Consider the following 71,353-nt stretch of genomic DNA (forward strand, 5'->3'; position numbering starts at 1 on the left):
TGCGAAATGTCACCTGTCAAATGAACTGTCTAGATCTATATTATAACTTTGGCCCTACAACTTTTCAAATAATTACAAAAACGCCCTCCTCGAGGGATCTAATTGAAAAGCCAACATTTAAAAAATAAAATAAAAGAAATTACGATTTCTTATTTCAGTACATCGCTTTCTTGGAGAAAGAATACATAGTGGGATGGGTTCAAAAAGCTGAAAACAATTGGAGATCTCGTTTTGCTGTTTTCATTTGAAATAAAAAAAGAAATAAAAACTTTGATTTTTTTTGTTAAATATTTAATTTTTTTTTAATAATTTTTTATTTAAAGTTGTAATTATTTTAATTAATTTAATATTTCAATTTAAAATACAATATTTATTTAAAAATACGTGAGAAGAAGTGTCTAATATCTATTATCTTAGCTAAAGAATGTGGACCAATATTTGGGCCGAATTCTTGTACCTATTTGTTTGCCCGACCCGTATAAAAGTGGATTATACAGATCCATATTTTTGGCCCGGCTAACATTTTATCTACTTGGGCCATTTATATTATTGTGTAGTATTTAAATTGAAAATAAAAAAATAGTAAATTCGAAAGTCGATTCGCGAGTTTATGAACAATGAAAAATGAGATCAAGCTTCTTCTTGAATGAGTCGACTCGACCCATTTACTCTCCTACCATAGATGAGTTGGGTATTTATGTGTGAGTGTGTGTAAATCTGCAATAACATATTATTTGGTATATTTTTTCATAGATGTATCTAATAAAAAAATATGTCGAAACTATTTGAAGTGAATGATTTTTGTAGACTCATATATTTCAGACTTATATTGCTCAAAACTCGATCACATAGCTCAAAGGGTCTTATAACTCCGAAAAGTAGAGAATACAACGATGTTCGATATCACATTTATGATGTAGCAAAAGAGCAAAAATTCGTTCGCCGTCCTGCAAAATAGTTTGGAGTAGAACCATAAATATTGATCTACACATTAATACGTTGTACATTATAATCACTAGGTGACTTATTTAGTGACAACCCTCCGACTACCATCCTACGTCGAAGTCGAAATCAGGAATCAAAGTAGAGTAGAAAGCTTATAGAAAATCGACCCTAGAAAACGTGAATGAACTCACTTGCCTAGTTTGCAATCAATATGGCAAATAACCTAACTATTTTTCCATGGGTCTTTTTGTAAAGTTTTTAGTACATACATTGAATTTGAGCTTCATTTTCATGCACTAATTCAATTTTTCGTGCCAAAAATCTAATTAGATACATCAAGACAATCTATTAAGTTATGTTTTACAATTACCAGTTTCTTTATAATTGACAAGAGAATTTGCAGACACTCGAACTGTATTGGGTAAATTATTATGGTATGTGTAATGCTCGTAAACTGCACAAAAAGTATAAATAGCACAATTTAACCATAAAATCTTATCAATAAAGTTTGAATTCTTGTCACATGACACCAACACTTTTTTACTCCACTAGCTAACTAGGCCACCCATACGTGGCGGGCCAGGGGCACCTAATTCTTGGAAAAAAGATTAACATTTGTATCATGTACTTATGAAAATATGAAGTTGCTAAATTTAGTGATAAAATAAAATTAAAGCAACATAATTATTGCTTATGAATTAAGCACCCTACTATACTTACATGGGTGGCCCTAAGTTATTATCCATTTCTTATAGTCTACCATGCCATAATTAAAGAGCACGATCATAAAAAGTGATTTCTAGATATGATATTATTCAAACTTTCACAAATGCATAAATATTTATCCAATATTTGTTTGTTTTTTATAGATAAAATCACTATAAATTGATACAGTTGAAATTAATAAAATTCTACTACTTTAGAAAGATATTAATTTATTGAATTAAAAATTAAGCACATTATCACAAAGTTAGGACCTTGTCTATTTATCGAGTATTAATTTATCGAAGTTCTATTGTAATTGATAATAAATCACATGTCTCATTTTTTCTATGATGTTGCAAATTGCTACTTTTTGTTTAGTGGTAATTTCACCCCTCTATTTTCCCCTCTAATCAAAGCCGATATTTTCATAAATATAATCTTTTTTTTTTTCCTAGAAAAATCAACCATGCACTTCCAATGCCATATTTATTTTATTATGACACCATATTATAGACTAATATATTCAATTGACTCTATTAATAATATTTAATAGCTCTAGACTTGTCAAACAATTTATTCCACAAATTTAAAAGAATGTTGAAGAAAGATTAGAACAACACTTAATATTCTTATCTATATATTTCAATAATTTTATTTTATTTTCCCTTCTCGTTCGTTAGGCATTTCTTGACGAACCTTTTAGTAAATTGATCAGCTTCGAATCCTCTTGCCAATGGTCTAGTGGAGCTTGCCACACAGGGTTCGTCTAGTGTAGTTTTACGTCTCTCATATGGTTTACAAACTATTATACGAGAATTTTAGTTTACCCAATGCAACTACAGATAAACCTCTATAAATTAATACAATCGGGACTAATAAAATTCTATTAATTTATCGAACTAATAAATTAGTACGCTTTTACCGAATGAAAACCAAAGAAATTATTATTTAAACGAGATTATTAATTTATCGAAGTTATTCTGTATATAGTTTGCTGCATTACCTTCTTTACCAAAATAATAATAATAATAATAATAATAATAATAATAATAAGAAGAAGAAGAAGAAGAAGAAAAATAGAGGAAACGATGACAAAAATAGACCCACGTGACATATATATATATATATATATATATATGTATATATGTGTGCATACATTTTTGTTCCTCAAACCAAACCATTCCCATTTCAACCACTCTAAAAGAAAAAAACACCCAACTGCGTTTGATTCTTTCTTAGTCAAACGTTTTTGGGGGGTTTCTTAATTTTCAGCATTTGTTGGACAAATTTTTGTCTCTCTTTGACTTTGAAATACAAAAAAAAAAGCATTGTTATGTGTATTTAACAAGTATTCTTCGCGTGCTCGCTGTATATTAATTCCCCCACAAGATTTTTTTTTTTTGATTTCTTGGTGGGCTATTCGCAAATTGATAGAGATAGATTTCTGGGCATTTGATCATCTTTTTTATTTAATTAATTTTTATTTTTATTTTTGTAGGAGATTTTGAGCAGAGAAAAAAAAAAAAGAAGATTCTTGATTTTGATTTGAAACTTTTTTTTTCTTTCCCCCATTCGATTTTTGCTTTAATTTGTTTCTTGATTCTTGATTTTGTGATCGCTGCTGCTGGTGTTTGTGTTCAGGTGAGTTCATCTTTTGATTATTTTTCAGAATTACAAAACTGTCTATTTAATTTTAATTTGCCTCTAATTTAATCGCATATGAAACATTTGTTTGTTAGCAGTATATTTGTGGCTAATGTTCTCCGGGTTTTGCTGTTCGTTATTCGGAGAATTTTGGGTTTTAGATTAATATTTTGATTAGGCAGTTGGTAATTTAGCAGTTAACCTTTTCGTAGATTTCGCCGATTTTTCCCTAATTTTAATTAGCTTTATCGAGGATTAATTGCAGTTTGGTTCTTCGATTGATGCTGCATTTAGCTTGCTGTTTCTTTGCGGTGCATCATTAGTACGTTGTGCTATAGATACAATTCGTATATTCGATGATATAATATCCAAGAAGCAAAATAAGATGTGATTTCGATCCGAAAACTGTGAAAAAAACCGAACTCGAAAGCTTGTTCACCGTATAATTGCCTGATACGATATTCGTTATAGCTCGGGATTTGATTTGAAGACGAACAGGAGTTGTTGAATTTTTTTTGTTCGATTTTTCTTTGTAGAAAAGAATGCAGGTGTATAATTATTTTTTTCTAATGTTATTTTTATAAGTTCTTGATTCACATTTTTGAAAGCCTTGCGTTATTCGTCTACAGCTGGGGTTGAATATCTTGTCGTCGACTATGTTCGAAATATATTTCAGCTAAAATGGGGTGGCTTAGTAAAATTTTCAAGGGCTCGGAGCATAAAGTTTCGGAGGGGCGATACGATTGGAGATATGGAGCTGATACAGTGGAGAATAATCCAGCTTCTTCGTCCGTGAGTTAATTTTTTCAAAATTATCTAGTGTTTTTTTTTTCCGATTCTTTTCGATGAAAAGCTTATTCACGGAAGAAAAAAAAATGGTGTAGGATTCGTGGTCGGAGATTGAAGACATAGACCGTGCTATTGCATTATCTCTTTCCGAAGAAGATCATAGAGGAAACACGGTTATAGGTGAAATTTCTGTCTTTTTTATTTAATTTATTTTAATTTAATTTATTTACGTTTTTTACGGTTAAGTGAAAAATAAGTTTATGCATGGATAGATAGTAAACCGCAGTTGGAAGAAGACGAACTACTTGCTAGGGCTCTTCAGGAAAGTTTGAATATCGAGTCTTCTCCAGAGTCAACGAGTCGGAATGACAGTGGGAATGGAAATAGATTTGGACACGGGAATGGATTCGGGCACGGGAATGGATTTGGACACGGGAATGGATTTGGACACGGGAATGGATTCGGACACGGGATTGGGTATGGACATGGTAATGATAGCCATTACCAGCCTATATCTTTCCCACATACTACGAGTCTCAGGTAAACTAATTTCCGATGCTCTTATTCAAAAGGCGAAAATGTTTGATCTTCAAATTTGAATTCTTCAACATTTTGCAGAATCGTATCTCGTCTTTGCAATTAGTTTATTTCTTCAATAAAATATTCGTATTTTTTTTTTTTTTGCTTAGGAAAACTTTATTTACTATCATTCGTTTGGCTTCCGAAATCCTAACATACGTGATTGTGATAAAATTTTAAGACAATGTACCTACATAATATCCTCGATTTCCATTAATACAGATCAAATAATATTCGGTCATTTATCGATTCATAAGAAAATTATTCTGCGACAATGAATTTTGAAGAAATAATTTGCATTTTGTTCTGTAATAGGATTTGTGCCGGTTGTAATACCGAGATTGGGCATGGAAGGTTTTTGAGCTGTATGAGTGCTGTTTGGCATCCCGAATGTTTTCGATGCCATGGTTGCACCCATCCTATTTCTGATTACGAGGTACAAATATTCTCATTTCTCCATCAGCGTGTGTGTGTGTGTGTGTGTGTGTGTGTGTGTGTCTATATATATATATATATATATATATATATATATATATATATATATATATATATATATATATGATAAATTACGGTCACCCTCGAGGTAAGGTCAAATTTAAAAAGAAAAAAAACTTCCTGTTTGGGTAATTAAAACCAACCCCTTCAACTATGAATCTTCTTACACTTCCATCCTTATGGTATCAAATTCAACAAAATCTTCTAGATTCTGTGGAATATTCTCTAGTATGTACTCGTTTTGTGTAAAAATACAGTTTATGATGCACCACAATCTGATATTTACAAGGCTAATAGAGACATCTTATGATCATCCTGTTTCAAAATGTGGAGCTTGAATGTTGTAAAACGGGTACAAACGGGAGAATATTCCACGTAATCTAGAAGATTCCACTAAATTTGACACCGTAAGGGTGGACGTGTAAGAAGATTCATAGTTCATGGGGTGGTTGTAATTACTAATTACCCAAACATCAGAGGGGTTTCGTAATTTGACCTTACCTCAGGGGGTGGCCATAATTTATCTGAGGTGGCCGTAATTTACTTATATATATAATATATATATGTATATGTTAAACTAAACGAACTTCGTTGTTTTTTCGCGTATTGCAGTTTTCAATGTCGGGTAGCTTCCCATATCATAAAGCTTGCTACAAGGAGTCTTATCATCCTAAATGTGATATCTGCAATCACTATGTAAGTATCTGTAATTAATAATACTCTAATGATTTGTATAATTTTCAATTAATAATCTCTAATTTATGCATTTTGAATTTTCAATTCCTGTGGGTGAATTCAATTTGACCCAAATCCATTTCGTGTTTCTTGTATTTATTTCCGTTTCAGATTCCGACGAATGCAGCTGGGCTAATCGAATACCGGGCTCACCCGTTTTGGTCACAAAAATACTGCCCAACTCATGAGCACGATGGAACTCCTAGATGCTGTAGCTGCGAGCGTATGGAGGTAATTTTTTCTCTCCAACTAAACTCCGGAAAAGAAAAACATTTAAAATCTAATTTCGATTTCGTTTCTTGTTTTCAGTCATGGGATGCGAGATTTGCCGCACTAAATGACGGTAGAAAGCTCTGTTTGGAGTGCCTCGACTCGGCAATTATGGATACCGATGAGTGTCAGCCCCTGTTTCTTGATATTCAAGAGTTTTACGAAGGATTAAATATGAAGGTCACGCAGCAAGTTCCGTTGCTATTGGTCGAGAGGCAGGCTTTAAACGAAGCTATGGATGGAGAAAGACATGTAATAAAAAAATTTGTTTCTATTTCGATCGAGAAAAAAAAAAAAAAAGAAAAAAACTTTTTGTTTTATATTAAATACTATTTTGTCTTTTTTTTTTCTTGACAGGGGCATCATCACATGCCTGAAACTCGAGGCCTTTGTCTCTCCGAGGAACAAACAGTCAGCACCGTAAGGGTCTTCTTTTATTTTTTTATTTTTTTTATTTTTTTTGTAAACCATTTTTCGATTTTTTTGCATTTTCTTAATTTTGGGAAATGCAATTAAAAAAATATTTATTTAATTTTGGATTGTCAGATATTGAGGCGGCCGAGAGCAGCTGGAGGAAATCGTGCAATGGGAATGAGAACAGAGCCTTACAAATTAACGCGGCATTGTGAAGTGACAGCCATCCTCATTTTATACGGTCTCCCGAGGTATTTTAAATTTTTATTTCTTTATTTTGGGATTGTTAATAATCGGGTTTTCGTTCCGAAATATTCGAATTTTAATTTTTTTTTTTTCAGGTTACTGACTGGATCCATATTGGCTCATGAGATGATGCACGCTTGGCTTCGACTTAACGGTGCTTACTCATACCCTCTTTCAACCATTATATCTTCGAGTTAATTACATTTAGTACCATTTATTATATCGCATTGCTAAAAAACCCCCCTGTGATACATATTAGCAAAAAAACTCCACGAGGCATTTTTTTAGCACACGACCCCCTAAATTTTTATTTATTTATTTTAATTTTTTTTGGTTGGAAAAAGGTTATCGAACGCTAAGACAAGATGTGGAAGAAGGTATATGCCAAGTTCTCGCAAGTATGTGGTTAGAATCTCAGATTCTATACATGTCTGATAATAACAGCAACGCGTCCACATCATCATCGTCGTCATCATCGAGGCAAGGGGCGAGATCTCCGTTCGAGAAAAAGCTTAGCGTGTTCTTCAAACACCAGATCGCTTCCGATACTTCTGTCGTGTATGGAAATGGCTTCCGAGCAGGTAATCAAGCCGTGATGAAATTCGGTTTACAGAGAACCCTCGATCACATGCGAGAAACGGGCAATTTTCCTTATTAAAATTTGGTATTTTCTTTTTCAAATTCGGAGTAAAAAAATTTATATATTCTTTTTCTTCCATTCTTATTGAAATTGCAGCCTTGGCCTTTTCCTCCATGTATTAGCATTTAAGGCCATTCATTTTATAGGAATTACATATTCAGTACAGAAGTTTTCTCAGAATAGGTTTAGGGTGTCATATTTTATCATCCTTGTATATTTGAAGTCCTTAGCATTTATTTCTTTAAAAAAGAACAATAAAAATTCATAGCCGACTGATATATTTTCGATTTCCTCGTCTCAAATATTTATATAAATTTACTTCCTGCTACGAAATAATTTTACGCAAATGTATTAGAGTTTATTGCATTTATACCCCTGTTATATCAAAATACTAAAAAACTCCTCTTACGATAAATATTCGCAAAAACCCATCTACGATGTATTTTTTTAGCATACAACACCCAAAATCGCGAGTTTTTTGGAGGTAATTTGCTAACATTAACAATATAGGGACTTTTTAAACAATTCAAATAAACATAGGGGTGTTGAATGCAATAAACAGAATTTACTAGAACACAAAGGAAGATGAGCTGAAGCTAGTAGTAATCTCATCTTCCATGCACAAATCCACATTACTGCAAACTACACTACACAACAATGGCTTCTCTATACTAAACTGCACTTTCAAAAGAACCGAAACAACCTCTGCCATTTCGGGTCGACCCGCCGGATCTTGTCTGAAGCAGCTGAAGCATAATCTCGCCACCTGCAGAGCGTATTCCATTCCTCCACCAGCAACTAAACCGGGCCCCACAAACCCGCTCAACGCAGCCTCTACGTTCTCGCTCTCCATAGTAGCAGCTACACTCGTCGTAAGTATTGTTTCCCTATCGCCTTTCTCGAAAACCGAGTACTTCCCCGCGGTTATAATCTCCGATAGAACCACCCCGAAACTAAATACATCAACCTTAGTAGCAACTGTTTTATCGATACTACCGTCGATTTTTGTTGCAAGATTGAAATTCGAAATCTTTGCCCTTAAATTTCCGTCGAGGAGAATGTTTTCGCTGCTTATATTGTTGTGTGCGTAAGCTGGACTGGCAAAGTTGTGTAGATAGAGAAGCCCGTTTGCAACGTCGAGCGCTATACCGATCGCCTGGCTCCAGCTCAGCATTCTTCCGCTTAGCCATTCTCGGAGGGACCCGCTTCTCATGTACTCGTAGACAAGGTACGAGGAAGAGGAATATTCTTTTCCCTCTCCGCAGAATATTCCACGAAGTTTTACGATGTTGAAGTGGTTAATCTTCTGCAGAATCTTCACCTCATCATCTGCTTTTCCGTTGATTTTTTTAACGGCCAAGATTTCCCGTCGTAAGATTCCACGGTAAACGGAGCTACCCTTTATTCTATTCTTTGCTCCGAAATTTCGCGTCGCCCTTTTTAATTCGGAGAATTCGAATACTTTGAGTGCTCGATCGAAGCTCGCGATTTCAAGAACCAGTTCCCTTGGAGAATAATTACGCGCCTTATTCTTCTCTGTAATATTTCTTGTTTCTCTCTTACGAAATAGAAAGATCAAAATCAAGAAAAGAAGCAAGATCAAGAGAGAGAAAGCACCTGCAGATATACCGACAATCGAAAGAACGATTCTCGATTTATTATTTTCACGAAAAATGGGAGAAGGTAAAGGCGATGTGGTGATCGGATTAATATTTCGGTTTAAAGTATGCAAACTCGAGGGTTCGTTTTTCATAGGAATTAAAACAGTTGTGAAGGGATAAATAATAGTCGGAAAAATATTCGCCTCACTTATTCCCTTCTTACTCACATTGAATTGTTTACTCAAAGCATAAATAGTATCACCAAAACCGATCGAATAAGTCACCAAGAACTTGATTCCTTCTTCTTCTTGTTCACTCGTTGGACAAGCACATCGAAGTGGGACCCGCAATTTACTTCCAAACGACAAAGGCCGATTACTATTCGCATGTTTAAGAGAATCGCACGTCGATAATCCTTGATAAGTATTGTTTGCAATTGAGAAGTAGCTTTCGGACTCGGTTAGGACAGTGTAAGTGGTGGTGGCTTCGTAGTAATTATCCGAAGAGCAAGAGCAGTCCACAGGTACGATGATTTCTTGTCCTGTCGGAAAATTCGCGACCGTTTTGAGGTTGTTGAGTTTCGCGATTTCTGATTGGTCGGAAAACGTGAGGGATGAAATTGTGGGAACTGTATTGTACGGAGGGTTTGCTGTGAAGATCAAGAAAGCTTTGCACGAGAAACTAAGGCTGTTATTGCATGTGTAGAGAGAAGATTCCGACATGTTTGCTTTGTCGGAACAATCCAAGACGGAGTTTCCGGAATATTTTTGCTGCGCAAAAATGCATTGAACAAAGAAAATAAGAGTGGTGATGGAATTGAGGATCCAATTCATGATGATTTTTTTTTTATGGTGTTTTTCTTGAAGAGTTTTTTGAGTATTAATCCGACGTTTAAAAGCGCGTTTTCGGGGATTATAAAATTGAGGGTGGTGATTAATAATATTAATTATGGATTATGATGATAAGGAACAAGGAATCAAGAGAAGAAAATGATTCAAGTTAAGACAAAGATTCTTATGCAAAATTTGTAGTGTAATGTTAAAGGTGGTGGAATAAATTAGGTGATTATGTTGTTGTTTTATGTTTGGACAGAGGAATTTGAAGGCTGCTTGCATAGATTAGTCTTTTAATTAGTTATTAATTTATTAGGTTATTTCCCGTGAATCAAATGTTTCAGATTGTCAAGATTTTTATGAATTAAGAAGAACGACACCCGATGAAGGTGGGAAGTTGGGCTGGTCCCCAATCTTGTAGAAGAATTGAGTCCAACTGACTACAAGTTCACTTTTTTTTCTAAAGTGCAAATTTCGATTTGATTTGTCAAATTTAACCCCAGTATTATCATCTAATAATGCCCTCAAATTCGGCAGGCTTAAATGACAATATGTTTTGCCAATTTTTCTCTAGAACCTAACTCTAGGAAAAGAACAAATCGATTAAATTTTGTATAAATGGACCAAAAGACAATAAAATAAAAATAAAAGGAAATTGTGAGAATAATATAATTTGACTTGGTCGGCTAATCACGATCCCACACAAGATCTTCTTAATAGACCTTTTGAAACATTCAAATCCGCAGAATCAAGAAAGAAACGCTAATCAACAATGACGGCATCAATAGAACCGAAAACGATAACCTTGAAGCTGTTGATATACTCTTCCTCTGTGGCCACACTCGCCAGTCTTCTCAAAAATGAAGGAAATTCATTGAATTTATTCTCCAAACTAATTATATATATATTTTAAACGATAAAGCTGCTACTCCAGCTGCTTCTTCGTAGCCTATAAACTATAAGATGCATAATTCAAAGGCGATAACACATCCATGAACATGGACACATATGCCTGAAAGTGACCGACACCCATGCTCAATAGCACTCCAACACATGCAACTTGAGCTTCTGTAGCAACCCAACCAACTTCGTCTTCGGCGCTTGAAGAACGTGACAACATAATCGTTTATATTTCAATTTTAAAGTAATTTTCCATTTTTAAAATGTACACACTTTCTAGAAAAAGCTGTCCACTTTTATTTTTCATCCTCTTTAAATTTTACGTTACATTCAGCCAAAACCACCTAATATTCCCTCCATATTTTCATTTATTTTGAGAGACAGAGTTAGAGTTAGATCAACACGTATAGATTTTACAATTACTCCAAGTGTTTGTTGCTTCATTGGTTTACAAATAATATCCTGCTCTACATATATTTCCCCACCTCTCTCTAATAGATGGTGGGAATATATTTAATCTTACTATTGATAGTTGCTATACAAAGTACCACATGAATATGTTCTAGGTAAATACAATGGAGAGATTCTAGGAAGTTCATATAGATCTCTAAATTTTTGTGACAACTTCCCGACATATTTCTAAGAAAAATCCTATTTACAAATGATCCACTGGTTCGGTGAAAACCTCTTTGGCCAAAATAACATAAAATTCGGTCCAAAATAGACGACGACCATCACTCCTTTTATTAGACATGTTCCAAGCTGGTTATCGAGTTGGATCTGGCAGTTCACATGATGCGGTTATGTGAATCCTTAATCAGCACGAAATATACACGGTTAAGACCCATCTTATTCTAGTCAATCTATTTGCTCGAGTTCTCTCGAGCTATCAGAAGGTCATCGTAAATACGAACCTATTAAGGTTGCTTAAATTACATTTTTTTTTTGGAATCATCCCTATAGTTACATTCCCATTTATCATATCCAACTGCTTTTACAAATAAATTGATCATATGAATAACTTACAAGTGAGAAAAATATCGTTTATCATTTATATATACCATAGTCCCAATAAATATTTACTTTCATTGTTATTATTCTTTGTTATTCCAAAGTTGGTTTTTTTATCCTATTTGCATTATACATTGATAAATTAATACTCTGACAAATTATAACTTCGTTTAAATATTTTTTTATTCTAGTCCTGACTCAGTAAAAACATACTAAATTATTAGTTCCATAATTTAATATTTCGCCGAATTAATCGAATTTTACTTAGTACATTAATTTATAAAGCTTTAACTACACAAAGTATAATAAGAATAAAAGAAAAAATCTAATCTAAGTCATCATCTTGTGAAATTCATGGAAATCGAGCACCCCATTCCCATCAAGATCGAAAACCCTAATCATCTCCTCGCATTCCTGATGAGATCTCACATCCCCAAGCCGCCGGAGACCTCTTAGGAGCCCCTCCGCCGTGATGCAGCCGCCGCCGTTATCTGCCACGTACATCTCGAAAGCTCGCCGGAGCACAGCACTATCGTCCTCGCTATCCCTTAATTCCATCACTTGCATGAAATCGTCAAACTCAAGTAGCGGCGACGAATTCTCGGTTGCGGCGGCGGCGCCGCCGCCCTTTGAGAACTCCCTTATGATCTTCTCCGCCGCCTCGTGGGAAACGGAATCGCCTATCGAAGCGAAATAAGCACTCAACTCACCCGCGGCGATCATGCCGTCGTTGTTCGCGTCGAGGTATCGAAAAACCTGCCGGAACTCCCCTTCCTTATCGTCGCCGCCGCCAACGTGGTTGGCGGTTTCCGGTTGAGGGATCCCGGTTCTCGGCTTGGAGCGGCGGCGGAAGGGGAGACGGAGCTTGAATGAGTTTGTAAAGCTTGCAATCGCCATTTCTATTGTTCAATTATTGGAAAAATTTGTCTTTTTCAATATAAGAAATTAATTTTATTAGTGAGGGGTCTATATAGAGATTACTATTGTATTTGTATATATACAAATTTTATACTATTGCATTCAGAAATTGCCGGGAAGCTTCTTATTAGGTTACATAATTGTGTGAGATAATTAATTGAAGTTGTTGCAGTGGAAATCAAATCTATTTGTGCGGAAATTTAGTGAAAATTTCGTTTGCGTATCCCTAACTTTCGGTTTCTTTCTTCTTTTGAATTACTTCACTTTTGGAGGGAAATTTCGTGGAAACATCTCAAATATAAATTCCATTAATTTAAGGCTAATCTAACGACATTGGTGCAATAAAGGAATATTATTTTGTTGGGTGAATTATAATTTTTTTTTTGGAATTAATATACTTGTGAAAAAAATCACTTAAATTGTTAAATAAATGGTCCTCGGTAATTATTTTTAGGGTAAATAACAACCGCACCACTTGAGGTATGGTTAAATTACGAAGAAATCCCTCATGTTTGGATAATTACATCTACCCCTCAACTATGAATCTTCTTACATCTCCACCCTTATGGTGTCAAATTCAACATAATAATCTAGATTCCGTGGAATGTTCTCTAGTTTGTACTCGTTTTGTGCAAAAATACAGTTTCTGATGCACCACAATTGATATATACAAGCCAAAAAACACATATTATGGTCATCTAACTTCAAAATGTGGAGTTCGAATGGGATAAAACGGGTCCAAAATTGAGAATATTCCATATAATTTAGAAAATTCCACTGAATTTGAAACCGCAAGGGTGGACATGTAAAAAAATTTATAGTTGACGGGGTAATTGTAATTACCCAAACATAAGGGAGGTTTTCGTAATTTGACCATACATCGGGGGTGGTTGTAATTTACCCTTATTTTTTATATTATACTCCTATATGTTGTAATAAAGAATCTCTAACAGGAGATACGAAAATGGAGCATTAAATATTTATTTGATGTTTGATATTATACTACAATCTTTCTTAAAGAGAAATTATTCCAATTACGAGTATTAAATAGATTATCAATTTTTAAATAAATGAATAATTATTAAATGCCACATCTCAAAAAATGATAGACAAATGGAGTTGTGTGATATGTTTGATACCTTATTTTTCAGGGAGTATTTACTATTTTGCATCTTGGAGTGGTTGAGTATCAAAATAAGTACCACAGTAATGCTTTCATTAGAAGAGGATTTTTAATTTTTTAGTATTAAAATGAAAGTTTTATAGTTTGATACTTCATCTGTTTTTTTTAAGTGTCTCTTTAGCCAAAAAAAAAAAAAAAAAATCACAAGTCAAGTGTCACTTAAGAGTTTCAATGTAGGACAATTTTTTTTCCTTTCTCCAACTTCACCCCTATATTAATAACAGATTCGTGAAGTAATAAAAAGAATTTGAAAACCATTAAAAAGTAGTTTTGTCGAATAAAAGTTTTTTTTTTCTACTAACATCAAAGTTATTTAATAATTTTCGTAATTTTTCTACAGCTTCACCCCTATATTAATGAAGAAACCCTTAGTCAATTATATAGGTGTACTAGGACAAGTTACATTCTCGTAGAATAGCGCAATCTATACGAAAGACGTAAATCACACTAGGTTGACCATGTGTAACAATCTCCACCTAACGATCATTGCAAGAATATTCGAACTTGGATCAATTGACAGATACTCAATTGCGATCCATGACCCGACAAGAAACGGACGAAAGAGAAAGAATGGTTTCATAACTTCTAGGAATGGAATATCCATCTCATGGTACATTGTACCTAGACATATTCTCAAGAATATCCCAATCAATGAATGCCCTTGCCTCAAAACCCTAATTCAAAATTTGTCGGAAATACTATAAAATAGATACATTGAATGTAGTCATATATGACATTGCATCAACATTTTTTTTTATCAACCCATAAAAAAATCAAATTCATATTGTGCACATATTACTCCTTACAAATATTTATCCCTTCAAACGGTTGCGTACGTATCAACAAAATCAATTTATATACATTCGATATGAATATATATAAATAAATATGAACGAGAAAAGTGATTTAATTTCTAAAAAAACTTATAGTGATTGATCACTGTTTTAACATAATATATATCCAACTAATTAAACGACGCTACGCATCGATAACGTAACGTCGCTTTTGTCTTTGTCGAGTTGTCGTTGTTTTCGTAATACCTGGTAATATATAACTCCAAATTAAATGTTATAATCCTTATCACACGTAAGATACATGATTTCTTAAGCGATAAATACAAAATATATAGGATATCATATATAACTGCTAATTAAATTGTACTGCTTTTAAATAATTGTGGTTCATTTGAAAAACAACGGTGTTGATATTTGTAATTTCAAAATTATTTTGTTCTAAAAAAAATCAAAACTTGGAAATCGATGGTGTACGAAAAATTCAAAAAAAAAATAGTTTAATTTCATGTAATTTGAAACACATAATAATTTTAATATTATAAGTGTAATTTTCGTATGATTGGAGTCTTCGGATAATTATATTTGGAAAATAATTTTGGATAAAAGATAAAACTCTCATATATATAACTGCTATACTATATCTGAAATGCTAAATCTCGCACTAAAATTACCGAATTCTTAATTCATGACATATAATTGCTCTATTATATCTGAAACGCTAAATCTCACACTAAAATTACCGAATTCATAATTCATGACGAAGGCATATAGATATCTTGTGATTAAAATACCAACTTTCTCAAGTAATCTTTACTTAGTTTGTGACATACATTAAATTTCAATTGGTCAAGTTAATTCTCATCGTTGATTAAATTTTTTTGAATAGGTGACGACACTATGTGCAGTTTAGCAAGTAAAGGACAAATTCGAATAAATGCACCATGTGAAAAAAAATCATACAGAGGTAGATGCAGTAGAATATGCTTCAGTTTTTTACAATATGCTTGACACAAAATAATGCATGTAATTGTACTATAGATCGGTTCAAGAGCGCCGAGTTTTCGATTTTTCGATTTTTCAATTTACTTAGATTGTTATCAAAGTAATTTGTCAAATTTATGGCTCACTCTATGCCAGAATGTTACTTCGTTTATGTGATAGAGAAAGTCGATTTATTCAGTCATTAAATTCACTAAAATAAACAATCTTTAGAGTGATATCTATCTAGGGTAAATTACGGCCACCCCTAAGGTAACGTCAAACTACGAAAAACTTCTTATATTTGGATAATTACAAACCACCTTTCAATTATGAGTCTTCTTACACGTCAACTCATATGGTTTCAAATTCAACCTAATCAAGATTATATTCGTGCAATGTTCTCTAGTTTGTACTCGTTTTTTGTATAAAAATGCAGTTTCTGATGCACCACAATCTGATATTTACAAGTGAAGAGACACATCTTATGACCATCTTGTTCAAATTTTGGAACTCGAATGGGGTAAAACCGGTACAAACTGAAGAATATTCCACAAAAATTGACTCCGCAAGACTGCACGTGTAAGAAGATTCATAGTTAAAAGGGATATCGTAATTATCCGGACAACAAGAATTTTTTCGTAATTTAAACTTACCTTAAGTATGGCCGTAATTTATCCTGATATCTATTATCTTTTCCTTGGGGTGATAAAAAGAAAAAAGAAAAAAAAAACTGAAAATGGGACCATCCAGCCAAAACCTAGTACAGCCAACATCCCAAACTACTCTCCACATCCATATATATATATACAGATACATACACCAGAACAAACATTTTTAATATATTCAAGAAAATTAGGAGAGAGAGAGAAAATTAGGAGAGAGAGAGAGAGAGAGAGAGAGAGAGAGAGAGAGAGAGAATAAATAATTAAAAAAATGAAGGGTTTGAAGATATCTTATTGCACAGTTGAGAGAAAAGCTTGTATTAATGGATGGATCAATGATTGGTTCAAAGACTGTCTTTGTAACCTGAAAGATGAAATCTCCTTTGTTTTCGGAGTTTTCGGTTTATTTTTCTGGGCTGTCGCTGAAATCCCACAAATTATTACCAACTTCAACACCAAATCTGCTTCTGCTGTCTCTTTAGCCTTTCTCTCCACTTGGATCATCGGGTATACATATATATATATATATATATATATATATATATATATATATATATATATATATATATATATATGTGTGTGTGTGTGTGTGTGTGTGTGTGTGTGTGTGTTTAAGGAAAGAATTATTGATTGTGATAAATGTTATACATGCAGAGATATTTTTAATCTTGTGGGCTGCATTCTTGAACCAGCTACGGCAAGTGATCTTAATTAATTAGAGCTCTTAATTAATTAATTACTCTTGATTTATTTATTTAATATTATTCATGTATATAATTGTTATAGCTTTTTAATTTATTGATTTTTGTTTGATGTGTTTTTATATGCAGTTACCCACTCAATTCTACACTGCAGTGGTAAGTCTTTGTCAAGTACATTTTTTTACTACAAAAATAAAATTTAATTATATCATCTCGATATAATAAAATAATTATTACTGCCATAGGAAATATTATTTATTTAATTATCTGTTTATTTATTTTTGGTGTGGTGTAGTTGTATACAACGGTTACTATCATACTAGCTCTGCAATGTGTGTATTACAACCATTTCCTTCAATGGTGGAAGAGCAGCCAAAATGAGGCAAATATGGTAATTAATCTAGAGAATTTTTTTTTTTAATTAATTTAATTACTAAGAAAATAAGAAATTTTTTTTTTTTTTTTTTTAGGTTAAAGATGAGGTCGATTCACTTGAACCCGATCTTCAAAATCCACTAATTACGACGACGACGGCGACAAAAACAACAAACGCTCCAGTTGAGGTTCCTCGTACGAAGGATTTCTATTTCATGTAATACTATAATTACATGAAAAAACCATATCATACAAAATTTTGTGCAATTTATATTTTTTTTACAAAATAATTATACGACAAGAATATTGCATAATCATGGCATCTTACTTTCCGTTTTGTATCTATATGTTACTTAATAATGAAATTAAAATAGACAAGAAATTTGAAAAATCATCAATCATAATCGTTTCTGAGTTTCGCTTGATTAAATAAAATTTGTAGGCATGCAAACCGCATATTCCGTAACTCGTCCATAACTAAAATATGATACGCATTTGTATAATAAATTGTGTCTATACATTATTATGTGTGACAATATACATTCGATGGATTTAAAATTGAATTTCGATAATTCAAATTTAATTCTTGAGATTGAAAATTTATTGAATAAACAAAAAGTAATTATGTTCATAATTTTGTGGTATATAACATACATATATTTGGACAGGTCAGCAAGATCTTTAGCAGGAAGTGAGACCCCGCCACGTCAGCATTACATAAAAGCTAGGAGTGGGCCCCCTGCATTGGAGCATGACAGCTCAGACTCATCATCTGAACAAGATGAACCTCTAATTACTCAGCCTCGTGCAATTCCTCGCACAGTAAATATCTTTATTATTCTTTTTACATAAATATTAAATTAATTAAAATTAATTAATTAATAATATATATATAATATAATGATAAATGAACCGATTTGTTTATTAATTGAAAGAGGCATGATGAATTTTTATTATTGGAAGAAATAATTATCTTTATATTTTTTTTAAATAATTATTTTTATTACCATGCATTTAATTGAAGCTTATGCAATATATTTAATATGCTGAGAAAGTAATTAATTTGGAAATTAAAATATATATATATAGGTGAGATATGGATTATTTGTTTCTGCTTCAGCAAATCTTCCACAGTTGAGCAGAGCTTTGAGAAGGGTTCATAGTGTAGAGTTTCCTGGGAGCAGACTTTCGCAGGTAATTTTGTAATGGATTTAAGTTATTAAAATTTAAAAATTAATGTAATTTAAATTATATTTAATAGAGTTATCAAATAATTAAATGTTTTTTTTGTTGATGATGATGAACAGGAATATGAAAATGCATATGGGCAATGGTTAGGATGGTTGATGGCAGTTATTTATATGGGGGGACGAATCCCACAAATCTGGTTGAATGTGAGTGTTTTTGTCGTACTTCTTTTATCAATTTCGATTTTATAAGAAACTTTAACCGTAAACCTGAACCCAAAAATCCAAAACCCGAAATCCGAACATGCAATTAAATACCCAAAAAGTTACCTAGTGAATTTTGATTTAATTTACTCTAATCTAATGCATTGTATTTTATTTCATGCTATAAGAGCAACTCCAATGGGAGGTACCAAAATGAATCATCAAATATTAAATTGATGCTTGATATAATACTTTGATACCTCTATAAAATTTATGCGTTCCAACCCAAAGTATCAAATAAAGTATTATTTCCAAAATAAAATGATTAAATGCAAATTAAATTAATTCAACTACTTTCTAGTATATTGTTAATGAAAACTAGAAGAAGTTTGTTACGTCACCCCCAAATCTTGTGAATGTGTTTGAAAATGGGAGAATACTATGATGTATATCATATTGTTATCATATTTATTATACAGCTCGATCTTAAATTCTATGTAATCATCTTACTTTTCTTCAATTTACCATGCATCTAATTCACATTGTTTTAACATCTAAATCAATAATCAAATAATTTAATTAAATAGTCAGACCATAAAAAGACAATTTCTTTGTTTAAAATTATATTCCAAAAGAAAACACAATCACAACAAAAAATTACCAATCAATTATGGATTTTCGTAAACAATTAAAAAAATTAAAACTTTTGTGTGCGGTGAGGCTAACTTTTTCTTGCAAAATTAGTTCTTCTACTTTTAAATTGCGTATCCAGTAGAAAAGGTATTCCTTTGCATCTAGTGTTTATACAGCGGAAAAGTATTGCAATAAATATACGTATCCCTTTTCTTTGGAAATTTGTTGTGATATATTTTCTTCCCGTTGAAATTGCGGTTGAGATTTTTCAGGATTATTTGATACCATTTTTTTTGGGTGTATTTTTGCACCTCATTGAAGCGAAGTATCAAAAAAAATAGTACTTTGATACCTCCGTTGGAAAGGAATTTTTGAGATTTGGAGTATCAAAATGGTAGTTTTACCATTTGATACTCCATTTAATTCCCCCGTTGGAGTTGCTCTAAGACATAATTAAGGCATAATTTGAGGAAAAAAAGTCGTTTTTTTCATGTTCGGTTAAATTATAGAAATTTGGAGTTTTTTTATTTTAATCATTGCGAATCTCCCCAACCAAACGAGGCCTAACAATTATAAGATTGTTTATCTTAATTCTTGAGTTTCTCAAGACCACTAATATGTCTTTGCTTTTGCTGTTTGCAGATCAAACGAGGAAATGTTGAGGTAATTAAAGATATTTTTTTTTTTATTGATTAATTTTACTATATTATACAATATATTCTCTAACATACATAATTGTATATTATGGCTTTGTGTTACACAGGGATTGAACCCTCTAATGTTTGTGTTTGCACTTTTGGCAAATGCTACATATGTTGGAAGGTACTTAACAAACAATATTTCTAAGTATCCATAAATTAATTAATTAATTAATTAACTAATTATTTCTAACAATTTAGAAGTTTGATAAATGCAGCATATTAGTGAGAAGTAGTGAATGGGAGTTGATTAAACCAAACATGCCTTGGTTGCTCGATGCTGCAGTATGTGTGCTGCTTGATCTTTTTGTATCCTTTTAATTACATATATTAATTAAATACTCCTTCTAGAAGCTTTATTGACTAATTTTATCAAAATTCTAAAACATATTAAAATTTCTACTTAATTTGTTTAGTAATGGAATCAATATTTTCTTTAAAAATACATTTCTTTTCATTAAACTAATTAGTAGCAATAGTAAATATAATTTTAATATTCGAATACATGTAACTTTAAAAATAAAGAGTTTCTATCGTCTACCGACAATAATTTATTTATTAATAAAATTAATTATTATCGTTTTACATATACGTAACCTTAAAAAATTTTGGAGACGCAACTAATTAATGTACGTAAAAAGACTCATGCACGAGGGTGTTTGTGTAATTTTATTCTTCGGTTTTTTTTTTTTTTTTATTTCTTTAATTTGTTTTGCATTACAAATAGTTATCTACTTAACAAGATGGCATATATAGATCATTCTTCAGTATATATACTACAAGTACATTAAGCTGAAGAAAAGAGAGCACTGTGGAGAATGATGACGTGGCAACTATGTCGAAGCAGATAATTTATTTACCTACTTATTGAATTTTTTTTTCTTTATTTAATTTATTATGATCTTTCTTTTTTTCTCTTCTTGACATTTAATTTGTAATTTCTGCCTTAAATGTATTTTTATGTTTTCTTCATATAATATTGCCTTAATGCACAACAGTTGTTGGAATTGGAAAATATATATATATATATATATATATATATATATATATATATATATATATATATATATATATATATATATATATGCGGAGTTATAATTTTAAATTTGAGGGGGCGAATGCGTTAAAAAAATTATACGGGAATCCGTTAATGCTATTATATGTATTTTCACTTGGTACATTGGACTTTCTAATTTCATATTGGGCTTTGATTATGCAGGCTATTTTGACTTTTGGGCTGGGCTCCGTTAGTCTATAACTATTTATTTATTTTGTAGTTATTTTTTTTTTTTTTTTTTTTTTTGAGAAGATTTTGTAGTTATTTTTGTTTGCAAGTATTTACTAATTCATCAAAAAGAAAAAAGAAAAAAGAAAAAAGAAAAAAGAAAAAGAGTATTACTGCCAAAACATTTAATCCACCATGTATAAATTCTTCTGCGAAATTAGTCTGATTTTGCTCGGTTTCCCCTACACTAAATTACAACTGAATTTTCTGTACCGATTTTATCCCATTTTTCTGTACAAAAGAAATTTCATCATTTCACAATTAAGTAATTAAAATAAAAATTGTGGTGAAAATGTGAAATATGATGAGTAATTTGGTGGAGTCGAAATAGTTACGCCGATTAATAAATCCTAAAAAAAATTAGATGCAAATATAATCATTAAATTGAAATGACAAGTGGACCTTCCTTTTTGCCATACAAATTGGAAGCTTTAGAATTTTAGGTATATTGATATTCCATTAACCATTTATTAATCTTGTTGTAGCTTTCAGATGATGTCATTATTATTAATTAATAATATAAAGAATAAAAAAATTATTGACCATAACTTGAAAAAGTGATCCATAATAATAAATGGTTCATTTGTCAATGTGATTACGTAATCAAGAGTATGTTAAGTCTCCACCCTAATTAATGCTAGGCTGAACTTACAAAATATATTAATTAATAATAATAGTTAATAAAGTTTCTTATTTTTATAGATTTTTCTATTATAGATATAAAAATACAAAGTTCAAACTTGTTTAGACATTCAAGAGCTCATCACAATCGGCTCGTGAGCCAAAGTAGCGAGGTTGAGCTCGAAATCGAGCTGATAAAAATTTACATGAATATAAGATCGAGCGCTCTAAATAAATCGAAGTTTCTTATTCTTTCTTTTGTGTCAAAAAAGTTTGTACCAAGAATCTAGAGCTTTCAATCTTAATAAATATGATACTTTACTTTTATTTATTTTTTGATGAAATAACCAGCAACCAAATATATACGTGCATCGGATAAACTTACACTCTTGTATAATTGCATGCAAACCAGACAATAGACATAAATCACATTACGCTAACTATGTGGGTTCCTTCGACCCAACACCCGGTGATAAACACCGGGTGGGTCTTCTGCTGCCACGTGTTCCTTTTTTTATTTTTCTAAAACCCCTAAAGGTAAACCCTAACGGGGAATTTATTATAAAATATAAAAAAAGTCACGTGGCAGCAGAAGACCCACCCGGTGTTTATCACCGGGTGTAGGGTCGAACAAATCAACTACGTGTGAGAAGCTTCATCTAGCGCCGCTGGTAATTCGAACATAGGTTAACTGACACATGCTCACTTGCTCCACCCACTATACCATCTATTACGGAATAAGTAAAAAATAAATAAATAAATAAATAGGATTTTTTTTATGAAAAATAAATAGGATTCTCATTACCCTAATAATGATGTTTGCATTAAAATCATAAAGTCTGTATAATTTAAAAAAAGAGAGAATGTTAAAATTGCTGTGGTCACAAATTTGAATTTGTGACTGTGGGACCCATATTGAAGTAGTATTAAAATTTAGACGTGATATCCATTTCTTCATAGACTTGATCTTAAAATAAAATTGACTTTAATAGATGCACTATAGTCCAATTAGAAATAAAATAACTAAAATAAACAAATTTTTAATTTAAATATAATAACTAAAATAAACAAATTTTTAATTTAAATCAGTTGCATAAAATAAGTTTATTAAACGAACCCTAATATATGTCAATACAAGATAAGTACTATTTTATAGGTGGTATGAAATTTCACTCTTCTAAATAGGGATTAATTTTACTTTGCACCCTCAAAACTCACCATTTTGGCACTTTGCTTCCCGAAAACAATTTATGGCATTTTGTATTCTCAAAACACATTTAATCGTTCAAAATGCACTCCGCTCTATTTTCCAGTCATATTTTCCATATTTAACTAATTTTCTGATTGTCAACAAGGGTACTTTTGTCTCTTCATCGACTTTGTCTTTGGGGTGCAAAGTGCTAATATACCCTCGTTGACAATCAAAAAATTAGTCAACGCCGACAAATAAGACCGGAAAAAGAGCAGAGTGCATTTTGAACGATTAAATGTGATTTGAGAGTACAAAGTGCCATAAGTTATTTCGAATGTGCAAAGTGCCAAAATTGTACATTTCGATGGTGCAAAATGGAATTAAGCCTCTAAATAGGTAACTTTTGAAAATTGTCCTTAACCCCCTTTTCATGCATTAGTTTAAAGAATCAGTTGACCTAGACTTTGAATCTCGTAAAATAAGCTGAAATGTCTCATATATAATTTACCGTTTTATTTTTATTTTATTTTTAAAAAGAAGAACCGACAAAACCTAACAAAAAATAAATAAATAAATAAACAACTAATGATGTGCACTAGTTAATTAGATTCTTAAGTACATATTCCCATATGCTAATCAATGATTAATTAACACAAGATCTATCGCTATTAGTCACGATCTTTCAAAGACTAGTTCATTAAATATGTGTTACAATTTGCAAACATCATTTGACTTTACTAATACCAAACTTTATTGGACCGACAATCCACACCATTCTTTAACTCACGTGTAAATCAATAAACTTAAGTTAACCGAGTCAAAATTAAAGGGAATATTGAAAAAATGTATAATTTTTCTTTTTTTCCTCACTTTCTTGAAAAAGACGTATATATATATTTTTTTATTATTAAATTTGCTAATTTTTGTTCAATTCATTAGTAAAATTATTGAAGTGGGGCAAGTAGAATTGCTAAAGTTTGACAATCACAGCACGACGAATATTTTTTTTTTTTTGGACAGAATATACGTGATTGAGAAAATAATATATAATGTCAAAAATAATATGATGCACAATTATTATGATGGAAATCGCTCCACTATCTCTTTTATATCAAATTAATTAGAGGATTTTTTTTTAAAATAAGTAATTCATCTTCGTCTTCGATCTTGATACAGTTTTTCATCTTAGTTTTCGATCGATTATCTAGTTTTTTTAATTGGTGGTTTTGTCGGAACCTTGTGTGGGGATTTTGAACCCGTTATTCTAATACTATATAAGTTTGATTTTCTAATTATTTCTTCTATCTGATTTTATTTAGTGCATAAATTTGCTCAGTTTGTGTTACTATATGTTATTGTTAAAACTAAATCGACATATCATTTTAATATTTAGAACTTAATATTTAGAACTATGATAGAAAATTTTCAAGTAGTTTTCACCGGATGAGTGTGTTAGTTGCATGTGAGTTGTAGACATACACAGTTACTCCCTTAGGTAGCCATTGATGGAACTTGTAATTTAATGCTTTCGGGTTGCATAGAAAAATTTTAATCGATTTTTGAATAATAGATTATAATACCCTTGAGACGGGTTATAAATAACTTGTGTATCGGATTAATAATCATAAGTCATAATTTGTATAATAGAGACTTAATTGAGTGAAAAATCAACGAGTAGATATATAGAAGATAAAATCCAAATCCATTTTTATTGAAATTATAATATAAATTAAAAAAATAACCTAACATACGTTGGATTGTTGAATAAAAATATAGTCGGTAGAATTTGATACTTATGATTAAATTATTTGAGTATTCCTTATGAGAACGATATCTGATTCTCTCGAGTTCACTTTTACGAACAACATGCGTCTAAACGTTATAAGTGATAATTATTTTCGAACTAAATCAATTAGTGATAAATGCTTGGAACATTAGAGTATACTTTCTCTCTCCAAATTATTCAACTAAACAAATACACAGACACAATTCTATTTTTTTTTTGACAAAATGAAAAACAATGAACATGCTATTTAAATAGCTTTTAAATGAATTTATTACATATATAAGATTTCTTAAGAGAAGATGATCCGACTACCAAAGAGGAGTGAAAAGTAGAATTACCAAAAAACTTGCATGTGAGTGGGGACAAAATTAAATTAAATCATTGATCTTAAATATATCATATTAATTGATTATTATATCACAAAATAAATTAATAATACATCTTATATATAAAAGAATTACTGAAGTCCTATTTGTCGAGCTTTCATCTAAACCATCTCCAAAAATTAATTGGCTCAACGATTATCAAATATAAATAATCATCATCCATATAATTATGTATTGTCTTATGAAATATTCACTATTTAGTAGATAAAATTGACATCGTAGAGATTGACGTATAAGACAACACATAGTTGAAACATAGTTGAAGAGGTGATTGTAATAACCCAAAATGAAGGTTTTTTCGTAATTTGAGCATACTTCAGGGGTGGCCGCAATTTGCCATTTACCTTAACATATTCAAGAGAAAAATGAACAATAATTTTGAGTTAGAAGCTTATAAATTTTAGAATATTCTTCAGTTTGTACTTGTTTTACCTCATTCAAGCTCCACATTTTGAAAGAAGGTGATCATAAGATGCGTTTCTTGGCTCGTAAATATCAGATTGTGATGCATCTGAAAACTGTAATTTTGCGCAAAATAAGTATACAAACTAGAACGTTCCACGGAATCTAGAATATTCTACTGAATTTAACACCAGAAAGATGAACGTGTAAAAAGATCTATAGTAGAGGAAGCGGTTATAATTACCCAAACAATATGGGTTTTTTCGTAATTTAAAATTACCTCTCAAAAGTAGGGTAATTTACTTTTTTTAAAGAAGGAAAATGAAATATCATGGCCCCTACATAAAGTTATAATTAAATTGAAAATGTGTTGACTTTGAGAGTCTCCCTATAAGGTTGCTTCTTTCTTCGTTCCTTCTTCACCGACAGATTTTCCAAAAATAGAAAAGAAATCAGAATTTTTAGCATAAATATTTCCCAACTAATTTTGATATTTTAATTCTTAAATTGATATATTTTCATGATACTATATTAGAATTTCAAGCAATAACATGTTTTTTTTTGGTAGGGTTTGATTTTGTTGTTGTCCTAAAAATAAAATACAACTCTTGTAGGTGTTTTACAATATCTCTAAAAATTAAAATACATCACATCTCATAAACTAACAAAAACTCATTAATTCTTTTGGATTACAAATGGTTGGTTGCTTTTTTTCTAAGCAATGCTCTCTCGATTATAGAATATAAAATAAATTTAAAATAAATCACTCAACTTCAAAAATAAAGTTCGTCTTTCAAATAAATATTACTCCATATTTTTACGATTTCTATACAAATATTAAGAAAACTAACAAATATCTATGGATCTTAGATAAATATATAACATGGCTAAATGTTTTCACCAAGATTTTTTCTAAATTAATCACTTATTTTTGTTCGAGAGAATGTTCGAATTTATCGATTTTACGTAATAAAGGTAAACTTTGACAATAATAATTAATAAGTTATTAAATTTTGTGAAATTTATTGATCATATTACAAACACAACTTTTATGTCGAGTCAATTAACTTCAAAAAAAATTTAACTTTGAACCTAAAACACATGTAACCTCTATAAATTAATACAGTCGGATATGCCAAATTCTGACGAAATATTAATTCGATGATATAAATTTTAACACGTTTTCTTCAAGTTGAAACCGGAAAAATATATTAGTTAAATAAAATTTTTAATTTATCGAGTATCAGTTTATCGAGGTTGTAGTGTATAGAATAAATCAAAATCAAAGGAAATTGCCACTCAAATTAAACACACTAAAAAGGTGAAATTAATTGGTGGTAGATGAACATCATAACTTTTGATTGGGATTGTTATTTATAAGCCAAGACTATTGCGTCGTGCTAAGGGAAAAAGGACACTTGCTTTGGATTCACTTCCCACTATTTTATATATATATATATATATATATATATATATATATATATATATATATATATATATATATATATATATATATATATATATATTTCTTCGAGCTATGAAATAGACATTTTAACACACTACACCATTAAAATAATAACAAAATAAAATAAATTAAAATTAAAATTAAAAAAATAAAATTAATGAAAGTAAGCAAAAGAAGAGTCCCCATGTCAATACACAGAAGCCGAAATCTATTATAAAATTTGACAGTGCTGGCATTTGCAATCCAATTATTCTTCAAAGATTCATCATCTTTTATTTTAGGTATGGTCAAATTACAAAAACCCCCCTCTTGTTTGGATAATTACATCTACCTCCTCAACTATGATTTTTTCTTAGACCTCCATATTTACGGTGCCAAATTCAACATAGTCATCTAGATTCCGTGAAATGTGCTTTAGTTTGTACTATTTTTGTGTAAAAAATACAGTTTCCGATGCACCACAAACTGATATATACAAGCTAAAAATCACATATTATGATCATCTTGCTTCATAATGTAGAGTTTGAATGGGATAAAACTATATAATCTCGAATATTCCACTAAATTTGATGAGTTGAGGGGGTGGTTGTAATTATCCAAACAAGAGGGGAGTTTTTGTAATTTGACCATACCTCAGGGGGGCGTTTGTAATTTACCCTTTATTTTATATTTTTATAAAAAAAACAAATTAAATTAAACAAATACATATAATTTATTAAAATTAAATAATTAGGAACCACAATCAGTTGAGTTTGGTTTCATGTTAAGGCATTATTGGATGGACAGCTTGTCCTATGAGTTGTTGCAGGCCTTTTTAGAGCTTTGTTTACATTCAATAAATCTCCAAATTTAAATAATATATAATTTCATAAAAAATTAATCAATAGGGAGAAGCATATTATATAAAAAAATAAATTAAAAATATTTGTCCTTACAATCTAAACTATCAACTTTAAATTATGGCTTTCCATTGTAAAAACAATTAAAAATAGTTTCTTTTTAATTATTATTATCTTATTTATTGGACTCTGGATTACTGATAGAAGATATCTTAATTCTCAAGTCATTGTCCCCCACTCTTAAATTTAAGGGTGGAAATGAGCTGAGCCGGGTCGACAAAAGTTCAAATTCGAACTCGAGTTTTTCGACCTCGAATTTTTCGATAAGTCGAGCTCGAGCATTTTTTTAGTTTTTCATGAGCTCACGAGCCGGGTCTCCTGCTTCTAATTTAAATTTATTTTTTCATATATTTATTTAATTTAAATAATATATAATAATGTAAAATATAATAATAATAATAATAATAATAATAATAATAATAATAATAATAATAATAATAATAATAATAATAATAATAATAATAATAATAATAATAATAATAATAATAATAATAATAATAATAATAATAATAATAATAATAATAATAATAATAATAATAATAATAATAATAATAATAATAAGTTAGTTACATTTCTTTTTTTTCTTTTTCTTTTTTTTCTGGAAAAAGAGAATTAAAATGAACTTGAGCTCGAGCTCGTCAAAACAACCAAGTTCGGTAGAAATTAGATCTGTAATTTTAATTTCCCCGATAATAGTAATAATGATAATGATAAATCATTGTATTGGACCCAAAAGCAAAAGGGAGTGGCAGAAATTAAACAATAATCATTAAAACCCAATCAAAGACTAAAACTTCACAAATATTATGAAAAAAAAACATAATAAACCAAGAAAAATTGTTTCTCCTGTGCAGAAAATGTATAATAATTGTGTTTTTCCACAGTGTAATTATTACAAGAACAAAATATATGAATATGCAAGAAAGCCTACTCTAATATTGGATCATATATAGTTCATCATCATATACGTACACATATATATATATTTGATCAGTAGGTAAAACAAAAAAAAAATTCCAATGGTGTATCTAAACACGTGTATATTTTGCCACACATGTAGTATAGATATATAGATACACTCATCTGTGTCTATACATTTCCATCTTGTATGTCCGCCATAGCTGACACACCTTCAAGAACTCCTGGATAAAAAATTAATAAAAAAAAAAAAAATTCAAGAATCGAATGAAAATGGAGGTTTCAATAAATCATAAGGTGCCCAGAGTGCATCCAATGGGCATGGTCTGCTAGCATCTAGCCTCGCCCATGGCTTCCCTTTGCCGCTCCAATGGAGGAGGCTCACCGGACCTGGGTGTAGATTCCGGCAGAGTCCCCGGAAGTTATCGCCGCCGAGGCCGTGCTGGTTCCACTTGTGGTCCACCGGAGCTATGTTTCCGGCGAAGACTAGTAGGAATGGGGGTAATGAGCCCAGCTCGTAGATTCTCATTTTTTTCTGTAGCTCCATCCAGTCCTCGATCCTCGCCGTGTAGCCGCCGCGGCGCCACCGCTCCAGGTCGATGACCATCACGCCGGTGTTGAAGTAGCAGGCCCTCCGGTTGGCGAACGTCAGCGAGAGGGAGGGGTTCGACCAGAACGCCGCCGTGAAGTACGACGTGAAGTTCGCGTTGCAGTACTCCGGCGCCGCGAGAACGGCGGCGCCGCCCAGCGGCGTCGCCGCCAGCCTGGCGATGTCGTCGACCAGCACCAGGTCGGAGTCCAGGTACACCACGCGGCGGACGCACGGCGGCAGGAGGTCCGCGAGGTAGCTCCGGGCGTAGTTGAGCGGGCAATCGAGCGCCGACCGGATCGACGTCGAGATCAGCCCCGCCACCGCCGAGTCGCGGAAGCTGTAGATTCTGAAATTCAGGTACGGAAACGACGCGGCGAGGGCCCCGCCGAGTGCGGATTCTCCGCCGCCGGCGCCGCCGGAGGCGGCGGCGGAGGCGACGAAATGGAAGAAGACATTTTGGGGGCAAGAGGTGTGCTGGAGGATGGAGAGAATGGCGGCCATTGAGCCGCGGATGTAGGCGGAGTCGAGGGTCATTGCCACGTGTACGGCGGCGGCGGAGCAGACAAACTTGCCGGTTTTGGTGGTGTTGTTGTCGTCGTCGTCGTTGTTGAAGTTGTTGTTAGTACTAGTGGTAGTGGCGTGGTGGTCGGAAATAGAAGGGCAGTTTGGGGAATTGTAAAATTTGGGTGCTTCTCTGAATTGCTGGGGAATTATTATTGCAAGACAAGTGGTGGTGGTGGTGAATGTAATGATGATCGTAAGCAACAAAACGTGGCTAGTGAGAGAAAGTAGTAATGGATTCTTCATTTTTTTTGGAAGCTATGAGAGAGAAAGAGAGAAAGTGGGGTTTTATGGGTAGTATATAAACTATATATATTATATAGTGTTAAATTGAGTTTGAAGTTAAAGAACACGCTTTCTTATATATATATATACCTATTGAAAATTAATAAAAAGGAATTTAAAAAAAATATATATTTGCATAGCTGGATGGCTGGCCGGATGGGGAATTGGTCATATATTTTCAAATGGGAAATTTCTTTGGTTTCATACTTTCATACATGTTCTTGATTTTTCAATTGAAATTTATTTATTTGAATTTATGTTTTTATTTTCGGTGGGACCCAGGAAATTTGTTCAATGAAAAAAGTGGAAAGATGGGTAGCGAAGAAAATTGCATGGTGATTGGGGGTAGGGTATATTGAGATATCATAAAAGTGGTGGCAAAAAAAGTAAATAAAGTTCTTAGCTTTACTATTGGAGCAAATTCGTGGGGACCAAACTTTTATTATATATTTTTTTTAATTTTTAGGATAATAAATAAATAAATCAATGAATATATTATGGTTCTCAATTCTCCAATAACATAAATGTTGAATAAGTAGGTGAAAATAGATGAAAGGGTACTTGCAATGTTTCTCCAAGGGGAAAGTGAAAATGAGAAAGGACTAATGAATTTAATTCTTGATTTTGATTTTGATTTTGATTTTTTCTCTTGAAGGAAGATGATTAGAGGCAAAAATCAAAATATATTGCCAATAAATTGCAATTCGGTTTATTCTTTAATAAATGATTTAATTCTCACATATTCATGTTCATATATGTGTAAATAAATACTATAGTAATATATAATTTTGTAATCCTAATTTTGATTTGCCCGAAATTAAGAACCATCTCGATTATGATTAAAAACAACAAGTAACCAAAATAAAGGAATGGAATGAGCCTAGAATAAAAGAAGCCCAAGGAAGAACTCCACGTAATCCTCGAGGAACCTGCAAAAAGGAGTGTCATGGAAGACTTTTCCAGCGTTAGCACTTCGACCGTTAAATTGGTCGGAATCATACAAAAACAATATGTACGTATCTAAAGTAATGTAACAAGAGTAAGGTGTATTGGGAATACTAGACGTGTCTTCCCTTGCTTCTCAAGACTGTATATAATTATACCCCTCTTATGAACGGGGTGGTAGAATCCCCTTCTGTCTTCATACTCACGCGTGGGTGTGATCTGATTACTTCGAGCAGCTTGCTTGTCTGTTGAAAACGAGTTTTGTCATGTTCTTTGCGAGCTCGATCAGTTCAAACGATGAGGGCTCACGAGTGATATCGCCGCCTTTTAAATGTCAAGTGAACATTTCACCATTCCATGTTACATTGCAGACTTTCCGCCTTTCTTTAGTCACATCCATCGCCTACGACTACCCTAAAATACTAGTCACCGACTTAGTGGATTAGTCGTCAGTAAGTCTGTGCTATGTTCGTAGGATTCTGTTGCTTCGACCTTTGAGACAATTCGACTCGTATTAGAATTCAAACTCTTTATTTGGCATAATTATTAATTAGAAAATTGAACTTGTATGAATCCTCGTTATTGGTTCGATAGCATGCAATACTTGTTAAATTTGAATTTGAATAAGTTCAAATTACAAAAACATATATATTCGACGATACAATATTAAATAAGTAATACATATTCATATAAACAAAAACATATATATTCACATTAGTAAGTGAAAATAAAAACTTTAGAATCTGAAAAATACAAATAAAATTTTCAAAAAAATCTAAGTAAATTTTAATTTAAAGATTGGCCGACAGAATACAAGTGGTACCCTATAGATATATATAGGTACGGATTAGAAGTAGATAAACACAGAATATTGAATACATAATTTAATTTTAACCCCACAACATCCTTTTCAAGTAATAAAAACAAGAAACTACTACGCGGTTTTCAAATTTGGCTCCATTAATTTGAAATTCCATCGTTTGTTGACCCCTCTTCATCGTATTTGAATAAAATTACAAAAATAATAAAATAAAATATAATAAAATTGATATTTCGCCGGTACATACATTGACATGTCACAATGCTTGATAATAATGCTATAGCAAACTTTCAAGAAAAAAATAAAATTGAATTGGTGATTCTTAATGTCAAAGAAATCGGACCGGCAATTGAGCCGGGCCTACCCGAAGCCCGATAGCTCGGCCCGATTTTATTTGAGCCGAGCCCCATTAATTGTGAGCCGGGCCGAGTTTGAGCCGTTTTATTAAACCCGATTAAACTATGAGCCGAGTCTGAGCTTACCATGGCTCGACCCGAATAAAGCCCGACTATACATATATATATATATATATATATATATATATTTGTTGTCCTTTTTTTTATTTTAGGTCTCAAGATTTTCGAAAAGAGTTAAGGACATTTAGAATTGCTTCTAGTTATTTTATTTTATGATTTTTTTTTTTCATTTTGGCCTCGGATGCATTTTTTAGTATAATTAATTAAGGATTAAATATTTGCAATATTAAGCTTTATTTGTTTTAATGAATAGACTATGATTTTTTTTTTTTAAGCTTATTTTGATTTTAAATGAATAGTCTAGATTTTTCGCTTAGACTGCGAAGTTTTTTTTTTGTTTTTCTTTAATATGTCGACTGCAAAGTTGTAAAATATGTAATTTGTTTATTGCTCGATATAAGCCCGATATAAACCCGAAGCCCGAAAAAACGCGTGAGCCGAGTTTGAGCCTATAGGCATGAGGCCCGATGGTATTTGAGCTTGAGCCTATAATAATGAGGCCCGATGGTATATGAGCTTGAGCCGACCCAGGCTCGGCTCACACGGCCCGATTGCCAGCCCTACAAAGAAATAGTCGACCAACTTTTGCTTTGCATGTAAATTAAAGAAATGTACGGCAAAAAAAGATTTAAGGTTTCCCAAATTTAAAAAAATTAAAAATTAAAAATTAAAAATTGACACCACAACAACTTTGTGGGGGAGTAAATTGATTATTTAATTTTCCTAATGCAATTCATTTTCGATATTTGGTATTGGTCGTACTTCCCATCTATAAGCTTTTGATAAAGGAAAAAAAGGGAAGTGATAGGTTTAAATTTTAATCATATTTGAACTTAAAATGTAAAATGTAAAATGTAGAATGAACGTAAATAAGAAAAATATTTGACCATAGGGTAAATTACGTCTAACCCCTTACGATAAGGTTAAATTATGAAGAAAAAAAACCCCTTATGTTTAAGTAATTACAACCACCTCTCAACTATGAATCTTCTTATATGCCCATCACTGCGATGTCAAATTTAGTGGAATCTTCTAGATTATGTGGAATATTCTCCAGTTTGTACCCGTTTTACTAAATTTCAGCTCCACATTTTGAAACAAGATGATTATAAGATGTGTCTTTTGGGTTGTATATATTAGATTGTGGTGAATTAGAAACTGCATTTTGCACAAAACGAGTACAAACTAGAGAACATTCCACGAAATCTAGAAGATTCAGTTGAATTTGATACCATAAAGGGGAATGTATAATAAGATTGATAGTTGATGCAGTGATTGTAATTATATAAACATGATGGGGGTTTTTCGTAATTTGACCTTAACTCATGGGGTAACCGTAATTTACCCTTGATCGTATGCTAAATTAAGCCCAAAATAGGTAACCGTGTGCCTGCAGAGTATAGTAACCAAAATGACAACCTATGCCAAAACGCGGAGAATTAGGTGGATCTCTCTCTATTTTATATATATATATATATATATATATAAAACTGTTCTTTGATTAATAGAAAAAAAAAAGCAGCAAATGAAACTAAAAGGTTTTACCTTTTTGATAATTATGGTGATGTTTTGAGGTATTTTCTGTATATAGCTTATGCTGCAAATCGTAGGTCGAATATATTCTATTGTCTTTATGCTGTTATCATATCAAATTCACCCAGATATAAATTTGTGGTGTGAATCACATAAAATAGAAAAATTGGGATTGGCTATACAATGATCTAATTAAAGTAATTTCTTTTGAGTAATTTTGGATTCATACACGCGAGCGAGAGCAGATTTCTTGGATGCTACACTCAGTGAAACACGTCAATTAGCTCGGAGCAAATTTATTGGATGCTATACACTCAGTGAAACACGTCAATTAGCTGTCACCTTTAATTTACATTGTACAATTTATACCGTGTGTATAAAATACATATGGATAACATATGATTTAATAGTTGTTGACAACCCAACTATTATTATAAATAAAAAAAAAAAAAAAAAAAAACGAACAAAGATGAAGGAATTTGTTGCTCCTCTGGTTTCCATTGTTGAAGTTGAATTTAAAAACAAAAAAATAATTATTTTAGTGGGCAATAATTAGGTTGAAACATGGAAATTGATTTGATAGCGCACCTTAGATCTATGTATGTATTTTCTTTTTTTTTAAGATTAATATTTAAAATTCCAATAAGTGTTCTTGTTACAGCATTTCTTTTCTTAAACTTTAATACATCGCTTATTTTCAGAATTTATTGTTAAAAATACCACAGGCTGAATATTTGATTATTATAAAAATAAAAAATAAAAACCTATCACTTAACTATTCAGATAAAAAAAAAAGTTTGAAATTATAAAAATCATCCAAACAACAAAAATGTACGAAAAAAGCCAACAACCTTAAAACCATTGGATAATGGATATATACCAAAGTGGGCAAAAAAATTATAATTTTTTTTTATTAATAATAATAATAATAATAATAATAAATAATGAGAAAATAAAAAGATATATAGTGCAATCCAGAAATAAAGTGTAAGAAAGTGAGGCATATAAGTCAACCTAAAACTGAACCAAGCACATGGTCTTAAAAATTGTCCCCATTACATTACAAAGGCATCTTCCAGGTACATATCCATGGACCCTGTCTTCCACAATTTATCCATTAGATTTTTTCAGAATTACTATTCAGTGCCTACGTGGCATTTCACATTATTAAAAAAGTACACTAACTAAATCCCATCATATAATTAATCAGCAACATCAATAATTAAAGACAAGGCTTTTTGTTCAGTACATTATTGACTGGCAACAAATGGTCAGTAAAACATGTGTTATGTGTATATCACCTGCAAAAATAATTTAACAAGAAGACAAATAATTCTAAGCTCCTCCCACATGTTCATGCAGATAATTCATGGTTTATATGAAAGTTAAAATGCAATATGATATTTATCGAAAAAGAAAAGATAAGAATTGCAATGTGTTCGGTAGGTTTTATTTAGCGTTGAGATGCCCTCGATCGAGTTATGTACGAAGTGTTCAATTGAACGAGCAGAAAAGATCGGCAAACGAAGAAAAAAAATGTATTCTAGGGTATGAAATATCGTAAGACAACATATACTAAGGATGCAAATGCTAACTTTAAAAGAGAATTTAGTTTGCAATTTTATTTTAATTCATCAACAGTTAAAATACCAAAAACTTATATAGATATGCCACCATTAGACTTATAAATATATAACTGTATACAAAAGCTAAGAATAAAAACCATCAAAGAGAGAGAAATGACATGTACCTTGTTCGTTTGTAAGAAAAACATTTCCGTCGTATCTCAGCCCCCCATTACCTGATATCTTGATTCCTCGTTAGTCCAAGATGATTATCCTCGTATGTAAAAATTTGACATAATAGAGATACCAAGAAAAAATGCAAAGGCGTTCCATGAGAACATCGGAGACGAGTTAGTGAAGAAACGCAAGTGACACGGTGATAAGTTAGAGCATCAAATTGAGATGATGATAATTGTACATATTATATATAGCAAAATAATTTATTTTAAATCTACACCAAATAAAAGCGACAAATCCAAACGACGGAAACTGGCAAGCAGCTAGCGGCACCAGAACTATACAATGACTTTCCCTCTATATATATAAATATATTACTAAATATTGTTCCGAAAATCCAGCTTTAGAGCAAAGATTTACCCCGCTAACTCCAAATCAGAGTCAGAAGCACACTAAAAGCAATCACAAACATCAGCATCTTGAGCGTAGAATCCGCCTGCTGTTGCGGATTCACATGCTGAGGTACTCCATAACCAGCAGCAGGTGCACCATGAAACGCGTTCGGAAAACCAAACTGAAAACCGTGGCCCGGTCCATACATATTAGCATCCGGAAATCCATGCACTTGGATATTGAAAAACGAAGGGAACAGTCCACCGAGCGCAGTGGACAATGTGAAGTTCCCAAATCTAGCAGTAGCAGCAGGTGCAAACCCCCCAAAGGGGCCAAAACCCCCCATGAACCCATACCCTCCTTGGTCTGCGAAAGCATGGGCGTTTGGATCAGGCGGAGGAGCTGTTTCGGGTCGCTGACCCGTGGGTCGGTGGGGAATATCCGACCCGGGGAATGATTTGGAGCGGGGGTCCGTTGAATTCTTGCCCCGCCCGTATAAAGGTACTAACTTTTCCTCCTCGATGAGAGCTTTGCATACGGGGCAACCTTGGGAATGGGAATGGGAATGGATGTGGAGCCATTTGTAGAGGCAAGGCCAGCAAAAGAGGTGACCACAGAGTGTAACGATTGGATCTTGAGCCAATTCGAAGCAGATGTTGCACTCGAAATTTGCGGCGTCGCTGTTATTGTTGCTGCTTGAGCAAGAAGGGCTTGGGGGTTGTCTGTTTGTTGACTCCCCTAACCCACTTGCCATCTTACAACCTTAGAAAACGCAAAATACCTGTAAAATTTTAATACATCCGTGTAAATTGCCAATCTAAAATGTTATTAAACAGCTCGAAAGATATGAAAGTAGATGTAAATCATGAAAACCCCGAGACGTACAGCCGAGATTTACTTGAATCAAATTTTATCAAAGCGATCAACTCGTATAACAACAGCAGTTACTTTTACCACACGGAAATACAGATTTTATCAGGCTCAATTCAACGAACACATGAATTACGGTCAAAAGTTTCGTAACTTAAGCTCCTAAATTCGAAGCAGATAAAACGCAAAATACCAGTAAACATTGGATAAATCCACATAAATCCCCAAAAATTAAAACTTTAAATAACTCAAAAGGTGTAAATCATGAAAGCCCCAAGATGTTCGAGACGAGATTTACCGACATTCAATTTACCGAAACGAAATTTAAAATCTATACAAGAAAATCAATTGTTTGTACCACACAAAGATACAGATTTTATCAGGCTCAATTTCAACGAACACAGCAATTACGGTCAGAAGTTTGAAAATTAGGTTAAAAAAAATTCACAAACGCCCAAAAAATTGTCGGAATTGGCAACCTAATTCTGACTAATTCAACTCGATTCCTACAAAATCGCGACCAATTTTTACAGTCATCAGTCAATATCAGAAAAATTACGGCGTCAATAATTGAAACTGATCGGATCTTAGGCCAAATCAAAAACTCGTAAAATAAGATGAATTGAGCACATAAACACACACACACAAACACACAGTGTGAGAGAGCTGACCTGTGTATTCCGGGGAGCCGCACCGATCGACGGTGGGGAAAGGGGATCTTCTGAGAATCTGATTCCTACGGAAACGAGAAGAAGAAGGCGAACGGGGAGAATTCTGGATAATCAAATTTAAGAGGATTTGTCGAGGAAGACTTTCTACGGTGACGGATGATGGGATTTCTCCACGTGGACAGTTTTTATTGGATTATAATATTGACCTTTTTTTGGTGGATTTGACAGTGGGGGTTAGAATATTGAACACGCGTTTTGACGAGTTTGTATTACACTCTAAGAGCAACACGACTTTTAAATATTTCGATTATTTTTTTGGGTAAATTACAACCAGCACTGATGTATGGTCAGATTCCGAAAAAATTTCCTTTTGTTTCCATCTTTACACCTACGAATTGAATCTTTTTACAACTCCACCTTTATGTGTCAAATTCAATATGATCTTTTAGATTTCGTGGAATGTGCTCTATTTTGTATTCGTATTGTGTAAAAATACAGTTTTTTATGCACCATAATTTAATATATACAAGCCAAAAAACACATCTTATGATCATCTTTCTTCAAAATGTGGAGCTCCAATTAGATAAAACAGGTACAAAAGTGATAATATTCCATATAATCTAGAAGATTCCACTAAAATTGAAACCACAATGGTGGACGTGTAAGAAGATTCCAAAAAGGAGAGGGGTTTTCGTAATTTAACCATATCTCAAAGGTGATAATAATTTGCCCTTAATTTTTTGATTTTATAGAGAATAGTCCTTCCTCCTGATTATTCTAGTAATTTTGGAATCGTTTTGGGAGTTATTTTCTTTCATTTTATTTTTTGGAATATGTTTCGACAAAATAATTTGAAAACGAAAGTAATGTTTATTTATAAATTGAGAGGAAATAAAATAATTTGTAGCAGTCTAATCATTTTTAAACCTGCTAAAAAAATATACATTAGAAGGGAAATTGAAAAATAAAGTTACTTTTTTAGTGAATATATTTTTTAATGCAACGGTCAAATCTTTTTACTTAGCAGCCAAATTATATTTGAAAGGATAAACTTTAAAATTGTTATGAAAAATATTTTTGAAAAGATAAACAAAAGGTTGCGGCTATATGCAATACTCATTCCACTTGTGCAAGACCAAATTAAAGAAAGATTCCAAAAGATTCTATTTTATTAAGATGGAATGACAAGTATGCCCATAAATTAAATTGGCTTTTTTTTCTCATGTAAGACCAAATACAAATAATGAGAAAAAAACAAAAAATCGACACCAAGGTGTCGAAAAACTATGCTACAAATCGACACTTAAGCGTCGAATTTCATAGGTAAAAATCGACATTGACATGTCGAATTTATAGCACAAATTCAAATGTCGAATTTTATACCTAAAAATCGACATCTAAATGTCGAATTTTGTACCTCAAAATCGACATCTAAATGTCGATTTTTACCTGTAAAATTCGACCTGTACATGTCGAATTCGTTTGCGCGGGATTTTTTTTGGAAAATCGATATTCTAGCTAAAAAACCCCATAAATGCATACATTCTTGGGTTCTTCCATCGTATAATCTTCTATTTTGATATCTTTTGACTCCATACTTGTCATCTTTGTAAGATTTGTTGAGTTTTGATGATTTTGAATTTTTAGGTTTTGTGGGTAAATGGAGGAGGAAGGAGAAAGGTCTTGTGGGTTTTGGAAGATGGAGAAGATGAGATTTGGTCTTGTGGTTTTGTGGTCTTGTGGTTTTGTGGTCTTGTGATAGGGTTTTTTGTGTTTTTGAATTTTTGGTCTTGCATATTTGGAATTTTTTATTTTTTTAATAAATAAGGGTATTATAGTATTTATATATTAAAAATTTTAATTTGGTCTTGCACAAGTAGAATTAGTCTTGCATATAGCCGCAGCCTAAACAAAATCACAACATTCGGTTTTAGAAATTAATATAAAGGAAATGGAAACCAAACCAAACCAAACATTGCTTTTATGTTTCGAAATCATCGTTCATAGCTAATTTGTAGCTTATAGAAGAAAAAAAATTGTAGGGGATTATTTAAAATAGCCCTAATCGTTAGACTAGTTATTAACATTATTATTCAAATGTTTAACTTCAATTTAATGGATTCAAAAGGTATCATTAAGATAACGTAAATATATGGTTTGGTATATTATTCAAATGCTTATTAAGAATTAGTAACACTTTTTATCATGGGTTTACATCAATATCAAACACTTAATTATAGGTCTATCTTCCTAATAAGAGAAGCTTCCAAATTCTAAAGGTCAAAACACATGAGCTTGAAATTCAAGTAGATTATCTACCGTATTGAGCATGTGAGTCTGTGTCAATTGATCCAAATTCGAATCTCGTTTGTCAATAGTCAGTAGGTCGAATTTGTCACACATGGTTAGTCTAGTCTGATTTATATCTCGTATAATTTGCAAACTACTAAACGAGAGTGTAGGTTTATCCGATGCAGCTATATAAATATTTGCGGGTTTTTTTATTATAAAAAAAAGAAAAAAGGAAAATGAAAATTCTTTTGGAAACTTCCATTTATATTTTCTACATTGATGACATACAATTCCATTTATTTATTTGATTTGTTTTTAATCCCCCAAATTCTAATTTGTCCTTTAAATTAAGTCCTCCTCAATATTTAGAGAATAAAAAAATGACACTTTTTAAATTAATCCAAGACTTAAATTTCTTGTTATCGGAGCACCCATCGGTTGTCAACTTCCGGTGGAGCCCGACTGAGTCATGGGGGTCAACGTGGTCGTTCCTAATCACATCAATCTCCGCCTACATCGCCGCCGCTGCCGCCCTCCACATCTTCCTCCGCCTCCTCCGCCGCAAAAATCCCGTCCCCCTCGGCCCGATCCCAGCCCTCCACAGCCTCGCAACCGCCCTCGTGTCCGCCGCCATCTTCGCCGGAATGCTCGCCTCCTCCGCCGCCGAAATCCGCGACACCCGGTGGTTCTGGCGGCGGTCGAAAACCCCGTTCCAGTGGCTCCTCTGCTTCCCCCTCGGCACCCGCCCCTCCGGCAGGGTCTTCTTCTGGTCCTACATATTCTACCTCTCCCGATTCCTCCACATCTCCAGAACCTTCTTCGCGATCCTCAGAAACCCTAGAAAATTCCCCCAATTTCATCTGATCAACCACTCGATCCTCATCTGCATCGCCTTCCTCTGGCTCGAATTCTCCCAATCGTTTCAGGTCCTGGCGATCCTGTCGACGGCGCTGGTGTTCGCGGCGGTGCACGGCTACAGATTCTGCACGGAGATCGGAATCCTGCCGGAGAGCTACTCCCCGTCGTTCGTGATGCTCTGCCGGATTGTTTTGGTGGTGGCGAATTTAGGGTGGCATTTGGGGGTTATCGTGCTCCATTTCTGGAAAGGAGGGTGCAATGGGATGGGCGCGTGGGGTTTCAACACTGTGCTCAACGGCTTCGTCCTCTTGTTCGTGTTGAACTTTTACGTCAAAAAGTGCTTATTTTGTGAGAGAGATTTCGCTGCTGATTCTGGTGTTGAACTTGCAAAAGCTGCTGATGCAACTTCGGAAATAAGCTATAAGCTGCTGAATAATTCTTCCAATCGGTTGTGATTCTAGAGAGACAAACTTTGTTCATTACTCCTATTTTAGGTAAATTACGAAAAAACCCTGTAACTTAGACTAAATTACAAAAAACACCCCTACCTAATCTTAATTATCAACATCCCCTCGACGTTTGTTTCCGTCTTACATCAACCCCTTACAATATGATTTTTTTATGAATTTTTTTTATTTCCAGAGAATATTTTCCAATAAATGTCAATTCTACCCTTACATACGTAAAACGTATTGAAGGTATCCATGCACAAATGTAAAAAAGTTTGCCTATGTATGTTATAATGGTTCGTATTAGCAATCCACGAAGTGTAGAATTGATATTTTTTTGGGGAATATTCCCTGAAATCGAAAAGATTCGTGAGAATCATACTATAATGAGGTCGGTGAAATAATGAAATACCATAATACATTGATTTTATATTTTCATTGATCTCTTAATAATAACCTCTATTTTCTTCGTACAAATTAACCACATCTAATTCATGTCCATAAGTCCATTTCTATAATATTTACGGTTTTGTAAATGTTACATCACGTGAAATACATATGATGATTTTGCACCATTGATCTACACATAATAACACACACATGTATATGTGTATGTACGCTAAATGGATGATTATTTGTATAGATATATGGTACGAAATCATCCGATGCACATATTTAACATCTTATAGACCATTTTTTCGCTTTTTGGATAATTTAGTATGACCACTTTTACTTTGAGACTCTAATATGGATATAAAATTACTTCTTGGGACTTTATTGATATAAGATTTTTTAAATCGGATTTTTTTCCCTAAAATTAAAACCCTTTCTATATAAAAAGGCAAATTACGGCCACCCTCACGAGATAATATCAAATTACGAAAAAATCTCTAATATTTGGGTAATTACAACAACTCCTCAGCTATGTATGTTTTTACACGTCCATCCTTACAGTGTTAAATTTAACTATATAGAAATAGGAAATGCATAGTTAAGAGGGATGGTATCAATTACCCAAATAAAGAATGGTTTTTTTCGTAATTCCTCGGAAGTGGACGTAATTTACCCTAAAAAGAGACACAATAATTCACAAAATATGATTGTTCTATTTAATAATTCCTTTGAAAATGTCAATGAGAATTTTATTTATTACGCTACTAGCCATAGTCCAGAAACTACTGCCGGCGAATGGTCAAACGTATGCCCTAAATCATTGACTTTTTGAAAAATCAACCACTAGATTTACTCCCCACATACCTACGTGGCACTGTGGTACACCACACCCGATTACTGCCCATACAAATTTCGCAGACACTACAGTCATATACAGCGATAATTTCCTGTTATATTCCCCCAATACATGCTTACAACGTTCGCACATATATACATACATATATATATATATATATATATGTATGTATATATATATATATATATATAATATATATATAACCATTCAGAGTGGGGGAAAAAGTATAATTTGTCATTTAGTCGTCGTCTTCTTCAGCATTTCCAATTCAACGTTGCGTGTTGCGGGTAAGTAATTGGGGAGAATTTTTCTCTGTTTTTTTCTGCGATTTTTTTTTATTTGGATTTTTTTTAATTATGATTTTGCTTTATCTTTATTTATCAGAGAATTTTATTAATTTGTTAATTCTATGTATTTTTGTTGGAGTTGAATTGGTGATGGTTTAGTTAATTTCGATTCGCATTGTTTTGATGAAATGTGGGGGTGAGGTTCACCGCATTGCAATAAATTTACAATTAATGCCACTATCAGATTTATTGCCTATTTCTGGATGTGTGATTTCGATTGGTTCAATTGACTTTTTTTTTTTTTTTTTTTAATTTATTATTTAATGATAGGATCACTTTGAAAAATCGTTCACAGAAATTTCAAATTTCAATTTGGTGTTGCTTGAAGAATTAGGAGTGTGAGTGGAAATCGGAATGGAATTTCCGAATTCTGAAAATTTCGATTGTTTTTGGAATAGAATTGGCATATTAGATTCCAATTTTTGATTCAATATAAATTTCTGAAAATTTCGAGTTTTTCAGAAAATTGCGCATGTACAATAGCACTACTAATTTGCATTGGATCCGAAATTTTCGATTTGGAACAAGTTTTTCAATTCCTAATTCCGAAATTTCGATTCCCGATTTTTTGGAACAAGTTTTTCAATCCTAATTCTAAAATTTCGATTTCCGATTTTTTGTAACAAGTTTTTCAATTCCTAATTCCTACGATCCCCGATTATTTCGGAACAAGTTTTTCAATTCCTAATTCCCCGATATTTAAATTTGCGATTTTTTAGAACAAATTTGTTTGGTTTTTCACTTCTGAAAAAATTATAAATTTTCCGAAAGTTGTAATTAATTAGTAGTGTTGATGTCGAGTTTGAACAAATTAAACACTGAAATTATGAATTTGAAGGTAAAAATGTTTACATTGTCAAATCAGGGACTGGTAGTTGACTCTCAAAAGAATGGTTGGTACATTTTCATTACAAGCTTCGTCATCCTTAAATAATCAACTATCCATTAATACTTCATCGATAGTAGGTTTCAATGTTCACTTCGATGCTGCACATTGCCACAATTAATACTTTTTTTTCAAAACATAGTTTTGTACGAGCTTCGGGTGTTATTTATTATTGATCAGAATCAAATCACTTTTACTTGTTACACGACCATGATAAACTCATCGAAATATTTACAAGTTAAGTTGATACCGAAATTTGTGGTCGTCTTTCTTGCAGGTAAGACTCTGTTGTTCGAAGAGGGTCATCTTCTATTGTTAGCAGCACTTAACACCTTCGAAGAGTAGACAATCATTTCATTTTCGTGCCGTTTTTCGCGGTTTTGGTTGGAGATAAGAGCAGTGTGATGAATAGTTCGGTAGTTCCTAATCGGCATTGACCATTTCTTTGCTCGAAACAATAAAAAAATCGATGAAAATGGAGATTAAACAATTAAAGTCTACCGAGGGATTAAAGCATTTCCCGCTGACTCCTTTCAGAATATTTAGGGGTGTGCTATGTTTAGTAATTTATGTCTCGACCGCATTTATGTTCTTGGTGTACTTTTTACCCGTAGCGGCTATATTCCTACGTCTTTTTAGCATACACTACAGTCGGAAATCTGTCGCGTTTCTGTTCGGTCTTTGGCTAGGTATGTGGCCGTTCTTATTCGAAAAAATAAACAAGACTAAGTTCATCTTTTCTGGGGAGAGAGTTCCGGTGGAAGAGCGTGTTTTAATTATCGCCAACCATAGAACCGAGGTTGATTGGATGTACCTATGGAATCTAGCACTGCGCAAAGGGTGTTTAGGGTATATAAAATATGTTCTCAAGAGTAGTTTGATGAAACTGCCCGTTTTCGGATGGGGGTTTCACTTCTTGGAGTTTATACCCGTGGAAAGAAAATGGGAAGTTGATGAACCGGTAATGCAGCAAATGCTCTCGACCTTTGCCAATCCGCGGGACCCACTTTGGCTTGCGATTTTCCCCGAAGGAACTGATTATGAGTAAGATTTCGTCATTCCCTTTGTTTTTTATCTTCCTCGATATTAAGGCTCTGTTTGGATCAAAGAAAATGCCAAGTAAAATGATTATTCGTGAAAGATTTTGCATTTTTATTTTTCTCATTTCAAAACCCACGAGCCAAACATAACCTAAACGAAATATTATTCGTGAAAGATGGGATCTTTGCCTTTTTGTCCCAAGCATAACCTTTTTATCTTTACCTTGCAACTCGATAATAACACAATCTATACTAATTTATCGTACAGCGAAGAGAAGTGCACGAAAAGTCAAAAATATGCCGAGGAAAACGGATTGCCAATACTAACAAATGTGCTACTTCCGAAAACCAGAGGCTTCCATGCTTGTTTGGAGATCCTACGTGGCTCTTTCGATGCAGGTTCTTCCGAATTCCTTCTTTAACTAAATTTAATAACTTCATGATAATCATATGATCTAATGTGTTTTTTTTAAATTATCGGCAGTTTATGATGTGACAATTGCGTACAAGAACCGATCACCTTCCTTCACGGACAATGTATTTGGAGTCGACCCTTCTGAAGTACACATGCACTTTCGACGGATCCCGATCGGCGAAATCCCGGCGTCTGAAGCCGATGCCGCCACTTGGTTGGTCGATGCATTTCATATAAAGGATCAATTGCTCAATGAATTCATTGCGAAAGGCCGTTTTCCTGACGAAGGTACGGAGGAAGAACTCTCGACTCTGAAATGTTTGGCTAATTTTGCGGTTGTGATTAGTTTAACTGTCGTATTCACTTTTCTCACCTTCTGGTCGTCTGTTTGGTTTAAGGTGTACGTAGTTTTAGCCATCGTGTTCCTTTCTTTTGCTACTTATTTCAATATTAGACCTTCTCCTGTTTGTGGATCTAAATAAAACATACGTTTGTGGGGGGAATATTTGTGAATCGATGATTATCCTAAAGTGCAGATTTTTACGTTCTTTTTTTTTTTTTTTTTTTTTCGTTTCTTGTTGGGGATGATAATAATCTGTGTCTGAATATTTTCTACATAACTCGATTATAGAGATAATCATTAAAGTATGAGTATTTGCTCGTTATCCTCTGTTCGAAAGTCTACTGCATCGTATTACTGTATTATTTGCTCATCCAACAATGTGCGTTTTCTCACATATATTTTTTTTGATCGAAACTCCAATTTGCATTGTTCTAAATTGCGTTTGAAAGCTAACGAATGGAGCTAAAACGATTATGTTTTGTGTGTTTGATTGAATTAGTTCGGTTTAGTAACGTGAAATGTTTTGACCATAACTCTCTCGTCCAAAATCCAATGACATTGATTCGAAATGCATTCAAAATCAAATTAACGCAGCTACGTTTTTTATGTTTTGAATTTGTGTTGATTTGGATTGAAACGTGGACCGAATGTGTCGGTTCAGTAACGTGGAAAACCCGGTTTAATAAGCTTCTAAAATTCTATTTAAGTAACTGCGTTTGTTATTTTGCTCGTGACTCTCTCGTCTGAAATCCAATTTTAATAATTTTAAGTTGCATTTGAAAGTCTACAAACGGAGTTACAACTTTATGTCTTGTGTTGTTTGAGATTTGGATTGAACTATGGACAAAATATATATTAGTTTATATTTTATAATGTCAACATTTAGGTTGAGTAAACTAGAATTAAATAAAGTCTATAACCTGAATAAATAAAAGAATAAAAAAAATCAAACAAATGAAGAAAGCTAGAATTTAGTATTTACTTCGAAAGGAAAATTATATTTAAGGGACTTTTTACTAATTGTCCAATATAAAATTATACAAAGTTATATCCTTTAGACATGGGACTTGGTTGGTTTTTAACCAACAACCAATCCATTACTCTTAATATTTTTGATTGTATCGGCAACGGTTTTCAAGTATGGAGAAAATTGATTTGTCGGATGAGACAGTTTTTAGGTTGGTAATCGACCGACCTATAAAAATTGTGGGAGCAAGTATGAATAAAGTTGGTCTGTCGGATGAATCAATTTTTAGGTTTGTAACCGACCGACCCATAAAAGATTGGGTCGGCAATATTTTTCAAGTACGAGCAAAATTGATTTATCGGATGAGTCGATTTCCCAATCCTAATAATATCTTAATGACAAACACGTCATTTCCATTTTGATAAATTTCCACTCCTAAATCTTGAAATTACTACAAATTGTACTTAAACATCTGGATGGATTTTGCATCATTTTATATTTTAATGGAAAATTAAAAAAAAAAAAAATTGGAAAAAGAAAGAAGATGGATCATCCACCTTGTGTTGATTGGTTACTTGTCAAGTTTTCTTACACCTTATCTCTTCACTCTTCCTTCCATCTTCTTCCCACGTTGTCTTCTTCTTCTTCTTCTTCTTCTTCTTCTACCTTTTCTTTATTTATTATTATTTTTTTTAAACATATATATTATGTGTAAGTATTTCAACCCTTTAATCAATTTAAAACTACCCCATTATTAAAAAAATAAATAAAGACTGCAACTTTTTTCATAGGTGAAGAAATCAAGAAAGATGAGATCTATGAATCTTGTGGATTCATGGGTTCAGACAACATACTCCACTTTCAAGCAACCAATCCCATGTAAATCCTTCATCGGCTTCATCTGCCGGCCCGGTATTAAGCCCGGTTTTCCCAGATCGAAAAAGCCCATTTCTTCTCTCGGCGTTTCCGCCATTATCGCCGAGGAGGAACCCAAGATCGACGCCGCCGCCGCCGCCAAACCTCCGCCGTTCAATTTCAATGCTTATGTTGCCGAGAAGGCTAATTTTGTCAACAAGGCACTCGACGACGCCGTTCCGGTGAGGAGCCCGCCGATGATCCACGAGGCGATGCGGTACTCGCTGCTGGCCGGAGGGAAGAGGGTCCGGCCGATGCTCTGCATCGCCGCCTGCGAGGTGGTCGGCGGCCACCTGTCCGCCGTCGTCCCCGCCGCCTGCGCGGTGGAGATGATACACACTATGTCACTCATCCACGACGACCTGCCCTGTATGGACGACGACGACCTCCGCCGTGGGAAGCCCACCAACCACGTTGTTTACGGCGAGGATGTGGCTGTGCTGGCAGGTACAACTTTAAATCATATATTATAATAATATTAATGCCGTATAACCTCGATAAATTGATACTCGATAAATTAATTATCGCAGAAAGTAATAATTTCTTTTGGTCCCAACTCGGTCAAAACCTACTAAATTATTAGTTCGATAATTTAATATTTCGCTAAATTAATAGAATTTTGCTAGTCGCGATTCTATTTATTTATAGAGCTTTTAAGTGTATGTTGTTTTAGAATATCAATATTGAATTAATTTGAAATTAGTAAATTCTGTCAAAACATCAAATTCACAAATGGAGTGAGTTATTAGTTGGAATGGAAATCGGATGAATCGGAATTAGCACTTTCGGAAAAATTGCAATTTTTTCGGAAGTGAAAAACTAATTCCAATTATGTACTAAAGAAAATTGGAAAAGTAGGAAATCGGAATTCTTTTTGATAGGAATCAGCGGAATTCGGAAAATTCCAATTATGTAGTCGCCTAAAATATAAAATGCATTATAATATTGATATTATAATAGTAATTTTTCGAAAAAAAATGGAATTTCGGAAATTAAAATTTGATTGAAAATTGAAATCTCATATATATTTCAATTCGGTTCCAAAAAAATCGGTTGAATCGAAATTTTTGAAATTCAGAATGAAAAATATTGTTCTTAAAATCGAAAAAAATCAGAATGGAATCGTCGGAAACCGGATATTTCTTTCTGATGTCCACACCTAGTAAGTATTGACGAGCAATTAGTTGGAAGGGTAATTTAGTCCTATTATCTTTTTTTTCTAAAATTATACCTATTTATTAATTAGCATACATGCGTCGAAACATTAAACGAAAAGTCGAAAAGTGGATTATTTTATTCTGAAATCAAGAATATAAATGAAATCTTGATTACTCACCCTCTTGATTCTGTTCTTGCCGGGCACAGGTGATTCTCTACTAGCATTTGCATTCGAGTTCATGGCCACCGCCACCAAGGGGGTGGCGCCAAGCCGGGTCCTAGCGGCAGTAGGCGAGCTGGCGAAAGCCATCGGCGCAGAGGGGCTAGTGGCGGGGCAGGTGGTGGACTTGAGCTGCACCGGCAACAACACAAACGTTGGATTAGATACACTCGAGTTCATACACATACACAAGACCGCCGCACTATTGGAAGCCTCCGTAGTATTGGGGGCCATATTAGGGGGCGGGAGCCCCGACCAAGTGGAGAAATTGAGGACGTTCGCCCGAAAAATCGGGCTCCTCTTTCAAGTGGTGGACGATATTTTGGACGTGACAAAGTCGTCGGAGGAATTGGGCAAAACGGCCGGAAAAGATTTGGCGGTGGATAAGACTACTTATCCGAAGCTGTTGGGAATCGAGAAGGCTATGGAGTTCGCCGAGAAGTTGAACGAGGAGGCGAAGGAGCAGTTGTCGGATTTCGATCGGGATAAGCGGGCCCCACTTGTTGCTTTGGCTGATTACATTGCTCATAGGCAGAATTAAATTAAATTAGATGCATTTTTGTTTGGAATGTGATGTTGTTGTAGCAAATTCTTGTGGGAGTATTTTTTTTTTTTTTATGCATTATTTACACTCGGATGCAGTTGTTGGATACTTGACATAAATGCATTGACTGTGGTGTTTATAAGCACACAAAGATAACATGAGTGTTTTATATATATATATATATATATATATATATATATATATATATATATATATATATATATATATATATATATATATATATATATATATATATATATATATATATATTTTTTTGTAAATTATGGCGACACCCGCTAAAGTAAGGTCAGATTACGAAAAAAATCCTTCATATTTGGGTAATTACAACCACCTATCAACTATGAATCTTCATACATGTCCACCCTTATGGTGTTAAATTCAACAGAATCTTCTAGATTTCGTGGAATATTCTTTAGTTTGCACTCGTTTAACATCGTTTTGTTAAACAATGTAGTTTCTAATGCACAACTATTTACAAGTCAAGAGACACATCTTATTATTATCTTATTTCAAAATGTGGAGCTCGAATGGGGTAAACGGGTACAAAATGGAGAATATTCCACATAATCTAAAAGATTCCACTAAATTTAATACTTTAAGAGTGAACATGTAAGAAGTTTGATAGTTGAGCGATGTGGTTGTAATTACCCAAACATAATGGGTTTTTTTTTCGTAATTTAACTTTACCTCAAGGGGTGGCCGTAATAACCCGTAGTATTACGTTTTCAAAATTAGGAAGCCACTACAAGGATTAGTTTTACATCTAACAGAATCCAAACATAAGTACTTAAAGAAAAGGGTTTTCACAAAAATAACATAATTGGATTTTGTGGGCTTTGGGCATCTTTAAGAACATTATCAATATCAATTTCTTGTGCTTTTGTGGGTATATTCATTGTTATCAAAATCGTACGATTTACGATTTGAATCGTACGATTCGATTCGATTTGAATCCTTTTCGATTCAAATCGTTGAATAAATCGGAAATCTTAAAAAATCGTACGATTTACCTTCGATTTCTACGATTTACGATTCAATTTACGATTTTTACGATTTGTACGATTTTCAGAAAATATGTATATTTTCAGAAAAAAAAATTAAAAATTGTGTTAAAATATTAAATTTGAAGTACAAATACAATAATTTATGATAATTCCTCGTAATACCAACACTTTTACCTCCTATAATGACTATTTTTTCTTCTTTTAATATTGTTCATCTCCAATTGTATTTTTTTTTAAATCGATAATATTTTTATTGTACTTTTATATATATATTATTTTTTTTATTATTTTTTTATTTTTTCTTCTTTAATATTGTTCATATCCAATTGTATTTTTTTTAAATCGATAATATTTTTATTGTCCTTTTTTTTAATATTTATACTTTTTTTATATTTATATTTTTTTTATATTTATATTTTTATTGTTCTTTACAACTCTAATAATATTTTAAAGTAGGAGATATATTCAAGAGAGTTTTACTCTTTTTTTCTTTTCAATGTTATATTTGATTTAATCGGACATATCGATTGCCATCAACTAATTGCTTATAAGAGTTTGCATGAGATCTTGAATGTATATTAGTTGAACCTAATAACAATAAAAAATTTGCATTGCTGAATACTACAAATTAAATGAAATTCTTTTAATATTAAACTTTTTATTTTTATTGTGTTAAATTTTTGTAAAGTCCATTTACTAGGAAATTTTAAATATTAGCATATTAATCATATAACTTTGTAGTTTGGTTAGATTTCTATGCAAATATGTATATATATATATATATATATATATATATATATATATATATACATATATATATATATATATATATATATATATATATATATATATATATATATATTTTGTTGTTAATATTATACAATGTCTCATAAATAAGTATACATCATTTAATATATTAATATTTTAATGAAATTTAATAAATCTTACGATTTACGATTCGTTACGATTTACGATTCGCAATTTTGACAAAACGATTTGATAAGCATGCGGTATATTAATCCTAGGATGCACCGAAATTTATGTAAGGTACATTGTGGAAGTTTTGGCCCGAATGAATTGATGGGCCGAAGCCTATTTTTCAATATTGCCCGCTGTCTTCTAAGATCAGTTTGTTTGGGCTTGGTTCGAATTCAATTTACAGGACGAGTGTGTAAGGATCTAGAATTTGATCGTATCCGTTGATTTTAAGGTTTTAATCATGACTTTTCTTTTTTCCATATTCAAGCTCTTTCATTTCTCTCTATTCACTCATTTTGATTCTCCTTCGAGGATTTATAGATATTAGGGAGTGAGTGTATAAACAGCTAAAGATGTGATCGAGTTCGAATTCAACTTTTTGTCGAGCAAGATCATCGAATTCATGAGCCGATTCAGCTCATTTACACCCCTATTCACGGCCCTGATAGTATGTATCACAATCTACAAAAGATATATTTCTCTACCTATGCGCTTCATATGTAATTTGATCATTAGTATTTTAAGAACAAATACGAAAATATATATATATTCGTATGTATATATATATATATATATATATATATATATATATATATATATATATATATATATATATATATATATATATATATATATTTTAAAGTAGGCAAATATTATTTTGAATTAATGGGTTTTGTGGAAATTTTAACAAAAAATAGTAATTTAAAAAAAAAAAATAATAATAATAATAATTGTCAACATTGTGATCATTGCCCATGTGACGCGAACATGCATGTCTTCTTTCTATCCTCACTTTCCCCATATCCAAGTTCAACGCGCCAGATAAAGACCACCGAAACAATCCAACGGCTCAAGATCAGGACACCGTAGATCAACGGCTCACGATGCTCCTTTTGTGGCGGGAAATTGTTTTTCCCTTTTCCCCCCTATGGAGGGAAAATCTTCACGATTAATATTTGTTTTGGTTTTTTTTTTGTTTTTTTCGATGATATACAGAGCATAGGCATGGGAATAAAAAAGTTGAGGGGCAGAAAAAGTAAATACATAAAATATTAATATATATGCATACACTGAATTTGTACGTATAGTTTTGTGGGGCCCACGGCGCGTAAATCAATGTCGGATAGGACAACACCGACGGCAGGTGACTTTCCGATACGATTTTTGTAAGTAGCCCTCTTTACCTTAAAATAAGCGTGTTTGTTTATTTTACTAAAACACCCTTTGATTTTCTTTTATGTTCCTCTAATTCATTAAATTCATGACATTTATTTATTTATTCATGTATCTCAAAATTCATTTGATAGTGTCATTAAATTCTTGCACTTGAAAAGACTGATGGAATGCATCGAAATTAACTTTTTTCGGATTTTTTTTTTAAATATTATTGAAAGTACAAAACTAATTTAAATTTCAATCACAATATTTTCGAATTCTAGGAATTCAATCCAATTTCATGACTTATGGAAATTTTGGAATTTCAGAAATCACGAAAGTTTTAACATTTTTTCTAAAATTAGAAACTTTCGTACATTAAAAAAAATAAGAACACGCACTTTGATTAAATTGTAGAACTAAAACTATTAAAATGAGAAATTATAATATTTTAAAAATAACTACAATCTTCCAATTGCACTAGACACCTATTTTTAATGCCACAAAATTTTAAACCCACAACATGATTAAGCCACAAGAAAGAAACCTTTTATTTATTTTTATTTTTATTATTTTTTTTACGTGAGAAGTAGCAAAGAAAAGACTTTTGACAACGACATAGCCATAAGGTAAAAATAAAATTGAATATTTAATTTATTTTATACTAAAATAGATAAATAAAATATAATATATATTACTGGTGTATATTTTGGGAAAAAATCGGAATGTTTTGAATTAAATTGAATAGAAAATCGTAAATTTAAAATATTTTTTATATAATTTCAATTCTATAAAAGAAATTGTAAAATATCGAAAATCAGAATTTTGCAAATCAGAATGAAAAAATTGTTCCAAAATCTATCTTTTCGAATTAGAACCAACAGAAAATTAGAAATTCCGTTCCAACTTTAACCCCTTATTTAAAATAGGGGTCTTAAGATATAGGTCCCTAGTGATAAACCTAATTAGAACTAAATGACAAGCTCAACTAAACATTTGCTTCACATCCTTTATAAAATTTATTCCGAAAATGCCCTTTCACTCATTTTTATTTTTTCAATTTTCACTCTAACATTTTCTACATTATTATAAACAGTTTTTTTTCCTTATTTTTTATGTTTTATTGGAAATTACGAGAAACAAAATTGTTAAATAATTCAGCAAATTTTAAAAATACTATGGTGCACTATGGTATACTATGGTGTACTATAATTTTTACAACATTATTAAAAAATAAATCTTACATGATATTGAAAATTACGAAAAAAAATTTAATTTTCGTTTTTGTTAATTCAAGCTACATATATTTTAATTTTTTTTTTTTAATTTATTTGTTGTCAATATTGTAGTATACCATGTAGACTATTGTAGTATACCATGTAAACTATAGTATACTACAGTGTACTATAGTCTACTACGGTATACTACCAAACCCTAGCAGCCAACAACACCCAATCTCGCCAACCCTTCGTAAACACAGCAGCCGTCAAACCCTAAAAACCAACACCGCCGACCACCACAGCCCCCCAACACCGCCGACCACCGCAGCCACCAACACCGCCGGCCACCGCAGCCCCCAACACCACCGGCCACCACAGCCCTCCCCACCGCCGACCACCGCAGCCCCCAACACCACCGACCACCACAGCCCCCCAACATCGCCGACCACCGCAGCCTTCAACACTGCCGACCACCACAACCCCCAACACCGCCGACGACCACAGCCCCCCAACATCGCCGACCACCGAAGCCCCCAACACCGCCGACCACCGCAGCCCCCAACACCGCCGACCATCGCAGCCCCCCAACACCGCCGACCACCGCAGCCCTCCAACACCGCCTCGACCACCACAAACCCCCAACACCGCCTCGACCACCACAACCCCTCGCCGTCGCCTCGACCACCACAACGCCTTGCCGGAAGATAAAGAGGCGAGAGAGAGAGGGAGAAGAAGAGGCGAGAGGCGAGAGGCGTAAACAAAAAAAAAATCTGAGAGGAAGAGGCGAGAGCGAGAGGGAGAGGGAGCGGCGAGATGCGAGAGAGAAAACTAAAAAAAAAATGATTAGTTGAATAAACGTGGGATATTATATTTAGGGTATAAGGGCAAACTAGGGATAAAATAAAAATTAGGGATGTGGGTCATATATTATTTCAAAATAGGGATTTAATTAAAAGATTAAATTTAAGGTTGTCATTTAGTTCAAATTAGGTTTCATTTAAGGGACTCTTAGCATATTAACCCTTTAAAATAATTTGAATATAATATTTTGCCTCTCATCATATAAATATAGTTTAATTGACATTATTTCGTGTCTTGCACAATTGGTGATACGAGGGAATGAATACATGATGAATTAAAAAAAAAAAAAAGACCAAGGGGTATTTACGTCATTTAACGAAGCACGGAACCAAGTCAAACCGTCAACCCCCCTGTAAACCCACCCGCTAGTGGTATTTGCATCATGCCGCAACGCAAGCCAAATATACTCCATGATTGACGAGCCCTCTCCTCCACGTGGCAGTCTGTCATTTGTCAGTTTCTTCTCTTTGGGATCCACACCTTTCTCCCTCAATAATTAAAGTTGCAAAAAAAAAACAGAGTAAGAGAAAACACACAAAACACACACACAGAGTCACTGTCATCTTCTCTCTCCCTCTCTCTCTCTCTCTCTCTCACACAAACACACACACACACAGCTGCTGTGTTTTGTGTCTCTGAAATAGAAAAAAAAAAAAAAAAAATTCAAAATTTCGCCCCAATTTTCATCACCATTCATCCAAAACGTTCGATTTCTGGATTCCTGAACCCGCGATCTCTCAATCGAACCCAATTTCACACCCCAAATCTCCATGATTCAGTTAAAATCGATAGGGTTTTGAGCAAACAAAATTCTCGAAAATGCTGGAAGTAGCTACAACGGAGAGCAATGGCGGATTCTCCACGCACTCGTCTCAGTTGCAGAGCTGCGGCGACAGCAGCGAAGAGGAGCTCTCCGTGCTTCCCCGCCACACCAAGGTGGTGGTCACCGGAAACAACCGCACTAAGTCGGTCCTCGTCGGCCTTCACGGCGTCGTCAAAAAAGCCGTCGGCCTTGGCGGTTGGCACTGGCTGGTACACCAATTTCACAATTTTTCATTATTATTTTTCTCTGCATTATTTTATTAATTGTTATTTTTTTGTAATATTTGATTCATTGTCGGTGAGACTGAGAAGGGTATATGTATATTTTATCCCTTTCTCCCGGAAATTCATATTTGTTGTTTTATAAATTATAAATAATAAATAAATAATTCATGCATGTATAACTGATTTCAATTTAACATAAATTTGGTGTTTTCTCTTCTGTTGTACGGTAAACGGAATTTTATTTGGCGAAAAACGACTGTAATTGCTACGTTTTTACCGGCGTAATCAGATGAATATGAGTCTTTTAACGCAATTTCCTCTCGAATTACGGTTTATTAATATTGACTAAAAAAGTAAAAATTACAGGTTCTTACGAATGGGATTGAGGTAAAGCTACAACGGAATGCTTTAAGTGTGATCGAAGCTCCTACAGGAAACGAAGAAGACGACGACCTTGAATTCGAACACACGCAGTGGAATGTATCGGATATGGGTTAGTTCGAGTTTTATCTTTTTGTATTTATTCATAATTGCTGCTTCTTAATTTGCCATAGCCAAACAAGATATTTAACAAACTATAGCACAATGGTTCTATTTCCGTTTATCGGTTTTCATTTTTTTCTTAAAGATAATTTTCGGTCTTTACTTTTAACATAGATTCTAGTTTTCTCAATTTTATCAATATGGTGAAGTTTGTGGAGGTTGTTACATAGGATTCTCTGTATTCATTTTCCAACCCTTTAGACAAGCTTTTGGTATCCATTCCTTTATTGGGCAAATTACGAAAAAACCCAATCTTGTTTGGGTAATTACAACCACCCCTCTCAATTGTGTATTTTCTTACGAAAAGCCCCCTTGCTTAGTAGGTAAATTTGACACCGTAAGGGTGGACGTGTAAGACAAATACATAGTTGAGTGGTGGTTGTAATTATCGAAACATGAGAGGGGTTTTTGTAATTTGGCCTTACCTTAGGGGGTTGGCTGTAATTTGCCCTTATTTTTTCCTTTTTTTCTTTTGGCCCACCATTTTAATCTAATTTATTTAGTGTGTTCATGTCTTTTTTCAGCATCGGATGATACTCAAAAGTCGTATAGATCAAGGCATCGTACACAAAGGTCATTTGGGTCGTTTCACAAGACGCTAACTCGGTCTCTCTCGCCTGACTCGCTGTCTAAAGATTCTGTTTCTACTACAAGGGGATCTCCGGTGAGAAAAATATTCATGTCTTTATTCATAGGAACTAAAATGCAGAAAGTTTTAATCTTTAATTACCTTGTAAACTTACTTAAAGAACCACCTCACGCGCAGAAAGTTGACCTCAGCAAACTTGAGATGGGTGCTTTATGGAGATATTTGCGGCACTTCAATCTCGTGAGTGTTGGTTGATTTTATTATTATACGACGAAAGAAAAATGTTTTTAATTTTATATTTATTTAAATATGCTTAATCATTGTCGTTTAGGTGGACGCGATTCATAACCCTACCAAAGAGCAAATCATTGATGTTGTTCAAAGGCATTTCATGTCACAAGTAATCTTTAAATTTACTTTTTTTTTTTCGTATTTCTTCGAATTTTTCCGCATCCCTTTATTGAATTAAATTGGGGTTTTTTTTTTTTTTTTTTTTTGGTAGCAAATGGATGAGTTGCAAGTGATAACGGGGTTTGTGAAAGCGGCCAAGAGACTGAAGAAAGTCAGGAAATGAATGACATCATTGATCGGTCCCGTTTCTGACTACCTTAACAAAATCGTGATTACCTTAATATGACGATGTATATGTGTCTCTCCGGCGATTATATGATATATATCTCTTTCGTTTTCCGTAGGTTTAACTGTAGCTATGTAGATATATATATGTAAAAACCACTAAACTAGCCAAGCACTCGTAAGAAGACGACTATTTACCTAGGCAATAGCTTTGGTTCAATGTATTTTGCCGATCCGATATATATTTCAATTTCCGATTATATATATTTCAATTTCGATTATTTCGATAGTTAACTACAACGTTTATGGTACTTAAATGTTTTCAATTGCTGATGTGTCACCTCTGCTTTATAATCTCTCATGACAAAAACAAAATGATTAGGCGGCTGGCTTAACATGTTTTCTTGGCGACAACATTAACTTTTACAAAGAAAACTAGAGTTGAGATAATAATTAAAAATTTAGATAATAATTAATCTTATTAATTACTTAATTAGCTGATCGATGAAGGCCTAATTGAGGTGGATCCTGCAAAGGCCCATCAGTCTGCATTTAACATCATTTGGGCCTACAGAACTTATCAACAAGAAAGGAAAAGAAATGGGACTCAAGAATGGACGCTTTTACCCTTGCTAATTTATGAAGGGTCGAAATTAGTCCAAAATCAAAATATAAAGAATCAAAATTAAAAAATTAAAAAATTGTTAGTGATAATATTAAGGTTCTCACTCTATATGATAATCAGAATTTGTGTCTAATCATTACAATAATTTTTTTTAAATTATCATCCTTAAAAAAATAATATTTTCTCGTTACAGAAATATATAGAAGTAACTATCAAGCAGATTGCACCTTTCGATATCCCTCACCATCTTATTATTTATTTATATAATTTGACATACCCCTTGGCCATTTGAAGTATCTAAGTTGCCCTTATAGAACTAATTTTAATCCCTAGTCAACCCACCTCTTCCACTCTTAAATCCGAATCTCCGCCCCCATATGTTTCCGACTGACAATGGTGCTTCTCGGAGTAATTACTTTCTTTTCGGCAGTCGAAATTTGATGATTTAACCACCACTGTTACGTTATTTAGAAATAATTAAGGGTATTTATATAATGATTTTAAGAATTCAAAATAAAATGGTGTAACAAGAGAATTTGAAGGTAGAAATAGCACGACACTCAATTGAGTGTTCACTATCTTATGTCTAATTGTTTTGGCTACAACTAGTGGTCAATTCAATTAGTTCCCTGTTTTCATTGGCTTAGCTTCCAAATCTGGTCAAACCAACTTTAATAAGTGGTCATCTTTTGCCATAAACCTAATATATCATCACTCAAAACCATTGCAAAATAGCATTCTTGTAACTTGTAAGCCCATCAAACAACTTTTTGTTTAACTTTAATTTATCCATACCGTGGAAAAGGGAAATTGTTTTTTTTTTTTTTTTTTTTCTTGACATATTTAAACCAATTAGCAAAAATAAAAATATATATATATATATATATAAAAGAAAAAGAAAAAATATTATTGCATTTCCGTGACGCATTTGTTAAAAATCATACAATGAATTAGGTTGGTGGAGTGGGATTATATTAATTTACTTAATAATTGAACCCACGTAACTCATAAATCCCAAAAGATGGATGTGTTGTGAGCCACATGATTAACGTGGTGTTTGAAAAAACTTTTGAAAATATATAATAATTTTTTGGCGATTAATTAGTTTTTTTGCTTATTTATAAACTAGCATTTTTTCCCCGTGCGATGCACGGGATCGTATTTTAAAAGTGAAAGAAAAAAATCAATGTAATACATGATAAAATAAATAACTAACATAGTAAATTTAACAAATTAGTACGATTCATATTTTATATAACATTAGTTTTTTTACGTAGTAAAATTTATAATCCAAATAAATAAGTTAAGATTTAACAAATTTTCAGTGTCGATTTTGATAATTGTTGAAAAATACAGTTAGAAAATTAGTACAAGAAAAATATTAAAAATAAATAATTTGAGAAATGCCATTAGGGTTGCCCTAGCGTTTCTTTCTTTTATATATAAGATACATTTCGTGAATTATTTTCTAAAAATAGCTATATTTACATAATTTCAAAGTATCTATACAAGGGTATATTTCCACGACGAATTTTTGCTTTATTAACATCTAACTAAAGATGATTTCGAAGAAAGTTAGGTGTAAGCATGTCGGATCCATCAATCTGTCCGATCTGGTAAAACTTGTCCCATTAGGACCAAGACAATTTCAATATTTTTTTTAATACGCAAGAAACCCGTCCAACTCTGCTATACAAGATGACGCTGTTTTGTTTAAATTATGTAGCATAATGAATAAATAATATATAATACATTAATAAATTATCTCTAACATGTCAAAACTGATATCTATAACTACGATTTCGTCTCGTTTTGTCTATAGTCATTTATTTTATTTATAATATTGTCTTATAAAACTTTGAATTTAGTTACTCTTTTTAATGAATTTAAGGTTAAAACGTATTAATTTTGATTTGCTCTTGACATTTCTCATGAATGTGTTATTCAAGTTGATTTAAATTTAAGATTTTTATGCTTGGTCTTCATATTAATTTTTAGATAGTTTCGCATAAAATTTATAAATTATTAAAACAAAAACAAAAAAATTATAATGAGTTTCGAACTGTAAAAGTTGGGTTTACGAAGCCGCCATGGACCCGCCTATCATGAACCCATTAATAATCCACAAATTTAATTCCTTTAAATCAAGAATCGTTGTTTGATGGAACGCGGGTAAGTGCTGCTAGAACTCGGATCTGCGCACAACCCTCTAAATCAATGAAATTTGGGCATCATAGTTTGTGGCTATAGCTAGTTGATAATTACATTTTGGTCCTCAAATCTCAACTTTATAAAATTTGGGCATCATATTTTGTGGCTATAGATAGTAATTGATAATTACATTTTGGTCCTCAAATCTCAACTTCATAAGATGAATTGCTTATAATTTAGGGTAAATTACAAACACCCCCCTGAGGTATGGTCAAATTACAAAAATCCCCCTCTTATTTGGATAATTACATCTACCCCCTCAATTATGATTTTTTCTTACACCTCCACTCTTATTGTGCCAAATTCAACATAATCATCTAGATTCCGTGGAATGTGCTCTAATTTGTACTCGTTTTGTGTAAAAATACAGTTTCCAATGCACCACAAACTAATATATACAAGCTAAAAATCACATATTATGATCAACTTGCTTCATAATGTAGAGTTTGAATGGGATAAAACGGGTACACAAGTGATAATATTCCATATAATCTCGAAGAATCCACTAAATTTGAGGAGTTGAGGGGGTGGTTGTAATTATCCAAACAAGAGGGGTATTTTTGTAATTTGACCATACCTCAGGGGGGTGTTTGTAATTTACCCTATAATTTATAAGAGCAACTCCAATGCTAGATATTAAAATTGAGTTATCAAATGCTCATTTGATATTTGAGAATTATTTTAGTATTAATTTAAAACTCATCAACTCCAACCATGGTTATTAAATTAATTATCAATTGGAAGTTAATTGGTGATTTTATTTGTAATTGCCACGTGTCAACTTCTGATTGGATGTTTGGGAGGTTACAATTTTGATAACTCAATTTCCAGCAAGTATTTTTACAATCCGAAAGGTGAATTATCAAAATTGAAACCTCATTTGATAACTCCATTGGAGTTAAAGATTTCTATTTTTAAGTATATAAATGGAAGTTAAATGTTTGACTACTCTATTTGATAACCCCGTTGGAGTTGCTCTAAGGTTGCATTCTATACCACAAACATTTTTCCTTTGAAATGCGAACCCTCAATTTTTCTTCGATGGACGATTAGGATTATTTTTCATTTGCCTAATTTGTTATTTATGGAAATTATTGAAAAAATAAAAATAAAAAAAAACCCTAATAGTCTTTAAACGTTATGCTCATTAATCATAATTCAATGCTTACCGTCCAACCATTAATATTTATCATTATTAGGTCACCACTAATTTTGATTGGTTTTTATATTTAATATACATTAATGAGATTATACATATTTGATTTTTTTTTTTCAATCCAACATCTACAGATTACTAATACATTTCGAACTAGCAAAACTCTATTAATTTAGTGAAATATTAAATTATTAATAATTTAATACATTTTCATCAAGTTGAGATTGAGAAAAAAAAAATTATTTAAACAAGATTATTTTTTTATCGAGGTTCTGGTATATAATTAGGTATCAATCATGTCATCATATAATATATATATATACAATGTTCACATATGTTACAATAGATAGCGACCAAAACGTAAAATAAACAGGCAGATTAAAGATAAAAGCCTTGTTAATTGGCTTTATGTACCCAATAAGACTTGCTGTCACACTTATTACAACTTTTCACTTAGTTGAGGGGCAAGGTTAAATATAATGTCAAGCATATATTATTTTTTATTTGGTCTTACAATACAATTTATTTATTAAAGCCATTGAGTAGCTCCTAAGTAAGACAATACTAGTAATTTGTACGATTAGTTATTAATAGCCGGTGAGTATTTTTTCTTTTTTTTTTTGGGAGCAATATTCAAATTATTTAAGACTTCTTTTATGACAAAATCAGAAAATAGGGGAAAAAAATTGTGTTTTTTGCATTAATTTGAATTTTGAGTGAGCTAATTAATAATATTTGGGGCTTCTTTTGCATTAATTTTGATTTTAACTAGGCTAATTAATAAAAAATGGGTTGGCTTAATAGATACTCCCTACGTTCCAAATTAACTGTCGCTTTAGGGAGTTTTTCATGTTCCATATTATCTGTCACTTTAAAATTTCAATGATGCATTAATTACTTTTTTCTCAACTATGCCCTTATTAGTTATTACTCTTAATTAGTTGAGATATAATTAATTACATGGGTATTTTAGTCATATTATATGTATTTTTCTAAAATTCACGCATATTTATTAATTTTTTAATATGTGCGCAACAACCTAAAACGACAATTATTTTGGAACGGAGGGAGTACATGGGTAGAATATAGGAGAATATTTACAAATTGAGAGTGGATTTGAGTCCACCCTGCCTAAATGGTGGACTCGCCCCTGCTAGTGTAGTTCACATCTTGCGTGTGATTGCAAGTTATTGTACGAAAGTTTATGAAGAGGTTTACCCGGTGCAATTTTTTGTGGATTCTTTTTTTATAAAATAATAATGAAAAAAATACTTAATCAAAGTCCAACTAATAAAATTAAATTTAAGTGTATACAATATTCATGGTCGGTTAGAAATCAATAACTTTTATCCTTTTCATGCAATTTTAATTGAGAGGAGAAAAATGATAATTATGGGTGCAATGAGCTGAGCCGACACGTAAGTTCGGTGAGCCGACTCGTCGGTTTAGTGAGCTGACTCGACAAAAGTTCAAATTCGAATTTTTCGAACTTGAGCCCGAGTTCATTCTTAGTTGTTTAATAATAAATTCATAAAAGTTAATAAAAATAAATTACATGTCATTTATTCATTTCGATTTTTTATTATAATTTATAATAATATTAATAGAAAATAAAAAAATAAAAAGACACAAAATGGCTCAGGCTAAAGTGCGAAAATAAATATTAAATGTTATTAATTTAATATTTGAGTTTTATTTAGTATTTGCTAGTCTAATAAGTTTTGGACCAATTTAAAAAAAAAATAATGTTGTTATTTGGCAAAACATAAACTTATCGAGAGATTGCTAATTTTACAATAAAACCCTAATAAAACTGAAAAATTAAATATCGCGAGGTCTAGATTAAATATTTAATATATGTATAATTATATACAATTGTAAATCAAATGGATTTACATGTCATCACCACTATATCCACAAGATCTACCACAACGATAGCGTCATCTTCTCCACTCATTCATTTCTTAATTATTTTATGACATCATCAACGTCTTAATTAGCCACTAGGATTGCACGATCTTTTAAATATAGGGGTCTTTACAAATAAGCCCATCAATGGGTACTTATTTATAAAGATATCAAGACAAAAAACTCATTTACCAATAAGTCCACACATGGTCCAGATTTTTGTAAAGGACTAAAATAACCCGTCATACTTTAATATGCTTCAATTTCATCCTTAACTTTATTTAACCTCAATTTGACCCCAAATTTCACAAATTATTCAATTTAATATGTTCCGGCGTTGACTTTTTCGTTTTTTTTTTCCTCTTTTCTTTCTTTCTGTAACTTTTTTTTTCGTTTAAACAACAATATTGCTGTGATTGATAGTAATATTAACTATATTACTGTTAAACACAGTAAAATTAAACTAAACTAAAGTTTAACACAGTAATATTGCTATATTAATCTCTAGCACAGTAATATTAACACAACAAAACTCATTATTATTATGTAATAGAGTAATATTACTATGTTGACCGTTCAACAAATGTAAACATAATAAAAACCCAAAATAATTAATATTACTGTGAGTGACAGTAATATTACTATAACAACAGTAATATTACAATAATAGACAGTAATATTATTACGTTACTCCATGAATAACACAAACAAACAAAAAATCCAAACAAAATAATAATATTGATGTGGTTGACAACAATATTACTATAACAACAGTAATATTACCGTCAACCACAGTAATATTATTGTGTTTAGAGTAATATTACAATAATAGACAGTAATATTATTACGTTACTCCGTGAATAACTCAAACAAAACAAAAAACCCAAAAAAATAATAATATTGATGTTGTTGACAGTAATATTATTGTGTTTACAGTTAGTTTACTGTCAACAACAGTAATATAATTACGTTGACTTGTTAACAAATCAAACAAAATTAAAAAAAAAACAAAAAAAAAATAATAATATTACATGAATTTACTGTCAACGGCAACACAATTACATAAATGTATTGTCAACGGTAGTACAATTACGTTAATTTACTGTCAGTGACAGCACAATTACAGTCAACGTTTAGCGGCGGACGTAAAATAAAAAACTTAAAAAAGTTAGCGCCGGAGACTGCCGGAAACCGACGAAAAAATCCGGAAGAAAAGAAAAGAAAAAAGCAAAAAAAAAAAAAAGTCAATGCCGGAGACCTGCGAAAAAATCCGAAAGAAAAAAAAAATTGAAAAGTCAACGCCGGAATCTGGCGCAAAAAAAAAAAAATTGAAAAAAAAAAAAAATTTTGGGTCAAAATTGAATATTTTGTGAAATTTGTGGTCAAATTGAGATTAAATTAAGTTAAAGGATGAAATTGGAGCATATTAAAGGATGCTAAAAAAAAGTCAAAATTGAATTTTTGTGGTCAAAATTGGATTTTTGTGGACAAAATTGATTAAATTGGGGTTACAATTAATAATTGGGTATAAATGGTTGAGGGTAATATTGGGATATATACATGAGTGATGAGTGTTTCCTTTATTTATAATAAATATTAAAGGGATGGGCTTATTGGTAAAAGAGATATAGCCCATAAACTTAAAATAATAAACATGTTTGGTTGGGGACTTATACACAAAAACCCCTTAAAAATATACTCCCTTCCCTTACTAGATGTCCTTTTGGGATTTTTTTTTATCCTAAATTATTTGTATTTTCGAGTTCTAATAAGGCGTTACTTGCATTTTTATCAATGTTGGCCCTTATCGCTGTTAATTAGTTAACTAAAAAAATTAATGAGAAGGCTGTTTTAGTATTTACTATGTTATTTTTGGTATAATTTATGCATATTTATTGACTATCTTAATATGTAACGTGTAACCACAAAAAAAGACATGTAATAAGGGACGGAGGAAGTATTGTTGATGGGGGTATATTCGGCAACTTGGCTGTAACCATACCTTCTCGACATAGTGAGCCGAAGGCCTAATAGAGATCAAGATGGGCCAAGAGGTCAGTTCCATGAAGTATGTTCGCCGAAGTAGGTCAAGAGCTCGCCTAATAGAGGTCATCTCTTGAGAGTTCGCCCTATGCATCCGCGAATGAGAAAAGGAGACGCGACAGACAACAAACTGATCATCTCGTAACCGTTGGAGGGAGAGATCAGGAGAAAATGTCCATAAATAGATAAGTAAAGATTGTAAATTGAGATCACCGATTGAAATCATAATCATGCACATAAATAGCGATTGTAAATAAGAAAAGACCCATAAACAGTTTTTCTATATAAGAAAGTGTAAAACCCCCATTAGGGTTACGTTCACATATACAGTATATAATATAATACCCTTTGATACTTTCTCCCAAGATGGGGACGGTGGCGGAACAGAACATTTCGAGTGGCGGAAATCCGAAGCGGTGAAGCGACGACGGAACCCCTTCCTTTACTTTGGCTTCGGGTCTCGCGGCGGCAACTTCGAGGCGGATCGAACGGCGAAGAGAGGCTGAGTGTGAGAGAGCTATAGAAAGAGAAAAGCATGAATCTGGGAAGAAGAAAAAACATCGGGAAAAATATCTAGAGAGAGAAAGAGCAGAAGTGGGGGTGGTTGTGGGTTGAAATGATGTGGACGGCTAGGGTTTCGGTATTTACTTCATATAGTGAAAGGATATAATTGGTATTTCATATTGTTCAGGGGGGTCTCACAAATTAAGTTCGAAATTTGGGTTTTTGACTAGGAAGGAAAAATTCTTTGGACCTATCCCTATATATTTTCAAAAGTAGGGGGTTATCCCTCATTTCCCCTAAATATAAATCTATATAGATAAGAGAAAATAAATGGCTAATTAAAGAATAGCTTATTTATATTAGAACTATTTATATTAAAACGATGACAATTAGAGATCGTCCGGTACACTAATCTCATATAATATTGTACGTATGGATCATATATACACTATTTAATCTTGTATAATTGAAGTCAATGAATTAGAAATATAATAATTGATCTTAAGTTAATTATTTGTTCATAGTTGATTACATAAAGATAAAGATAGCATTGATGTGTATTTAAAAATAATTAACTAATTAAAGATGGTGCGAATCAGAGTAGGAGGTTACACCAATTAAGCTTTAGATCTTTTAATTTTTAATTATGTTGCGTCACTTTCAAACGTATGACATACCCCTTTAATTTAATTTTAATTTTCAATTAAAATGGCTAATTAGAGGACACCTTCGACCAAAGTTTAATTTTGTCCCCAAAATGCAATCACCATTAGGCTAATTGGTTCCATAATTATTGAACTTTTATTTATAAATGGAGTAATAATTAATAATTAAAAATTCGTTGGGCTATGTACGTAAAGTCTACTAAATACTAATGTTATATATATTTAGGGTAAATTACAACCACCCCTGAAGTATGATAAAATTACGAAACCCCCCTCATGTTTGAGTAATTACAACCACACCCCATCAACTATAAATCTTCTTACACGTCCACCCTTCCGGTTTCAAAATTAGTGGAATCTTCTTGATTATATGGAATATTATCACTTTTGTACCCGTTTTATCCCATTCGAGCTCCACATTTTAAAGAAAGATGATCATAAGATGTGTTTCCTGGCTTGTGATTGTGGTGCATCAAAAACTGTATTTTTACACAAAACGAATACAAACTAGATTTACATTCCACGAAATCTAGATGATTATGTGTTGAATATGACACCATAAGGGTGGAGGTGTAAGAAGATTCATCGTTGAGGGGTAGATGTAATTCTACAAACAAGAGAGGGTTTTTCGTAATTTTATCATACCTCAAGGGTGGTTGTAATTTACCCTATATATTTATTGTGAAAACGTAACAAATTAGATGTTGAAACCTATAGTAAACTAAATTTAAGATGGTGTTTGGCTAAACTTATAAGTTGTTGAAGAGAGTTTATAAGATGTTTAAGAGCTCATAAGCTTTTTCAAAATGTTTGGTATATTAAAAGAAATTATTACAAATTAAAAAAATTAAGTAATTGGAAAACTTTTAAGATCTTTTCTAAAAATACATTTACACCCACCTTTTTATTGAAGATTTTATAATAACTAAAAATAGTTCATAAGCTAATTATTCAAACAATTTAAAAATTAATTCTAAAAATAAAAAATAACAACTTATCTACTCTTAAAACAACTTATAATATGTAAGAATTTATTAGTTGTTTAAGATAAGTTTAGCCAAACAATTATCGAATTAATTTTATATGCAATCATTTAAAAATATTTCCCATTTCTTTTTCTCAATTTAACTTTTTTTTTTAAATCAAGAATGGAATCAAACACACAATGAAAGAGCAAATGGGGGTAGTAGATATCCCACTAATGTCTGAAAATTACAGCCTAAATGGAATCCAAATTGCCTATGTAAGATTCCACTTCCCCAATTGGTTGGGGATTCTATATTTATTCAAATTCCATCCTATGTTACTTGTCTTCAAATCTAACTTTAATTTATTGATAAAAAAAATAAAAAATAAAAAAATACAATAAAATCCAACTTAATTACCATATTATTGTGCTTAGAATTTTATGTCCCTTCTTTTTCTCAAAGGGCTACTAGCCACAGGAATCTCTGCCTACATTTATTTAATATTCCCCTCATCCATTAACCCAATATTGATACGGTTGACATCACACTTCTCTTTTCAATTGGATTATATCTTAAAATAAAATATTAAATACAGTTTGCACCCGTAAAAATTAAGGCATGTTACCGTTACTCCTCGTGATGTATGAAATGTACCACTTGTAAGTTAAACGTTAAAACACTGACACCGTTAGTCCGTTACATTAATAAGCCAAATGACTAAATAGCCCTACAACGAAAAATACGCTCTTAAAACAAACAATTTCTTCGACTTTCAGTAAAGAAACATCCTCTGCCTCTTCCAAGAAACAAAATCTGCCTAACTCGATTTCCTCAACAGTGTTTGAATGAATTTTCTTGCTGCAAGCTTCGACCCATGCTAGTAGAATTTTAGTCACAGCGGTGTGATTTACGAGTTTTTCTGCGGGTTCAAAATTTTTAAAAATAATTTCAATTTTATTGCTGTCTAATTTTTTCATTAATTAGGATTGAGAAACCTTTTGTTTAAGCCATATATATATATATATATATATATATATATATATATATATATATATATATATATATATAAGACTTTTTTTTTTTTTGAGCTTATATATATATAAGACTTGATAGATATATAAATTGGGTTTAATCTAGATGTCCTTGTTACAAAACATGTGGTGTGTGATGTATTAATATGGTAATGAAAGACAAAGTTTGGCCAAATTACACATTCTAATGGGGTATTATTTAGGCACGTCACAACAAAGAAAACAAAATAAAAATTTCATGTGTTTTGCTCTTAAATTTGCAACTTTTTTTTTATGTAAGTTTTAATACAATTTGAGCCATTAGAAATCATTATTACTTTTTAATGTAAGTTTTAATACAATTAATGTCATTAGAAATCATTATTATAGCAGAAACTCGATAAATTAATAACCTCGTTTAAATAATATTTTTTTCCGGTCCCAACTCAAGGACAAAGTGTTAAAAAATATATCATTTAATTAATATTTCGGCAAATTAATAGAAATTAGCTGATTCCAATTGTATTAATTTATAGAGGTTTAACAGTACTTATACTTTAATGTATGTTTTAACAATTTGAGCCATTAGAAATCATTATTACTTGTTTAATGTATGTTTATAATACAATCTCAGCCATCAGAAATCATTATTACTATTTTAATGTTTGTTTTAATGCAATTTGAGCCATTAGAAATCATTATTACTTATTTTTTATTTATGTTTCTAATACAATTTGAGCCAGTAGAAATCATTGTTACTTATTTTTATGTATGTTTCTATTACGATTTGAGCCATTAGAAAAAAATATTACTTAATTTTTATGTATGTTTCTAATACGATTTGAGCCATTAGAAATAATTATTACTAAAAAGGAAATTTCCAATAATGCATGGTAGTAATGACAATTTTGACTTGTCACCTTATATCTTGTCACTAGCTATCGTTATTTTTTGTTAAAAAAAAAATCAACAATCGTTTTCATTCTGCCAATATATTTGATGTAATAGGGAATTTTAATTTTGGAATCATTAGATATATTTCTCTAGTGTGGGATTTTGTGACATCTGATTTAGGTGGAATCATATTCTTGTTGGGTATATAAGAATGTCCTTTTAAGTAACATGGGTTTAAAAAAATAATTAATTAAAATTAAGGGCAAAGTTCACTTTTTACCCTTAAATTGTGGGGTGTGTCGCGTTCGTTTGTAGAAGTTGTATTATCATGTCTATTGATGTTAGAAAAATAATATTTTGAAAATGAATTTGAAATATAAAGAAGGGTACTATGTGAAATGTATCATTTACTTTCCTTGTGTATAGAATACATCAAACACCCCTTGCCGTTAACCTTATTATTGATTTCGTTTTAAACCTTTGACTGACTGTTGCAAAGAGATGTTTTTTAAGACAAAAATATCCAAAAAATCTCTAGGCTTAGTCTTGGCCATTTTTCATCAAAATTTCCACTATTTTCAATCTTTTTATTCACTTTATTCAGTCATTTTTAATTATTTTCAAACTTTTTCTTTTGTTTCTGAATTTAAAAAAAAAAAAACTGAAAATCGAAGCAATAGAAATGAAACTTGGCAGATTATGAATGCAAAAACCTACAAAAAAGAAAAGTGAAAATCCCTAAATTCTAAAAGAAACATTAAAATCGAAATGAAACCCTAACTTGAAAGAATTGCAAATTAAAAACAAAGTTTTTCATATTATAATTGCAGAACCCCAAAAAACGAAGACTGAAAACCCCTAAATACAATATTAAAATCGACAAAAAACCCTAATTTAACAAACGCTAAAAATCGTCTACAACCCTAAAAAGTGAAACAACCTAAAAAAAACTAGGGGATTCCATCACACATAAAGCGGGGTAAAAGAGTCCTCGCACACTCAAATTTAACACCGTTAAAATATTGACCATTGACCTTAAAAAATAGGTGAGCATTTGATGTTTTCTATACATAAGGGAGTTAAATGATACATTTCCATAGTATAGGTGCGCAAAATGAATTTTACCATTTAGAAGAAATATTAATTTATAGGATAAATTACAACCACTCCTGAAGTATGGTTAAATTATGAAAAAACCCCTCTTGTTGGATAATTACAACCACCCCCTCAACTCCTCAAATTTAGTGGAATCTTCGAGATTATATGGAATATTATCACTTTTGTACCCGTTTTATCCCATCTGAACTCTACATTTTGAAGCAAGATGATCATAATATGTGTTTTTTGGCTTGTATATATCATATTGTGGTGCATCGGAAACTGTATTTTTACACAAAACGAGTACAAAATAGAGCAGATTCCACAAAATCTAAATGATTATGTTGAATTTGACAGGATAAGGGTGGAGGTGCAAAAAAAAAAAAAAAATCATAGTTGAAGGGTAGATGTAATTATCCAAACAAGAGGGATTTTATTGTAAATTGACCATACCTCAGGGGGTGTTTGTAATTTACCCTAATTTATATAACTTATACTCGAACTTTGTTAGCCGTTAGATCAAGTGTGATGAATCATCGTGCAGATTTTACATTGATTATTCATTCTCCCAACTAAACAGAAGATACTAAAAAGATTCTCTTTCCCTCT

The 71,353-nt window shown here is 32.3% G+C and overlaps 9 protein-coding genes and 1 pseudogene across 12 annotated transcripts; 6 read left to right on the forward strand and 4 right to left on the reverse strand.

The window, feature by feature from the left end:
- Nucleotides 1-2,786: 2,786 nt before the first annotated feature.
- Nucleotides 2,787-7,749, forward strand: LOC105965629 (protein DA1). Of its 3 annotated transcripts, XM_088815606.1 has the most exons (13): nucleotides 2,795-3,061; nucleotides 3,149-3,291; nucleotides 3,924-4,086; nucleotides 4,179-4,263; nucleotides 4,356-4,623; nucleotides 4,978-5,098; nucleotides 5,770-5,853; nucleotides 6,004-6,123; nucleotides 6,202-6,414; nucleotides 6,520-6,582; nucleotides 6,709-6,827; nucleotides 6,918-6,976; nucleotides 7,167-7,749. In XM_088815606.1, the coding sequence occupies exons 3-13, from the start codon at nucleotides 3,976-3,978 to the stop codon at nucleotides 7,478-7,480; spliced, it is 1,557 nt and encodes a 518-aa protein (XP_088671732.1). In that variant the 5' UTR covers nucleotides 2,795-3,061; nucleotides 3,149-3,291; nucleotides 3,924-3,975; the 3' UTR covers nucleotides 7,481-7,749. The 3 variants fall into 3 exon arrangements, with proteins under 3 accessions (XP_012845654.1, XP_088671732.1, XP_088671731.1); XM_012990200.2 differs by having other exon boundaries at nucleotides 2,787-3,291; XM_088815605.1 differs by having other exon boundaries at nucleotides 2,797-3,291; nucleotides 6,004-6,414.
- Nucleotides 7,750-8,030: 281 nt separating this feature from the next.
- LOC105966247 (lysM domain receptor-like kinase 4) lies at nucleotides 8,031-9,785 on the reverse strand. Its single transcript, XM_012990819.1, has one exon. The coding sequence runs from the start codon at nucleotides 9,783-9,785 to the stop codon at nucleotides 8,031-8,033; it is 1,755 nt and encodes a 584-aa protein (XP_012846273.1).
- A 2,271-nt stretch (nucleotides 9,786-12,056) lies between these two features.
- Nucleotides 12,057-12,790, reverse strand: LOC105966257 (putative calcium-binding protein CML41). Its single transcript, XM_012990828.2, has one exon. It carries the CDS (start codon nucleotides 12,702-12,704, stop codon nucleotides 12,138-12,140), a length of 567 nt encoding a protein of 188 aa, XP_012846282.2. The 5' UTR covers nucleotides 12,705-12,790; the 3' UTR covers nucleotides 12,057-12,137.
- Nucleotides 12,791-16,548: 3,758 nt separating this feature from the next.
- On the forward strand, nucleotides 16,549-20,989 carry LOC105966268 (vacuolar lysine transporter YPQ1). Its single transcript, XM_088815278.1, has 12 exons — nucleotides 16,549-16,852; nucleotides 17,000-17,042; nucleotides 17,176-17,202; nucleotides 17,342-17,437; nucleotides 17,517-17,638; nucleotides 18,090-18,243; nucleotides 18,511-18,615; nucleotides 18,729-18,815; nucleotides 20,088-20,108; nucleotides 20,209-20,267; nucleotides 20,362-20,452; nucleotides 20,900-20,989. Exons 1-12 carry the CDS (start codon nucleotides 16,617-16,619, stop codon nucleotides 20,963-20,965), a joined length of 1,107 nt encoding a protein of 368 aa, XP_088671404.1. The 5' UTR covers nucleotides 16,549-16,616; the 3' UTR covers nucleotides 20,966-20,989.
- Nucleotides 20,990-29,002: 8,013 nt separating this feature from the next.
- On the reverse strand, nucleotides 29,003-30,598 carry LOC105966277 (putative galacturonosyltransferase-like 1 pseudogene; annotated as a pseudogene). Its single transcript, XR_016030338.1, has one exon. The product of XR_016030338.1 is annotated as a putative galacturonosyltransferase-like 1 pseudogene (transcript).
- Nucleotides 30,599-36,271: 5,673 nt separating this feature from the next.
- LOC105965648 (RING/U-box superfamily protein) lies at nucleotides 36,272-38,246 on the reverse strand. Its single transcript, XM_012990219.2, has 2 exons — nucleotides 37,986-38,246; nucleotides 36,272-37,225 (listed from the first exon to the last, which is right to left on the reverse strand). The coding sequence occupies exon 2, from the start codon at nucleotides 37,196-37,198 to the stop codon at nucleotides 36,476-36,478; it is 723 nt and encodes a 240-aa protein (XP_012845673.1). The 5' UTR covers nucleotides 37,199-37,225; nucleotides 37,986-38,246; the 3' UTR covers nucleotides 36,272-36,475.
- A 2,339-nt stretch (nucleotides 38,247-40,585) lies between these two features.
- Nucleotides 40,586-41,795, forward strand: LOC105966287 (fatty acid elongase 3-like). Its single transcript, XM_088815607.1, has one exon. The coding sequence runs from the start codon at nucleotides 40,658-40,660 to the stop codon at nucleotides 41,588-41,590; it is 933 nt and encodes a 310-aa protein (XP_088671733.1). The 5' UTR covers nucleotides 40,586-40,657; the 3' UTR covers nucleotides 41,591-41,795.
- A 1,107-nt stretch (nucleotides 41,796-42,902) lies between these two features.
- Nucleotides 42,903-46,068, forward strand: LOC105965638 (putative 1-acyl-sn-glycerol-3-phosphate acyltransferase 4). Its single transcript, XM_012990207.2, has 4 exons — nucleotides 42,903-43,120; nucleotides 44,344-45,110; nucleotides 45,375-45,505; nucleotides 45,591-46,068. Exons 2-4 carry the CDS (start codon nucleotides 44,536-44,538, stop codon nucleotides 46,001-46,003), a joined length of 1,119 nt encoding a protein of 372 aa, XP_012845661.2. The 5' UTR covers nucleotides 42,903-43,120; nucleotides 44,344-44,535; the 3' UTR covers nucleotides 46,004-46,068.
- A 1,323-nt stretch (nucleotides 46,069-47,391) lies between these two features.
- Nucleotides 47,392-49,741, forward strand: LOC105965657 (geranylgeranyl pyrophosphate synthase, chloroplastic). Its single transcript, XM_012990226.2, has 2 exons — nucleotides 47,392-48,193; nucleotides 49,112-49,741. The coding sequence occupies exons 1-2, from the start codon at nucleotides 47,641-47,643 to the stop codon at nucleotides 49,663-49,665; spliced, it is 1,107 nt and encodes a 368-aa protein (XP_012845680.2). The 5' UTR covers nucleotides 47,392-47,640; the 3' UTR covers nucleotides 49,666-49,741.
- A 5,688-nt stretch (nucleotides 49,742-55,429) lies between these two features.
- On the forward strand, nucleotides 55,430-57,944 carry LOC105965665 (uncharacterized). The gene is made up of 6 exons (XM_012990237.2): nucleotides 55,430-55,939; nucleotides 56,321-56,447; nucleotides 57,022-57,161; nucleotides 57,264-57,326; nucleotides 57,418-57,486; nucleotides 57,589-57,944. The coding sequence occupies exons 1-6, from the start codon at nucleotides 55,727-55,729 to the stop codon at nucleotides 57,658-57,660; spliced, it is 684 nt and encodes a 227-aa protein (XP_012845691.1). The 5' UTR covers nucleotides 55,430-55,726; the 3' UTR covers nucleotides 57,661-57,944.
- Nucleotides 57,945-71,353: the final 13,409 nt, after the last annotated feature.

This window comes from Erythranthe guttata, chromosome 3, assembly GCF_056151865.1.
Source record: "Erythranthe guttata isolate IM_541 chromosome 3, IM_541, whole genome shotgun sequence".
NCBI lineage: Eukaryota > Viridiplantae > Streptophyta > Magnoliopsida > Lamiales > Phrymaceae > Erythranthe > Erythranthe guttata.

Bases quoted from the DNA above. Each gene is read 5' to 3' on its own strand.
- LOC105965657 (XM_012990226.2), top strand. From the start codon at position 47,641: ATGAGATCTATGAATCTTGTGGATTCATGGGTTCAGACAACATACTCC. The intron at 48,194-49,111 runs GTACAACTTTAA...TGCCGGGCACAG, and splicing joins GGATGTGGCTGTGCTGGCAG to GTGATTCTCTACTAGCATTT.
- LOC105966247 (XM_012990819.1), bottom strand. From the start codon at position 9,785: ATGTCGGAATCTTCTCTCTACACATGCAATAACAGCCTTAGTTTCTCG.
- LOC105966287 (XM_088815607.1), top strand. From the start codon at position 40,658: ATGACACTTTTTAAATTAATCCAAGACTTAAATTTCTTGTTATCGGAG.
- LOC105966268 (XM_088815278.1), top strand. From the start codon at position 16,617: ATGAAGGGTTTGAAGATATCTTATTGCACAGTTGAGAGAAAAGCTTGT. The intron at 17,639-18,089 runs GTAATACTATAA...ATATTTGGACAG, and splicing joins ACGAAGGATTTCTATTTCAT to GTCAGCAAGATCTTTAGCAG. The intron at 18,816-20,087 runs GTGAGTGTTTTT...TGCTGTTTGCAG, and splicing joins TCCCACAAATCTGGTTGAAT to ATCAAACGAGGAAATGTTGA.
- LOC105966257 (XM_012990828.2), bottom strand. From the start codon at position 12,704: ATGGCGATTGCAAGCTTTACAAACTCATTCAAGCTCCGTCTCCCCTTC.
- LOC105965665 (XM_012990237.2), top strand. From the start codon at position 55,727: ATGCTGGAAGTAGCTACAACGGAGAGCAATGGCGGATTCTCCACGCAC. The intron at 55,940-56,320 runs GTACACCAATTT...TAAAAATTACAG, and splicing joins TTGGCGGTTGGCACTGGCTG to GTTCTTACGAATGGGATTGA. The intron at 57,327-57,417 runs GTGAGTGTTGGT...ATTGTCGTTTAG, and splicing joins ATTTGCGGCACTTCAATCTC to GTGGACGCGATTCATAACCC.
- LOC105965648 (XM_012990219.2), bottom strand. From the start codon at position 37,198: ATGGCAAGTGGGTTAGGGGAGTCAACAAACAGACAACCCCCAAGCCCT.
- LOC105965629 (XM_088815605.1), top strand. From the start codon at position 3,976: ATGGGGTGGCTTAGTAAAATTTTCAAGGGCTCGGAGCATAAAGTTTCG. The intron at 4,264-4,355 runs GTGAAATTTCTG...ATGCATGGATAG, and splicing joins TAGAGGAAACACGGTTATAG to ATAGTAAACCGCAGTTGGAA. The intron at 5,099-5,769 runs GTACAAATATTC...CGCGTATTGCAG, and splicing joins ATCCTATTTCTGATTACGAG to TTTTCAATGTCGGGTAGCTT.
- LOC105965638 (XM_012990207.2), top strand. From the start codon at position 44,536: ATGAAAATGGAGATTAAACAATTAAAGTCTACCGAGGGATTAAAGCAT. The intron at 45,111-45,374 runs GTAAGATTTCGT...TTTATCGTACAG, and splicing joins CCCGAAGGAACTGATTATGA to CGAAGAGAAGTGCACGAAAA. The intron at 45,506-45,590 runs GTTCTTCCGAAT...AATTATCGGCAG, and splicing joins ACGTGGCTCTTTCGATGCAG to TTTATGATGTGACAATTGCG.